Raw genomic sequence first — 72,089 nt, forward strand, 5'->3', positions numbered from 1 at the left:
GGTATCAAAGTTTGGAGTACCACGGAAAACCCTTGCGTTGTGGAAGAATTTGAGTACGGTCTTAGGAAAGATGACATGTTTGTCATCTAGGAAGGGTTTCAGACCGATGCTTTCTAGAGATTTAATTATTTTGAATATCTCATAATGTTGTGTCCCCTGCGTTGAGTCAAAATCAACTTGGAGAATGTTTTGGAACTGAGACATGTTTTTGTCTTAGTGAGATGATGATTTGATATTGTGGATATTTGTCTGATGTTCATCTAACTTATATATTAGTTGAGGGGTGATAGTATTGTCCAGTGGGTAGCAGGTGATTTATTCTATTAACCATAGGATAAAAGGATTTGCATGAATTAGAAGTATTTACAGTCTAAGGGTGTGAGTCATATGCCTGGACGGTAAAAGATATCATATCTTCACGTCTTTTGAGGCATAACCGTTTTGTTTTGAAAAGGTATCTTTTCAGAACAAATATGTCTAAACACAGACAGATGTTCCATTTTTGTTCAGAAGCCAAATAAACCAGAATATATTATATTCAAACTGGTTAGTTTTCAGTCATTGGTCCCGATGCAGTTAATTAGTGTAGGCACTAAGTAACTGGTCGGTTTACTGTAACTAATGAGATGAGCGATTCTTCAATAAATACAATGGTAAATTCGGTTTTCGACATTTTAGGAAGAACTGCCGGTTTTGTCTATCCGAACCGATTTTCCCTTTAGAGATTTAAGGTTTAAGAAATGAGTTGATTAATATCAGTTAAACCGAGGATGTTTCTGAAGTGAGAAAACTTAGCTTTTTGCAGCGGCTTTGTGAAGATATCGGCTACTTGTTGATCAGTGGATACGTATTCTAGCCGGATATGCTTCTGCATGACGTGTTTCCGAATGAAATGATGTCTTTTGTCGATGTGCTTGGTTCTAGAGTGTAAAACCGGAATGTATGTGATTGCTATGGCACTTGTGTTGTCACAGAAAATCGGAGATTCTTCGGCGGTGATACTGAAATCCTTTAATTGTTGTTGAATCCATAGGAGTTGTGAACAACAACTTCCGGCTGCCAGATATTCAGCCTCTGCGGTTGACGTAGCAACCGATGTTTGCTTCTTGCTGTACCATGAGACAAGCCGATCACCTAAGAATTGGCATGTTCCGCTGGTACTTTTTCTGTCAACTTTACAACCTGCATAGTCTGCATCAGAATAACTTGTGAGGTTAAAAGATGAGTCCTTTGGATACCACAGACCGACTTTAGGGGTTCCCTTTAGATATTTTAGGATTCGCTTAGCGGATGTATAGTGAGACTGTTTGGGATTAGCCTGGAATCTCCCACACACCCCGACCGCAAATAGTATGTCCGGTCTACTTGCTGTCAGGTATAGTAGTGAACCAATAATTCCACGATAGGCAGTCAGGTCTACCCCCTGACCATCATCATCTTTGTCCAGCTTAATTGATGAGCTCATTGGCGTAGCGGCAGAGGAGCATGTATCCATCCCAAATTTTTTTAGAAGTTCCTTTGTATATTTGGGCTGACTGATGAACGTTCCTCCTTCAAGTTGTTTAACCTGAAGGCCTAGGAAGAAGCTTAATTCTCCCATCATACTCATCTCAAATTTGTTAGTCATCAGGGTTGAGAATTTATCACATAGTTTAGGATCGGTTGATCCGAAGATGATATCATCCACATATATTTGAACAAGTAAAATATGCCCCTTTTTCTCAAATTTAAATAAGGTTTTATCCACTGAACCTATGGTGAAATCATGATGTAACAGAAATGCGGTTAGTGTATCATACCAAGCTCTAGGAGCTTGTTTTAAACCGTACAGTGCTTTATTTAGGCGGTATACTTGATTAGGCAGGTCAGCATTTTTAAAACCGGGTAGTTGTTCAACGTATACTTCCTCATGTAGGTCACCATTTAAAAATGCACTTTTAACATCCATTTGGAAAACTTTAAAGTTTTTGAAAGCAGCAAATGCTAGAAAATTCTAATGGCTTCAATTCAAGCTACATGAGTAAATAATTCTTCAAAATCAATGCCTTCTTCTTGTATCCTTGTGCCACTAATCTAGCTTTGTTCCTCGTAACCAAACCGTCTTCATTGAGTTTATTTCTGAATACCCATCTTGTTCCTATGACCGGTTGATCTTTCGGTCTAAGGATTAGGTACCAGACTTTATTACTCTCAAACTGGTTTAACTCTTCTTGCATTCCCAAGATCCAATCCGGATCCGACAATGCTTCATCCACCCTTTCGGCTCAATCTGGGATATGAACGCGGAATTGAAGTATTCCTCCAGTATTTGTTGCCTAGTTTGGACGGGTTTTGAAGGGTCACCTATAATAAGCTCAGGAGGATGATTTGTGTTCCTTTTGAGATTCGGTTCAGGAGTGTCTACCAAATCACCGTTTGTTTGATCAAGGCTAGACATATCGGTAGGCCGATCAATAATGTCAGACCGAACGATTTCCTCAGTTTGCACCGAGGTGTCAGCTTCTTGCTGTATGGCAGCTTGATCCGGCTGAGTTTCATCAGCACCCATTTGGTCATGGACAAACCGTCTGAAAACCGGAGCCTCATCTTCACTTTTAGAATGGATATTATTATTTTCCAATCTGTTGTGTAGATCAAAGGATGATGCAGTGTTACTTTCAACCGATTCATCGAATACAACATGAAGAGATTCCTCCACGGTTAATGTTCTAGTGTTATATACTCTATATGCTTTACTAACTGCTGAGTAACCTAGCATGATCCCAATATCGGATTTTTCATCAAAGGTAGATAAGTAGTTTTTGTCATTTATGTGAATGTAACATTTACAACCGAAAATTTTAAGATACCTAATGTTAGGAATCCTATAAAAATACACTTCATACAGTGTTTTGTTATGAAACTTGTTGAATAAAGACCGGTTTTGTGTATAACATGTAGTATTGATAGGCTCAGCCCAAAATTTTTGAGCAACACCCGAATCGGCTATCATGGACCTTGCGGCTTCCTTGAGAGTTCGGTTTCTTCTCTCGGCCAGGCCGTTCTGTTGAGGAGTTCTAGCACTAGACAACTCGTGTCTGATGCCGGATTCATCAAGAAATGCATTTAGAGTGCTATTTGTAAATTTGGTTCCTCTATCACTCCTAATGCTATTTATGCGTGTTGATTTTTCATTTTGCAAGCGTTTAAGCAATGTAATTAAATTTGATGCGGTATCACGTTTAGATGCTAAAAATATTACCCATGTATACCTAGAATAATCATCAATAACTACCATAGTGTAAAGCATACCACCTAGGCTGGTGACCCTAATCGGTCCAAATAAATCCATGTGAAGAAGATCTAAGCATCGGTTAGACTGAATGTGTCCTTTACTCTTGAAGGTTGACTTAGTTTGTTTACCCATTTGACATGCTGAACACACTTTATCCTTATTAAATACTATATTAGGAATTCCTTCAACTAGCTTTTTACTGCGGATATAGTTTAAGGTTTTGAGGTTTAAATGATTTATCCTTTTATGCCAAAGCTAGGTTTGATCGGTTTTAGCTACTATGCAAATAGGATGCTCCACTTCATTTTTCCAATCTACCTTGTATATATTTCCTAACCTATTTCCGGTTAGTAGTATGTTACCCTGAGAGTTTTTAACTAAGCATGGTACCTTGAGAGAAATTCTACTGTATATTTAGCATCACACATCTGACTAATGCTTAGCAGGTTAAAATGTAGATTTTCGACTAGAAGGACATTGTCAATTGTTAAATTACCGTGGACAATCTTACCCATGCCCACAGTTCTACCTCTTGAGTTGTCACCGAAAACAATCATTGCACCGGTTTCTATTTTGATGTCGGTTAGAAGGTTGTTGTTTCCAGTCATGTGTTTGGAGCAACCGCTGTCCAGATACCACTCTGAGTTTCCTAGCCGTTTCTTCATATCCTGTAAAATATACATATTTACAACTATTTGGTACCCACATTTACTTGGGTCCACACTCTATTAGTCCCTTGGGTATCGAGACTTTAATAAGTCGGACAACTTTCCCGGTTATGGTTCTAACTAATTTTCCTGTACTCGGTTTGACATCTTTCTGTTATCTTAAGAGTGCCTTATGTTGTGGTGGCCTTTGGTTTATTCTATGTGGTCGTGGATTGGTTTGTTTACCTTTGGGCCGATTGGTTTTCCTTTTCTTAGGATGAAGCCATTTTTCGGAGTCATTTGGGCTTACATAGGTTATTTTGTCTTCCGGATTTGAGAGACTTTGTTCCTCATTGTCGGTTGAAGAGCTCTTGACAAATCTTACAAAGGGAAGATTGTCTTTTGTGAGCTTCATTTTGTCCGAATGGTTCCGGTTGGCGGATTTGTTGTTTTTGTATCCAAGACCAAATTTGCATTTGGGATGTCTCTTATACTTAGACAACTGGTTTACCATTTCACTGGATCTTTTCCATGAGGCTATTCGATACCGGGTTCGAGCATCTTCCTCTTCGGTCAACTCTTGAACTGACTCCTTGAGCTGTTCAGTTTTAGAGGATAGTTCGGGTGCTGCCTCGATTTCTAAGATTTCATCAGGTTGGATGGTTTCTCGTTCGGACAGGGTTGGTGCTATGGGGTCGGTTCTAAAGTTGAGTTGGGTTGGTATTAAGGTTAATAGGTTCTTATACTATACTACCATGTCATTTAGTGAATTAAATAACTCATCTTTAGTAAATTATTCACAAGGAGAGTCAAATACTTGTTCCTCGTTTGCCATGACATGGGTGAGTTCATCATCGCTGTCATTGTGAGCTCACAAAATTCCTCCATCATCAGCTATCAGTGCTTTCTGAACTTCCCTTTCTTCACCGGTTTGTGGATAGTTGTTTCGGTGGTTCTGATCATCCGGTTTCCTGTCGTCCCGTCTTGGTTTTCTGCATTCCCACCTAAAATGTCCCAAACAATTGCAATTATAACATCTAATATTATATTTATCACCGTAGTTATAGTTGTTGTTTGTCGGCTGGCTTCTCTTCATGAATCTGCCAAACTTATGTGCAAGCATTGCCATAGCATCCTCAGTGAACTGTTCAGCGGTTCTGATCGGTGCAGGAGCAACCGGTTCCATAGATGTGACTAAGGCCTTAGTGGAGGTTGAGTCTGAAACTTCATCTTCAATCCTAGATCTCATTTCAAACTCATATGCCTTAAGATCTTCGAATACATCGTGTAGCTTCATCTTGCTTAAGCAATTTGATTCTCTCATCACCATTGTCTTTATATCCCATGCACTCGGAAGAGATCTTAAAGCTTTCATGATAGTTTCCTTGTTATCATACTTCTTTCCAAGAGTTGATAACTCATTTATCACATCTGTAAACCGGTCACTGTACTCACTCATGGTTTCTCCTGGTTTCATCTTAATTTTTTCAAACTTCTAGGTAGCCACCATTATCTCGTTTTCCTTGGTTCTTTCATTTCCCTCATGAAGTTGAATCACCGTTTCCCATACTTCCTTTGAAGTTTCGCAATCTCTCACCTTACAAAAGGTATTTCTGTCCAAACCGTTGAAAATATGGTTTCTGGCATGATTGTCCAGATTGACTCTCCTCCTATCCTCTTTTGTCCAATCCTTCCTATCTTTATCAATCTTTATCAGTCCTTCAGACAGGATTAATGACATCTCATCATCCATAGTGATTATGTGCAAGTGCATGCGTACCTTCCAGTTGGAGAAATCATCACCTTCTAGCATTGGAGGCTTCTCGAGAGTCATGCTTGCTTGCTTCGGGTTGCTTGCGTATTGAAACTAACTGCTCTGATACCAATTTTTAGGATCTAGATCGGGGCTGGGAGACCGGGGTCAGGCCGGTTTAGTACTTTCACTCAATAGTTGGTGATTAATCCGGTTAGAGATTAACACCGGGTTTCAATACTACACAAACTATCACAAACCCTTGAACCAAGTTCAAGTGCGGAAGTGGTTTGTTTCAGGTTGAAGCAACACGTACACGGGATAAATAGAGATAGGTTTGGATAAAGTCGGTTTGGAGTTTAATAGGTCGGTTTAAGATTCAGCAGATCAGTTAGGGTGATATGAGTCGGTTAGTATAGATCGGTTAGAACGTAGATCCGGCAGACAGTAAAGAACAAGACGGGTTTTTATTGATGTTCAGAGATAAAACTCCTACGTTACCCCTTCTTCTCGAAACCGCGAGAAGGATATTCACTAAGGAATACACAAACACAATATCCGATCGAGACTTATTTGCTGCTCGATAAACACTCGTACAATTCTCACCGAAATTGTAATCTCACTTCAAATGTATACTTAAACTTTTTGGATCTTGTAGAGAGATGAACTTGTAATTAATAACTCTTAGAAATTGTAGTTGGTCGTCCTGGTAATTACATTTACTCCTCTTCAGCTCCTTCTTTTATAGGTGAAATGTGCCAACGGTCACATTTATTCTCCTTGAATCTGATTGGTTGAGCAGAGGTTCAGTGTTTCAGACCTGACGGTTTAGGCTTCCAATGCGTAGGTCAAACCGGCTAGGTTTGTCTTTTACTTAATATAGCAACTGTCGGTTGGACAGTTGCCTGCACCTGGAAGGTTGCGCCTCTGACTTATCCCAGAGTGGAAAGATCTCTTTAGGCGATCTTCTGCAGCCTGCAGAGTATCACCGGACTTGTATGAATATGGCAATGTAATAGTATGTTCCTTCAGTATCATCTTCCGCAGATACTCAAAATATCTGTTTGCACCGATTTGTAGATTGTACTTAATTTGATAGTTCTGACTTCTTTCTCTAAGTGCCTTTTCTCGGTTTTTCCGGTTGGATGCATTTCGGTTTAGGATGTCTACCGGTTGTTCATAACTTCAGGTTAACCGGATGACTTTCGGTTTTGGTTACATCTTTTGCCTTAGATTCTTGACCGGTCAGATTTTTGACCGATCCTGGTTCTTAACCGTTCCTGCACATTGAGTTAGTTTTTGTTAAGTTCTTATTTAACCAGTCTAATTTATCTAACAATTTTCTAAAGGAGGCTGATCCATTCTAGACTCACTAAATGTATCTAGAATAAAAGCACTTTCGAGACTAGATTTGATCTTAACTTTATCCGCTACATCACCATGAAGCTTGAGCATCATTGAAGTCATCTTGACAATAACATACAAGAACATGATTATCACTTCTTGCATCTTAGCCTAGACATCAACAACACCTAAGTCTAATCCTTTGTTCATTTTAGTCTCATCGAAGATGAACGTTCGTTGATCTAAATTTTTTCAACGAGAAAGAGGGATAAGAAAAAGACTTGGAAAAACAAAACATCATTAAAGATACTTTTAATTTTTCGCATCCTAATATTATTAGCATCAACCAAACATAGAAAAAACCATGCAATCATGTCCTAAGGATAGAAATGGACACTCAAATTATAATATCTAAGTTATACATCTCTAGAGATGATTATGACACAGTTATGACAACTCATGCACACAAAGATCGTACATGACGCTATGTGATCCTAGACTTTAAACCTAACATGAATAATCTAGGCGAGCATGTTATCGTCAATGACATGGTGTACTCCCATGGGAACATCCATTTGATCGACAAGTATTATCAACTCAGCATCCAACCTTTCTTCCATGCCATTAAGCATCTCATGATTTGAAGAAGAATAGAAAGAACAACTCTAGAATAACATAAAGACTTTTCACCCTTGATAGCTTCCACCCGAGGCATAGGAAAGTCGATCTAATAAGCATCATGTCTCGCGTCTTCATAAGAACCACATACACTATTGGTGAGATGAACTTCTTCAAAGTGAAACTTTTCGTTCATCGGGCTTTCCTTCTCCACAATGAGCTGTCGGAGAAAAATTATGGATACATATGAGATGATCTCCTAAAAACCAATAAGATGAATATGAGGAGACTTGTTCATTCCATATGTATCATTTGCAAAATGGTATGAGGGAGTAATGAGATTGTTACAATAATCATCATTGACATCCTCTACCCTCAAGACTCATTAAGACCTTTTTTCAAGTCAATTAGAATGAGAGCAAGAGAAAGACACCATTGTTAGTAGAGAGACCTAACCTCTCCGTCATTCGGATATGCAAAAGTAGGGGTTTACTCCTCTAAAACATGTTGAATTGACCCTTAGCTATCTGGTCTAATCCAAACAAAAGCTTTGGCGGACATTAACAATAAAAAGATCATTATGATCATCTTTCCAAGCAACAAATGAATTCCTAAATACAAATGGAAATTTTATGTTGTACATTTGGATGCAACAAGAGATGGGCTAAAAGAAAGACCATCTCCTCGAGTCGAAAATGGACTCAAGTTTCTTTTTGCAAAAGAGTGTTGGGGAATAATGATGTTGCAAGATCATGTCCAAGCCTCCATTGCAAACTAGGGGATAAAAAAAAGTCCATATCAGGAACGTAACAAAGACTAAGACGCTGTCACATAGTAATGAAGTACTCTAGGGAATAAAGATATATAATTTTCCAGGATTAGGGCCTAAGCATAGCCATAAATTCCTTCAATAGTAGGGATCGCAAGATGACACCTGGTAACGAAAGTACGAACACCGTTACACTGTCTCTTTTGCATCTTGTCTAGAGACGAATAAATGATTAGAGTATCGGCCAAAAACATGGAATTGTCTAGGCCAAACCACTCATGAAACACATGAAAAACTCCTATAGAGTCCTTTGTAAGGAGATAGGGTTTCTTGGTCGAACCTATATAAATTCTAAATTTAAAGAGCTAAAAGGATCTATTCGGAACTCTATAGGTATTCTAAATTCCTATGACTATGAGTGTCCACTTCTTCTAATGCAAATGCATGTATTTAAGAAACAAAACACAACCAACATCAACACACATACATATAAGAAATTTTATTGAATTACTCAATGAACTGTGTGGCAACCCGCGTTGTCAACCATGCACATCCAATCCTATAATAGAATAGACACTTGATTTCTAAATCTATTATATTATCAAAATAGTGTAATTAATCTAAACAAAATTTGACTAATACTCAAGTACACAATAAGTTCGTACACGTAGCAAATCGATACAAATAAAATGGAAATACTCAGAATAAGCTACTATAATCATTAGAACTTGTATCGTTTTCAGATTCTTCAAACATCCTATCCGTATACTCTGGTTCAACATTGATGATCCTTACCATATCATTTAGACAATAAAGCATCCTAGATTTAGCGATAACGCTGATCTAATGATAGAAAATCGAAATGACCAAGCATCCTCCAAAATGTGAGGGTACATGAATTAATTGCGTAGAGAAATGAGGCTCAAGGAATAGCCCCTCCCCATGAAATATCATTCTGCATGCCGAATTGTTGAAACATAGTGGTACCATAATATGTAGCACACTCTAATCCAATTAAATAATGTATGGTTTATCCCCCATCTCGTATCTCATGGTTCTGTAGTGATACCATGGAATGATGAAGTGATTATATAAAATATCATTAGTCAGGTTGACTTCTGACATCCTTTGAATCTGAAGATATGGAAAGAAAGAATATGAAGATGAAGTATAAGACACAAAAATGTAACTTGTCAAAATACCAAAGGTTGTTGACCCCAAAGGAATGTCTTGGAGACCAATAAGTGTCTTAGCGAGCACAAGGCCAGCTAACTTAAAGACCTTTTTATCAAGGTAAAAATTACCTCAATGATCCTAAGAGAGACATATCATCCCTTCGAAGGACGAAGAAAGTAATGGGTCAACAACAACAACATCACACACATACATTGCACAATGCTTTGACTAGGCTCTTCGTAACATTTAATGACTTTGTCAAACTTCTATATGTTGAAGACTCCTCTTGTGATGATCTTTGATGAGTAATTCCTATTGCACTCAAATAAATCCTATATAATCTTCACTAGCTCCTGGGAGGATATGGAACAAGCAACATCAATTCATTAGATCGAGATCTAAGAATATATTGGAAGTCTTCAAAAGTAGGGATAATGCGCCTATCGCCGATGATGAATGCATGGGCGTCTACATGTGGGGCGTTAGTCCCTCGTAAAACCTGATGCGGAAAAGTGGTATAATCTCATTCACGCCAAATAGTGCAAATGCATCGAGATTATCAATGAACGTACTGAAATTTTGTTCCAAACATTGCTCCGACATTAAATCTATTTTCCTAGCAAAATTAAAAACTCTAGTCATTTTTTATTTTCTTAAATAAAAACCTTTTCATTTTTAGTTTAGCCCTACAAGTGTCTATTCCTTCTAGCATGAAAAGATGTAGATAGAAAAAAGGATATTGGTTGGATTAGAATGAATGAATTGTCGTAATCACGAAAAAATGAGATGAGAAACTTGGGTGAAAAACAACGACATCCACTGTGAGATGTATCTGTTTTCCAAAAGATACTTCATATGGCTCACAAGCCCGCTGGTGTAGTTAGTATCTCTCCAGATACCATTTGACTACACACAACAACAATTACGAGGTGTTTGAGCTTGTTCATGTATAAACTGTGTTTACCAAAACACTTTTGTTTGAACACCTCTTCAATTAGAAGGGATGAGCCTTGTCGGGTTTTAATCAACATTCAATCAAGTAAATACAATGCGAGATTCACATTGTGTTCACAGGTTTTATACCATCAAGAAAAGATTCTTGTGAAAGGAATTGTGTAACATCCTTATTTTTAGGGTAGTTTAGCCAACTACATGTTTCGAGCTGATAAGTAAAAATAGTAATTATGTAGTAGTATTAATTAACTATTTAAAATAACATTCTAATTGTGTCAAAATAATCATGTGTAGATTAAACCAAATCGACTTTGGAAGATATCGGCAGTTGGCGGATATCGGCTTTGAAAGATATTGACAGTTGGCGGATATCGGCTTTTGAAGATATCGGCAGTTGGAGGATATCGTCGTTGGAAGATATTGGTAGTTGGCAGATATCGATTTTTGAAGATATCACAGTTGGCGGATAACGACTTTGGAAGATATCGGTAGTTGGCGGATATCGACTTTTGAATATATCGGCAGTTGGCGGATATCGGCTTCCGGAGCAATATCGGTTTTTAGCACATATCGGCTTCCGGAGCAATATTGCCACTTGACACAAATCGGCATCCAAGGCATATCGACTGCCGGTACAAATCGGCTTCCAGTGTAAATCGGCTTCCCATTCTGGTTTTACACAGATCGACTTCTCATTTTTGGTTTTGCACAGATCAGCTTCCAATTCCGGTTTTCCACAGATCAGATTTCTACACATCGGCATTCCACATTTCGGCACTCGATATTCACACAAATTCCATAATTAATCAACTTGGGGAATACACATATGGATATTTCCGGAAATATCAGACGTCATCTTTTCACTCCCCAGATAAGTATGTCCATTTAAGTGCAAAGACTGATGAAGATCTTCTCACTCCAACAGAACTAGAATAAGATAGATCAAACATTCTGAATCATAAACTCATTGGAGATTGAAATCGCATTAATGAGAATTCTGCTTAATACTCTCCAAAGTACATACAAGATCAAAATATATCCCATATGTTGTACTACTATGGACTTCAACCAATTAAAATGAAGACAATGGTCTTATGAAGCAGATATAGCTGTTGAAGCAGCAAATATATTCGTTGATATTTTTCCTACTTAAGAAGATAGAGGTCAATATGTTTAAGTGCCTAATCTAGAATTCTACACAGAACTCACAACTTTTTGACACCTTCAATCTTTGTTATCAAACATCTCAAGCTTTCAAAACTTACAAGATCTCAAAGAGGGTGTTAGAATCTCAAGTGTATTACAATACTACCTATTCTGTGTGAGTGGTGAGCATTGTAAGTTGACAGAATTCATTTCTGTTCAACAGAGTGAGTATATTGGAATGTCGAAAACAAACAGTAACTATGCCCTAGTTGTTCGACTGAGTTTGTATACGTGTTGTAAACAGACTGAATATTATAGTGAATATCCTTATCAAAGGTTTGAGAAGAATGGGTGACGTAGGAGCTTTATCTCCGAATATCCATAAAATCTGTGTCTTGTGTTGTGTGTTCCTCTTTATCTTATTATTCCTATTGATCATATGTTTCTACAAACCCAAACAAACAGTTCCGCACTTGACTTTATCAAGAGTTTGTGATAGTTTGTGTAGAGTGGAGACGAGATAATCAACCTCTAACAGAGTTATTATCGAGCGGTGTGTGTAAGCGTTCAACGTTGTGAGACCCCCGTCTCCTTCGGCGATCCCGATCCCAACACGAGCTAAGAATCTAGTTAGATCCCCAACATAGTTTCTAGTTATCTGTACGCATTTAATTCACTCATACTCCATGTCCCATAATATTTTATGTACGCGAGATCTTCTCTCCCTTTCTCATCTTAAGAGTCTATAAATTTAAGGAGTCCACCTAAGAACTTCTATTTTAGAGGCATGAAATATATAATCCTAAGATAGATTTATCCTTTCGAATGCTCCGTCCTTAAGATCATTTTGTGCGATCGAAAGTTGGTCGGTCCCATGCCTTACCTATCTTTTCGAGTGCTCCACCCATAGAGAGGACGCATCTAAGGATTTAAATGGTAAACACGACCCGTACACTTTTTGAAAAAGGTTTGTTGTATGAAAACTATGTTATAGAACCCCATGCCTTACATTCCTCTCGAATCTCACAAAAAGTGGATAAGAGAACTATTCATATATGATGTTGTCCTATATGTTTGAGGCAAGGAACCAAATTGGAGTTTTATATCATAGATCTTTCCATGCTTGGTCCGTATAGGTTCCATATTAGTACGTGTTAAAAAACGTAATAATCCAATTGAATTTAAGAGTCACCACTTTACTTTACTTCACAAAGAAATTAAAGAAATGAAATAGAGTATTCATGGATTAATTGTTCGGTACTTGGTTATGCATGAGGAAAGGACCACAATAACTATTTCATATGCGCCTATCTCGTGGGATAATCTCTACTCCTATGTAGTTGGCCATTGTTTGTGAAGGTACATTACACAATTGTATTATGAGTTCATAATTCTTTTATTTGTGAATGCCCTAACCTTGTCTCTAATATAGAAAGAGTAATCATGGTACTTGACTAGATTACAATGAAGGTTGGCACCAAGCCATTAGAATTATTGAATGTCCATTTATCGTGTCTTAATTCTATTTAATATAATATCATATACTTATTCTAAAGGTGATTTTGGACTATCGTTAGATATCGTGTCACATGGACTATTGTATTTTTGATTTGTGTGAATTTTAATAAATTATTCACGTATGTTATTGATAAAATAACATTTTAAGACTGTCATACATAAATGATCGTGATAATATCGAAAGATGGTTTTGATTTGACGTGAATCTTTATCAAGTATTCACGTACATTATTAATAAATAACGTTTTAGACGGTGATATAAAAATGATCGTATGCACCATCGATAAATGACCTTAGGTTAGACATACATTAGAAATTATTGTATGCACCATCGACATATGAGTTTATATTTTACATACTTCAGAAATAATCATATGCACCATCGACATATGGGTTTAGGTTTGACATACATCAAAAAATATCGTATGCACCATCAACATATGGGTTTGGGTTTGACATACGTAAAAAATGATCGTATGCACAATTGATATATGGGTTTAGTTTTACATGTTAGAAATGATCGTATGCACTATCAACATATGGGATTAGGTTTGTCATAAGTAATAAATTATCGTATGAAACCATACACATATAAATTTAGAGTTGACATACGTCAGAAGTGATCATATGCATCATCAATAGATGGGTTTATGTATGACATATGGTAGAAATAATCGTATGCACCATCGACATATAGGTTTAGGTTTGAAATACTTCATAAATGATCATATGCACTATCAACTGATGGGTTTATGTTTGAAATACATAAAAATGATCGTATGCACCATCAACCTATGAGTTTAGGTTTAACATACTTCAGAAATGATCGTATGCACCATCGATAAATGGTTTTAGGTTTTACATACATCATAAATGATTATATGCACCATCGACAAATGAGTTTATATTTGAGATATGTCATAAATGATCATATGAACTATTGCCATATTGGTTTTGCTTTCACATACATTAGAAATGATCGTATGCACCATCGATATATTGGTTTAAGTTTGTGAATATTTATATATTATTCACGTGAGCTATCAATAAATAGAGTTATTTGAGAATGATCATATTCCAATGATCATGGATTGTCCTTTCTTAGGAGTTGGTTTATCATTTTACTCCTGCTAGGGTATTAACTCTTTGACCTGACTAAGGGGTGGTTAGTTTTTTACCGGCTAGGGTATTAGTTCTTTGACTTGACTAAGGGTTGGTTAGCTTTTGACTTATCCGTAATTTACATGGTTGATTTATAAGACATGTCAAAATTGGTTAGGTCATTTTCAAAGAATTATAGGAACTAAAGTCGAGTTGAGAATTTGTTTTTAATCCATTTTTGTGATCGGATGGTTTATAGTTCTTTAGAACATTGTGATTTCGAGATTTTTGTCATTAGTAAAGATTGTTTCAAAAAATAAATTTCCCTCAATTCTTTTCAAAGTGTCTATCACAACTATTTAAAAATTGACAATCGTGAATTTTTATGCTTTATAAGAGAACACAACTTTATAAAATTTAGGAAAATGTCCCGATGATGATGCATATGATTTTCATTTAGATGATGCTGTATTTTTCTCACACAATGTCCTTAGTATATAACTTAGTGTCTTATCTAGAGATTTGTTGTTTATTTAGCGTTTGATAATTGTGGATAGTCTTTTAATCCCTGTAGCACTTACAATTTTTATTTTTTAAAATTTTGGATCAAAACATTTTTGTTATTTAGTCGGAACATCGTTATTTTGATTATTTCAAAAAAAAAATCAATTGTGTTAATTTTTTTCCTTCGATCAACATACTAATGCACCCACCAATCGTGGTATCGATCAGGAATTCAAATTCGTATATAAACGATTACATTGAAATATATTTTTCTTTTAGGAATTTTGTGATCAAACATCAATATTTGAATGTTTATATAAAGCCTTCTTATATAAACAATGGAATTTTAACATGTTTGACAATAACTATCATTAACAGTTAATAACATAGTAAATAATTAGGATAACCTTCTTTCTTGATCTCGAAGATGACTTCTTAGAGATTTTATCAATTAAAAATTGTTTTCTCTTTGTTAGTGGTCGTCCTCGAGTTCTAACTTTGTTAAGAGAGTGTATCAAAATGGAGGTTGTTGGGGATGCTTTTGTGCCTTTCTATTTAGATGCTTTGTGCCTTTGTCTTTATATGCTTTTGTGCTTCCATGATTAAGTGACATAAACTGTTCTATCAATACTTTTATGCCGCTCATCCAAAAAGAACAATTGTCTTCAGATTTTACTCCAACATATTGAGCCTCTTGCATCAATCGAGTTAGACTATTGTGACATTTTTTTTTTCTTCCACAGACATATCTGAATCATAAATGTTGGTGGTAGTTTGATACCCACGCTTAATATCTTTACGCCACGGTCTATTACATAACATATTGGTACCTCATTCACCCTCATTTATTTCAACACAACTATGATATACCTACACAAAATACCTCTGAATTCAAACGATCGACATTGACATTTAACATTGCAGTTCAGTTCGATATAATGCACTTTGTAAGAAATATCTCTTAGATGTTCTCCATTAACCCCCAAAATGATTTCCTCAACTTTAATATACAAATTTTCCATGCCTCTTCAATTACTGAGATATCGTACAACATCGACCCTCTAACTTGTTCTTGAACTAACCTAAATATATCTTGAGTGTAGAAGGTTTGGTATTTCCTTTCAATGGCAAAAACCACTGATAGTTGGTATTAAAGAATTAAATGATTGAAAATCTACTTTCTTTTCTCTCTCGATATTTCTCAATAGAGCCCTATCATATTGCTCGATAAATTGTTTGAGAGATATTTTAGACTGCACGTAGTCATCAAAGAAGACATTCATACTTTCACTCCATTAAGATGTGGACATTCCTGTCCAAAATTGTCCTTTCACATAAATATTTATTCATTTATATCTTTCCAAAAATAAAGAACTCAATTAGTCATTATATTCCAGCTGATAATCTTCTATTAGTCCAATCCAACCGTCTTCGCATCATTGAATAGTTATGGAGTTGTATACTATGTTTTTCAGCCTCTTTTTTATTAGATCGTATTTAGTATGGCTTCCAAGTTTGGTAGGATGTTTCTTCATTATATGCCACAAACAAAAACGATGATGAGCTTTAGGAAATACCTTCTTAGTTGCAATCGCCATGGATCGACATTGGCCTGTGATTATGGCATTTGGAGGTCGATCATCTATACATTCCAACCAAGTTCTAAACAACCAAGTGAAAGAATGTGAATTTTCACTTGACAATAAGCCACATACAAGTAAAATGGATTTATCATGATGATTAACCCCAAAAAACGGAGCAAAAGGCATGTCATAGCGATTTGTCAAATAGGTAGTAACGAAAGTGATAACATTGTGAAAATCCTTACATGCAGCCCTACACCTTCTATCTTCTCAAAACACGTTTCCAATTCAGGATTTCTCGTCCAAATCAATAAGGTAGAATAAGTTTGAGTTTCTAGTTTGCATTCTTAAAAAATAAGTAGTGAGTGCTTCAGCATCCCCACTTCCTAACCTCAACCTTCATGCTTCTATAACGTAATTTCTACATGTTTTCTCATCCAAAGACATGTTTTCATACCCTCCAACTTCCACTACAAGGGATTTAAATGTTTAGGCCACAATTAATTCCAGCTTCATCGTTTGTATCCAATCTCCTCTATGCATTTTTGTCTATTACTTTGTAGAATTTAATATACTATATCCTTTTAGGGCTTAATGTATGGTTGTGCTCAAGACAAATAATTTTTATCACATATTTCCTTCATTCCGAACAACTGCATTAATCATAACTTTACAATTTGTCTTACTTATAGGTCTAAAATTTCCAATTTTGGGGAAAGATCCCGAAATGTGATATTTTGAGATATTTTATCCCAAAAGTAGACCTAAAATTGGACGTTTTGGGACCCAAAATGTGACATTTCGGGATATTTTCTGTCAAAAGTAGACATTTCGGAACCCGAAATAGGACGTTTCAAGATTTTGTTTCCCGAAATAGGACATTTCAGGATTTTTCTCTCACAAAATTTGACATTTTGGGACCTGAAATTGGAAATTTTAGGACATTTCCCTTGAAATGTGCATTTTCTAGACGTTTTTATATATAAAATGTAGTAAAAATATTTGCACTAACAATCTGTACCTTTCAAGTTCAACAGGGGCAATTTGTTCAGGTTCAGTGCTTCATCTACTGCGTTGTTCTATTTGCTGGTTTACTGAAAGATCAAACCGTTCGTTATCATATAAAAACGATCTGAACAATATTTTAAATAACTAGATCTGAAAAAATAAAATATCATACGCTAGGATTTGGTTTAGAGAAGATTTTTGCGGGAGAAGTTTAAGAGAAGGAAATAAATGGTGTGTATTGGATTGTATTTATACCTAATAATTTTTTATTATTATTTTCTCTCCTCGTCATTTCTTTTATATATATATAGACTAATCCATTTGAAAACATGATAACCATTTCTTTTCTTAATGTTATTAATCCGACCATAAAACAAATAAAACATCGAAAAAGACGAATAAATAAGATGACACCATAAATGAAACTCTTCATATCTTCACTACTCGATCGAATATCCAACTAAAAGGAATGTTGAGCACTTTCTTATCTCTACTTTGAGCCTTTCCTCTAGCCTTCTAATCTTTGGAGCCAATCCACAAACATAATCTTCAGCTTTTCGTCCAACACCTGAAAGTCCAACCAGCTTCTCACTTTCCACTTGCCAACTAAGAATTCTAAAATATCTGCATAATTCTTAGCAGTGTAGACGCCCAACCTCTGAGCAACACAAGAAAAGTTATCAAAAATCTTTTCGTTGCAACTATCGTACATCAAGTGGGTCGGCATCGTTATCTTCTTCCTCATCATATCCGCCAGAGAAATGATTGTCCCATCCGGGTCAATCTCAAATAGCTTCTCCACTATTTTTGTGTAGGCAATTTCGTGACGCTTTTTGTCTGCCGCAATCGTACCGCATATTTGAGCGAGTTTAATGTCTCCGTGTTGTTTGTCTAGGCGGGCCGTGTTTCCGTGAGATATGAAAGTTGCTCGTTCTTGGAACGACGCATAGATGAACCCGAGGTAAGGGTTGTTCTCTGTTTGAATATTCTGAAGCAGAAAATTTACAAATAAATGTGTATTCATTAATAATTCATCATGGTCATGAGTTCTTGTCTTCGCACCCCGAATCATTTAAAAAATAAAATAATTTTTTTTTTCAATAAGATTCGAATATTAATTTCTTACCATTCCAGAACCAATGAGGTATTGAATAAACTTCTCAATTTGATTCATGTCGACTCGACCAGACAAATATAGATATTAATTTGTTGAGGAGGTCTCCATGCCTATTCTCTCCGGCAGTCCAATCCCTAGTCCAAATGGCCCACGGAGTAGGGCTTGACCCCGTCTCATCCCGAACGCCTAGTGCGAATTGAGAAACGTTTGGTAAGTGGGGAGAGCTTCTTCCGTTATCATATCGCCAACCAAAATTACGAAATAATTGTCTGGAATCTCCTTTGCTTTTTCCCTAAGTTCCTCAACTTGATATTCGAATTCATCTGAGGAGGGATTTGGAAGAAAGTCCTGGGGTTGCCAACATTTCTCAACAGGCTTCAAATGGATTAATAGATTCTCCTCTGCCCACTCCTTCTCTAGACTCTTAAATATTTCAATCTTTTGTTGTTTTCTTCAAATTCTCAGCCTTTTTATAACTATATGTGTATGCATGTATGTATCAGATAAAAGAAGAGAGAAAGGAAAAAAAAAATAGTTGTATATATAAATCATACTTGGTGTTGGAGGTCATGACGAATTTGGGAGATCATAGAGCGGCTATTGATGGTAGAGATGAATAAGCCATTCTTCTTTCTGGGTTGTCTTTGATCCGCCACAAGAACATGCAGAACACCACAAGAATGACAGACTTTTTTATGGGAAATTGGACGAAATGACCCTAAAAATAAGGGAAATTGCCTCCGTGGTCATCTTTAATAAAATTTGATCTGATGACCACTTATTTTTTTTTGACGAATTTACCCTTTTCGCGTAACGCGAAGGGACTTCGCGTTTCGCGAAGTGAGACGCTGTGAAAAGTCCAGAATACCCTTACTATATAATAAAATCCGGCCATCTTTTTTTCATTTCTTTTCTTCTTCTTCTCTCTCTTCTCCCCTCTTCTCCTCCTTCTCTCTATAGGAGGCGGCTTCTGCGGCGACGATGAGCACCACGACGAGCACGAGCATCCCACTTGGTACGTTTATTCTCTTCAAGTTTCATATCTTCATGTTTTTGTTGTTCGTTTATCATCTTCACATCTGCATTTTCGAATCACTGTTTTTGTTTTTGAATCTGCATCTACACCACGATGAGACTTAGCGTTTCGCTAAGCCTTAGCGTTTCGCTAAGCCTTAGCGTTTCGCTAAGCCTTAGCGTTTCGCTAAGCCTTAGCGTTTCGCTAAGCCTTAGCGTTTCGCTAAGCCTTAGCGTTTCTCTAAGACCTTCTCGTTTCTTTCTTAATCATCAATCACATCTATTTACCCCGATCTGCAGTTTTAGCTAAATCTTATGCTGACTTTTATGGACAAAAGCAGAGTCTGGATTGAAATATTGTTTATTCAATTAATGTGTCAGTTGAAACCTGAGGAAGGTCCAGATTATGAAATAAATGTGGTTCCTTTAATTGTTTCTTCAACTAATACCTTACCAGTTTTTTTTCTTATGCTTTAGATGATGTCTTACTTTCCTCTTTAGAGAGATGGAAAGCTTCAAATGGTATGTTTTATAGGGAAATCTTGTGCTTTCTTGCATGATTGAATTGTATCTTTGTTCAGATTGTTATATGTACTAAACCATTTTGAGATCTTATATGTCACTCTCTTTGTTTTCTATGGGGTCTTATATCTAGAGTGCTCTTGAAGCCTCGATAAATGGCAAATAATGAGGTGGAATCGAACGCACTTCGTGGAGTAGAATGGGAAGTTGTTTCACCTACAACATCGGCTGCTGCTGCTGCTCCTAGTACACATGCTAAAGACACAAATGCATTTTGGTCATTATTGGACAGCAATGGCAGAAGGAAATGTGGCAGGTTTTATCATTAAGATGGTGAAGGGACATCAATATTGCTAGTAATTTAAAGGGTGGAACTAACTATTGCACTTGTTAATATAAATTGTAGTAATTGGTTGTGAATTGTGATACAATTACTTTGATCATATGCAATGTTTCAAGTTAAAAGTTTTTTCTTTGCATACTTTCATTACAATCATAATGATGTTTTAAACCAAACTTTATTCATAGTGTTCCTAATGATGTTTTAAACCAAACTTTTAAATATATGTTATATTACTAAACAATACTTTCAATTTTCTTGTTGCTATTTTACTAGCATCTTGTCTTGGTGTAGCATTCTGGATTGGAATTCAGTATTTTTTTCAGATTAACAAATAACAACTTTAGATATAGTCGATGTAATCTTTGTGTTTAGCATTGTTTTTATGAAAAAATCTTTTTAAAAAGAAGCATATTTGGACACTGTTGGACACAAAATTACAGAGGTTATATAACTACCTATATAAGTATATATAATGAGAACATGTTCTAAGAGTTACATCAGCCTAGTAGTAGTATTCTCATTCGTGGTTAGGAATGATCTTTATTGAGAGGTTTCAAGTTGATGGTGTGGGCAAGGCCTCTCCGGTTCTCCTCTAGTCCACATGATTATGAGATCTCCTCGTTTTCTTTCCAATGTGAACAAAGTGCCTGCATAGACAACAACAACCCATGAATTATGAGGTATCAAATGAAGTAAAAAAGGAAAAACTATAATTTAGATCTTGATAAGAGAAAATAATTGGTAATTTTCCAATAAGATCTTGATTATGAAAGTACAAATAAGCTGAATGAGTATAACCAAATGAAGTAACCAAAACTACACTATCTGGATCATAACCAAAGGAAGAAAAATCACTTTTAATTTTATGTTTGGTAATTTTCCAACAAGATTGTGAATTTGTGAGTATGATGATAGAGATAGTGACAAATACCTAATCCATATGCAATCATTGCCCATAAGAAATATCCTGCTCTGAGATTCTTCTTTGATAACCAGTCAAACCTCTTCATATGCGCGCCTTAGCGTTACGCTAAGTGCTTAACGAAACGTTAAGTGCTTTGCGTAACGCTAAGTGCTTAACGAATCGCTAAGTGCTTAGCGAGACGGGAGACGCGAAACTTCCCTGAAACGGAACTCTAATGAGCTGCAAATATCATCATGAACAATAATGAACCAAAATATCAACCAATATGAAGAATAATGAACCAAATATCAACCAATATCAACAAATATCAACAAATACCAACAAATATCAACCAATATCAACCAAATATAAACAAATATTAACCAATATGAATAGATTAAACGATTTAGGGTTAGAGTTTGGGTTTGAAACATGGATGTGTATGATGAAAATCGATTCAGGTTAGGTTAAGTTTACTTATCTTTCATTTGATGTTGTTTTCCGTAGGCGCCCTCGCCGTCGCTTCGCCGCCGCCGCCGTTTCGCCGCCGCCGACGAACAAGAACAGAGAGAGAAGAGAGAGAAGAGAGAGAAACAAAATGAAGAAAATGAAAAAAATTTAGTATATATATTCACACTGTTTCACTTCGCGTTTCGCGAAGTCCCTTCGCGTTACGCGAAAAGGGTAATTTCGTCTAAAAAAAATAAAGTGGTCACCAGATCAAATTTATTATTGGGTGACCACGGAGGCAAATAACCTAATTTTTAGGGTCATTTCGTCCAATTTCCCCTTTTTTATAGTGATGAAAGACATTTGTATAATTAATATTCATGTAAGAAGGACCACCCGTGTTACAAATTAAAGTTAGTTTATAGAAGCTTATATTCTTGTAATATTAATATTTTTAAAATAAAATTGTATTAATAAATTATATTTATAATTAATTATATAAATTAGTGATATTTTTATTATTATACTTAATAAAACTTGTATCTATTTAATTTATTTGGAAACTAATTTATAATTACAAGAGTGTTCTAGAACTAATTTGGATCATCGACACCGAATTTTAAATCACTTTATCAAAAAATTATTTAATATATAAATTATATATATAATCACTTAAACACATAAAAAAAATATTAAATACATACTAATTAAATTAATATCACATCTAATAATATAATTGTTTAAATAATTATAAGTTATTTGAAAATTATTTAAATTTCTTTAATAGAAATATTTTATTTTTATTTATTAAATCATTTAAATAATTAATATAAATATTAAATTATTTATTATAAAATAATAATATACATTCTAATTTGTGTTTTTTTTTTAAATAATTTGTTTGAATAATCTTTAAACATTTTTCATATTTTCATTTATCCCCATATTAATTAGCTAATAATTAAAATACTTTAATTTATTATAAATTAATATTTTATAAAAAATAAATCATCTTAATAATCATAATTTTATATTTTAATACATCTAAAATTATTTATGAGTTATTTAAATGATCTTACCATAAATTAAGAAATTTTATTATAGTTTGTTTGATTTTATTTATTTAAAATAATAAATTATAAATTTCAAATCTGGTTGAATAAAAAAAACAAAAAAAAATTAGATTAATTATTATAAGCACTTAAACCTACCTACCGAATTTACAAATTATAAAACAATTATTTTGATTATTTTTTTAATAAATAAAATCAAAATAATTGATCTAAATGTCAAAACACAATTAAACAATTAATAATTATTTTAATAATAAAATCCTAATTAATTAAAGATAATGACCAAAAATAAATAAATAAAATAATTCGGGATAAATATTTTATCCATTTTATCTCAAATTAATTTTAGAAACATGACGGAGATTAAAATAAATAATTTAAGATAAAGATTGTATCCCTTTTATCTCAAATAAATTATTTATTTAACCCAAAAATATAAAATAAAATAAAATAAAATTATAAAATATTTGTTATATTTATTTTAAATATTTTGTATATTTTAAATATTTAAAGATAAATTCAAAAGGTGAAAAAAATCAATTTAAAACAAAACCTTGAAATCTTAAATAAAAAATAAAATATATAATCGCTTACCGTAGAAATTCAGAAGAGAGCAGAAATTAGAACCATATTAAACGCTTAGGAAGTAAGGAAGCGTGTATCCGCGAAGTAGGCAATCGACTAACGTTAGCCGAAACGCAACGGAACGCCCGAAACGCGACGAAATCCAAACTTAACGTGATCATTTCATCTTTTGAATTTTATTATAATTTAATAATTTTATTTAATATATTTCAATTTTAACTTTATATACCTATTTTAATTAATAAAGAGAATTATTTAAGTATAATTAGATTTATAAAATTAATTATAATTTTTGAGAAACCTATTTTATTTAATTCATTACAAGAAAAAAGAAAAAGAAAATCAAATGTTTGATCTAAGAGAAAAAAATTATAAGAAATCATTTTATATTTTTTCTTTTATTATTTTATCTCTATTAATTTTTAATTTTTTTTAATTTTTATTTATTTATAAGCTTCTTATAATTTATATAATTTCAATTTCAATTTTATCTATTCTCTCTTATTTTCTAAAATCGTATACCTTATTCGATGTTATTTTTTTATATTGATGTCTATATAAATGGAAGGAAATATAGGATAAAAAATAAATTTTCTATTTTAAAATATATTTTATTTGAAAAATAAAATATATTTTTTCTCTTTAGTTAAAAGATAATAAACAAATATTTATTTTAAATTATTTTTCTGAATTTTATGCACTAAAATAATTTATTTTATAACAATTTAAAAATAAATCTATTAAGAGTAAAATAATAATAAATTAGCAATACGATAAAAACAATTACTAATAAGAGTAAAAAAAATAATAAATCAATAATATGATTCAATTACTAATAATAAAATAATAATAATATAATTCAATTAAAGATAAAAAAATAATTAAACAATGTATTAGTAGTTAAATATAAGAAAATGCAGGTTTTATAAGAAAATATATATAATATATACAAAAGAATATGAAAAAAAAATTGTAACTATTATATATATATATATATATATATATATATATATATATATATATATATATATATATATATATATATATATATATATATATATATATATATATATATATATATATATATATATATATATATATATATATATATATATATATAATTAGTTCAGCTCCACCTATTAAAACTCTATCTAAGCATATATATTATTAAAAATGGGTTCACATTATGATACGGGGATATTCATTATGATACTCATTTATTTTATTCACATAGTTAGTGTTTGGTATGAGAGGTAATAATTATATAATATAAATTATAAGGTGGTATAAATGGTAAGAGGGTATTAAAAGATATAAATTATATAGATTACTTGTGTTTGGTTAGAAATATAAATTATATAAATTTATTATTTTGTGTTTGGTTGGCGGTATAAAAAAGTAATAAAAAAAATGTAAAAGATTATTTTGCCCTTATATTTATATAATTTGTTTTTAATATTTATCTTATAGGTAGTTTGTATTAGTATTAAAATTAATAAAAAAATAATAATATCTAATTATCATATAAAATATATTTTAAAAATAAAAATTTTATTATATAATTTACATTATTTTATATATAATTTTTTTATAATTTAACTTATATAGTTATATAAATAAAACTTATTTATAAATTAATAAATATTTAATAATATTTTTAAAATTTATGAATTATTATAAATATTTGTATAATTGAAAAATACTAATTGTATGTATAAAACAAAATATTAATAATAATAATTTTATACAAAATAATATTTGAAATTAAATGGTATAATTATAAATTAGTTTTAAAAATAAATTATATAAATATAAGTTGTATTAATTAATAATAATAATAATATCACTAATTTATGTAATTAATTATAAATATCATTTATTAATAATGTAATAAAATTTTATTTTATAAATTAATTTTAGATATGACTATTATTATTAATTAACATTATTTGTTTTTAAAAATAATTATTATATTTAATAAGATATAAAATTGTCAAATTTAAATATTTTATAATTTTATTTATAAAGATAATATATATATATATATATATATATATATATAATTTACAAAATAAAATAAAAATAAGTAATTAAGTATTTATTATTATTCAAATTATAAAATTAAATCAGTTAAATGTAAATAAATATTTAGTTATAATTTATTATTATATTTTAAAATATAATAAATAAAATATAATTTCAATAATTATATAAAACTAACTAAAAAGTAAAAGGTAAGACTGGATTTTAAAATTTATATAAGTTATACATTTTTGTATCAGGTTATAATATGTACTATATTATACCTCTTTCAAGTCATAAATTATACCTACATATTACTTTAGATAAAGTCATTAACCAACCAAACAATCATTCTAATTTCATGTAGATACAATTGTACTATATGTACAGTCTAATACCTAATACCAAACTTAGTCATAGTATATCAGTATTGTAAATATTTTTAATTTTTTTTTATTAAGGGTATAATAATGATATTATACCGAAATCTCACTACGGTATAGTATTGTAAATATTCGGTATGATTGGTATCGTATCGAAATTTTGATGTACTAATATCTCCATATACCAAAATATCGATAAGATTGAGTATTCAGAATTATTTATAATATTAATACAGTAGCGAGATTTTGGTATTATACCTTTAATACAAAAAAATATATTTATTTTTTAATTAGAGAAAAATCGAAAAGAATAAAACAGTTAAATAAATTATAATAAAGAGAGTAAATAACTTGAGAATTTAGTCTTCTATCTGTATCTAAAAAATTAAATAAATCTATTAATATTAAATAGAGAAAATAAATATATGGATAATTGAGTTTCAAATTTTTTCAAAGAAATAAATGAATGCATTAAGATTAGAGATCGAGAAGATAAATATTTTTAGGGTTAAACTTCAAAAATGAATATTCAGACTTAATTTTTATAAGTTTATTAGATATTATTTATTACTTATAATAATTTTTAAATATTATTTCAATATATACTAATATAACACAATGCTAAAAAAAAAAAACATACCATAAGGTACCCAAATTTATCGTAAAACAAAAAAAAATCAATTTTTTCCTATATAAAAGTTAATTAGGCAAGCTCTCATCTAATTACAGTTATTCATATATATATATATATATATATATATATATATATATATATATATATATATATATATATATATATATATATATATATATATATATATATATATATATATATATATATATATATATATATATATATATATATAACTGTAAACAAAATCTTATTTTTAATTCTAATAATATATTTACAAGTTATTTTATTTAATATTATAAAATATTTCAATAAATTATTTCTTCATATTCAAATAACGTCATCATAATTTATAAAATCAAGAATATTATACCTTAATTATTATATTTAAATTTATTTTATTATCTTCTCCTATTAATTAATTTTAATTTATTAACTTTTCAATTATTTTTTATTACTTAGTTTTCAGTAATATAAATAATTTAAAATTATAATGTAAATTATTATTAATATATATATATATAAATAATTTTAAAATACATGTATTAATTTATAATTACAAAATTATATAATTTTAAAAATACTTATTTTTTTATAGATTTTTTTATTTCAAATATACCTATAGACTTGTCTATCTTATTTTCTTATATTAATTTGGTGACAATTTTTGAATATATATATATATATATATATATATATATATATATATATATATATATATATATATATATATATATATTTTAATTTTAAATATATCTAATTTTAAATTTTATTTGTTGGATTCAAATAAAGTGTCAACTATTTAATTTTTAAAATATTTTATATAATATTGAATAAAATAATATTTAAAATAAAAGCCTTGTTTATATTAAAAAATTAAATAATTATAACCAAGTATTTAAGAAAAATGTATTAAAGATAAATATTAATATATATATATATATATTAATAAAGAAATTAATTTTAGACAATTCTAATAATATACAGAGAAATGATTAATTGATTGGATAAAAAAATATTTAAAATTTTTTATCTACTCTTTTTCTTTATATTTTTTCTTTTCTCTTACAAATAACATGGTGCAAAACTATTTATTTTCTCATTTTTTTCTCTAAATTTCATTCCCTCTATCACGCCTATAATATATAATATTAACGTTTTCCTAAATTCACTTCTTTAAAAATCTATGATGTAAATGGAGGAAATAATTAGTTCGAGAATTATGGTGTATAAAAAAAAAGATAAAAGTTAAAAAAAATCACAACGTTTTTTTTTTTGTTTTAAGATATTAATGACATAAAATGTCATCTAAAATATTTAACTGTGTTAAAATTTTCTATTGGAAAAAAATTTATTTCAAAATGAAGGTGGTAAGTATAAATATTTGAATTAATTTAATTTTTAAATAATATTAAAATAGTATTTTAAATTTTTATATTCAAAATAATTCAAAAAATGAATTAAAACTTGTTAGGATCTAGGTAGCCGCTGGAGGACAGGGGTTGGACCGGTTAGCGGTTCTTACTCGTAAGGTGGTGGTTAATCCGGTTAGAGATTAACACCGGGGTTTCAATACTACACAACCTGTCACAAACCCTTGAACTAGGTTCAAGCGCGGAAGAGATTTGCTTTCAGGTTGAAGCGGCACACTTGTATGATAGGCAGAATCGGTTTTAGATGATGGAGGTTTGAGATTTGATGGGTCGGCTTCGGTAATTTGGAGATTCGGCTTGGGTAGAGTTAAGTCGGTTATAGCGGTACGGATCGGTTAGATAAAGAAACCGGCAGATAGTAAATAACAAGACAAATTTTATGGATGTTCGGAGATAAAACTCCTACGTCACCCCTTCCTCTCGAAACCGCGAGAAGGATATTCACTAAGGAATACAAGTACAATCCGATCGAGACTTATTTCCTGCTCGATAACACTCTTACAATTTACACCGAAATTGTAAAACACACACTTTTACTTTAGCACTTAGGCTTTCTTAGCACAGTCTTATCACTTGTGGAGTAAATGCTCTTAGAATTTCTCACTTGCTTCATTGTATCTCACTTGTCCCGCATTTACTCTTCTTCAATTGCCCTTTTTATAGGTGAAATATGCCAACGGTCATATTTCACTTCCTTGAATCTAATTGGCTGAGCAGAGGTGCAGAGGTTCAGTGATTCAGTGATTCAGAGCCTGCGGTCATCTTTTCAGACCTGTCGGTCAACCTCAGACTTGGCGGTCTGTCTCAGACCTGGCCGTCTGTCTCAGACCTGGCGGTCTGTTCTTCCGGTGTGTAAGACAAACCTGCTAGGTTTGTCTTTTACTCAATGTAGACACTGTCTGTTGGACAGTTGTCTGTACTTGGAAGATCTCCTTTTTGACTTATCCTGAAGTGGAAAGATCCGGTAGGACTGTCTTCTGCAGCCTGCAGACTTTCCTCAGACTTGTATGGATATGGAAGTGTTCAGTCTGTTCCTTTGGTATCATTCTCAACAGATACCCGAATTGTCTTCTTGTACTGGTCGGTCATTCGACTTAACCGGATGGCTTCCGGTACGAGTGATATAACCGAACTTCTTCCGGTTTCCTTTGCCTTGTGGCCGGTCGGCTGTCCGATGTTTCCGGTTTAAAGCTTTGGCCGATCCTTTCTTTGTGCGGTCAAGTTCCAGGTATTCTTGGTCGGTTTACTAGCTTGACCGGCTGGTTTTCTTAGCCGGTTGTTTTGTTTGTCCGGTCCGGTTCCTTGTTCCTACATGGAAGGTTTATTTAAGTTAGGTTTATTTGAACCGGTCTAATTTTATCTAACAATTTCTCCCTTTTTGATTATTTTATTTAAAATTATCAAAATCATGTAAGTTTGCAACCGTAGGCCGGTAGTTTTGTTTGTCCGGATTTTTGAAACTGACTTAGGAGAATTTTTCGAAAAATTTTGTGAAAATTTTGGAAAAGTCTTATCTTTTATCTTATCAATTTAACTCTTTTTGATTATTTTATTTAAAATTATCAAAACTAAGTAGAGATGCAAAAGATGGCCGGTTTCAAAAATAGCTTTATATATATGATAGATAGCCGGAAATAATATATAGAAATACTAAGACAAGTAAAGGAAAGAGAGCCCCTATTCCGAGTCCGAGAAATCATATATGTTCCACTTTTTCTTCACCGGTTGCGATCGACTGGCCGGTTCAGAGACTCTTTGTCTTGTAGACCGGGTCTACAGGTGTTCTTCATCCTCCTCTTCGACTGGAGTAGCCTGCTGCGGTATGCTCTCAATGACCGATTCAGTGACCTCATTGAGCAGGTCGGCCATTTGAACTTTCTTTGAAGGTTCCCTCTTTCGCTTTGTCGGAACTGAAACGGAAGAGGCCGCCTTTTTCTTTTTGTTGTCTTCTGCAAAGCCTTCCAGCCTCCGTCTTTCCCTTTCTAACCGCGCAACATCTTTCGCAGCTTGAGCGACTGCCTTCTTTGCAAGTCCCGGGAACTTGGTCTCTGCCCTTTTAATTCGCTCGGCTTCCTCTTCCTCTTCGGTAAGTTGCGATGGCCGCGGTGCCTCCTTCTCTTTTCTTGCTTCGGCGTCCATCTCATCCTGGACCTTCTTAGCCGCTTGGGCATCAGCCTCTACAGCCGCGGCATCCGCATTTATCTTAGCATTCAGCAGTTCGGCAACTTGCGCGGAAAGCGCCTTGAGTTCGGCCTCGAGACCCTCATTTTTCTTCTCAAGTTCGGAGACTCGTCCGAGTGTTGTGCCGACCAGGTCGTTAGCAACCTCCGATAATCGATGATCGGTCTCTCTTTCATGCCGTCCAAAATTCTCTTCTAACTCGGAAGTCCTATCTTCCAGAATCACGGTTCGCTTAAGATATTTGCTGTGCAGAACCGCTTCTTCCCGTTGATCTTCATCGATTTCTGAGAACCGGTCCTGTGTTCTATCCAAGAGATACCTTGTGGTGTTGGCGAACTTGAGTGCCGAGCAGACAGTTCTTTGGAATTTCTCCTTCAAAGGGAGAACCTCGGAGTCTTCGAACTCTTGAAAGCGGTTCTTAACCCATGCTTTTGTGAAGCCCGGTTCGGAGACTTCCGGTTGCGTAAGTGGAGAATGCCCGGTGAGAAGAGGATCCGCCCTTTCATCGGATTCCTCTGTTGCCGAATTCTCCCTTGGAGGTGTTGGACAGTGATCTGGACTTGAATCAATCCGGGGAGCTGTATAGACCGGTATTTCCCTATGACTGTACATTGCCTCCAGCCGGGCAATTTCTCGAATAAGGTCTCCTTTGGCTTTTTCAAGCCTTTCCAACACTCGCGGTGTTAAGGTGTCTTCCGGTCCCACCTCTTCGAACTTCTCCGTAATCTTCCGGATGCGTGTGGTTAGCTTCCGTAGTTGTGCTTGTGGTTTTAAGAGGTAGGTTCGGTGTAATACCTCTTCAATTGTATTGGATTTTGTGAAATTAATGATCACGTCCTCCACTTTCTTCAGTCTATGGAGGCATTCCACGTCTGTGTAGCCCGGTAGGATTTGCCTATACGGCTTGCCGAACCGATGCTCGTGCCATTCCAGGTATAACTCCTCAATTGTCTCGGCTCGCTGTTTAGCGCCCTTTAGGAGTTTCAGAGTTACCCTATCGGCCTCTACTTCTTCGGCCTCCTCATTATCTTTGATGTCGCCTTTATCACCGGCTTCTTCACCACCTTCTTCACCATCCTCTTCACCACCCTCGGTGGTCTCAGGGTTGGTGTCAGGACCGGCATTATCGGGACTTCGGCCCGAATGCTCTTCTTCGTTGGCCGATCTTTCGTCGTCGGTCTTTTCTGTATCGGTTCTTTCAGATGATGAGGCCGACCCTTCCTCCTCCGTTGGCTGCGGCGGTTCCGAGAAAGTTACTTTCTCTTTTCCTTTGCTTTCGGCCTTTTCTTTGGTTGGGACCGCTTTCTTGCCGGTTGCCTTCTTTCGGCCACCTGTGGAGCCGGGGGCCGGCTGCTTCCTTTCCAGAAATTGTTTGGACCGGATCAGGCTTCTTGAGGAGACGGTGACGCCGGGACCGATGTTGAGATTGTGATGAAGGAAGATCTTACCGAGAGGAACAGCGTATCCCCATGACCAGTTTGAGTCCGGTTTCACCATTTCCATTAAGTTGTGGAACACTGCCTTTGCCCAGTTAACCTTTGTTCCCTCTATCAGGCCGACCAGCATCCTGATTTTGTCCCTGGTTAGGCTGCTATAGTTTCCTCCCCTTGCCAGAATCGCCCTTGCGAAGATATCACAAATTGGAATATACTCCGGTTTCAACGTTGATTTGCTACCGGATACCTTTATCGGCTCCTTAGTCGCCGAGAGTATCTGGCAGGCTGCCTCAAAGGTCTTAAGCTCTATGTCTGCCGTTGCATCCTGGCCGATTTTTGGAAGGCGCAGGCTCTCTGCCACCGATGCCTCGGTGAGCTCTATTTCAGTACCGCATACAGTTGCGGTAATTTTGTCATCAGAGATAGTTGCGGTGTTGAAAAATTCCTCGACCGCATCTTTGTAGAGAACATGAGGACCGCCAAGAAAATATTCCAGACCGGTTTTGGCTACCCGGTCAATAACCTCCTTTGCCGCAGACGTGCCTTTCTGTCGGATTTCCTCGAAATCCACCTGAGTTAGGTGCTTGAACAAAGCCGAGTTGCGCCCCATCTTAGAGAGTTTGAGAGCAGATAACCATTTTGAGAGAGTTCGAAAGCTTTAGAGAGAGAAAGCAAATTCGCGTGAGAATGAAATAAAATGGCCGAGAGTCCCTTTTATAGATGCGGTTTAGAAGCCCAACCGTCCTATCAATATTGGGCGGGAAATTTCCCTCCAAAACAGATGAGCGGCAAACCATGGACGGGAACGGAATAGGCGCCAAACCATGGGCGGGGGTTTTGAGCGGGAAATTTCCCTCCAAAACCTTTGCTTTCGCCATTGATGACGTAATCCTCTTTTGAGACCGATTGATGGTGCGGTTTCTAAATTTGACCGGTTATTTAGAGTGAGCAGAGTTTTTCCAATCTTTTGAGTTTAGGCGGTTTTGAAGTCGGATAGGAACGCGGTTGTTTTGATAATGTTAATCGGTTACTTAGATATTTTAGATGTTAAGAAAACTCGGTCATTTAAACTGAAATGAGATTGTATTCAAGAAACATTGCAGAAAGAAGACCGACAGATAAATCGGTATTGGGATAAGCATACATAAACAATGGAAAGGTACAGTCTATGGAAGAAACATTCTGGAAATCCTTTCCTCCACCGAATCCTTGTTAAGGATGTTTGAAGAGGCGGCCGGTGTGCCCGGTCCAAACTCTGGCCGGTATGTGAGAATTAGTTTGCTGATGTGAGGTGCAAAACCAAGACCTTTCTTGGTTATGACCATGGATTTCAGACGTTGGAAGATGACCGTGGACCAGTTGATGGCCTTTTTGCTAAAGATGTTGGTCATCATGTTGTAGGTGTTCTTTGAGTACCGCTGATTAGGGGACTGACAAAGAATGGACCGAGTGACGATCTCAAGAAGAAGTTGAGCATGTCTCCCCAAGAGGTTTTTGGGCCCATGGTCTTCCACCGGTTCCATGGTTCCAGAAAAGAGGAGTGAGTAATAGAATTCGTCAAGCCCCTCCAGAGGTGGAAAATCAGAGAACCCTTTTGTGGGCAGGTTGAATAGAGTGGCGAACTCGGCTTCATCGAGCCAGAATGTGTGGTCCCTCACCGTAGAGACAATGTAATTACCCCTGATACAGGCGCTTCTGAAGAACGCTTTAACGTCCTCAGTCAGAATCGGACCGGATTCTTCGAGGAATGGTCGAAGGCCGGTAAGAATGAGAGATTCGAACATGAGTTCCTTTGCGTGCAGCCCGTCCCATTCCTCCATACATGAATCGAAATCGATGCTTAAGAAATTTCCCAAGGTTCGGCTCGGCATGATTCTAAACTTTGATATTAGAGAGAGAGAGAGTTTATGATTTGAGGTGTGTTGATTTCATTAGTGAAGCTCTCCTTTTATAGAGCCGGTTTTGGAGGGAAAATGTTTGCATTGAGTGACATTTTTGTCTCTTTAGAGGAGAGAATCTTTATATTTCCAAGGTCATTGGGAGGAGTGTGCTTTTTGACTATTTTCGGTTCTCGAGGTAGGTATTAGTTGAGAAGTAACCAAGTTAGTTGGATATTGATTACTTGTGTTAGTTGGGAGTTACCTCATTAATTAAAGATTCCTTTTTCATTAATGCACTAACATAATGAAGAGTAAACAAAAGTGACCGAGGGAATCCTAAATGGAACCGAGGAAAGACATAAGAAAAGCCGAAGTGATCATAATGATGTTGGATAAAGATACACCCGGTGCATGAAGCAAAATGACCGGGTGCAAGAAGGAGTGACTCAGTGTGCTTGGGAGTTGACGACACCGGTAGGATTGTTACGGCGGTTCCTCCTCCTCCAGGCCCTCTCAAACCGATCATAAAATGAGTCGGTTATCTCTTTGGTGAGCACCTGGGCATGGTTCAGACCTTCGCCGGGACAGGTCGGAACACCAAGCTCCACAAGAAGGCAGCTTAGTTGAGGGATGAGGCCGACTGATCGGATACCAACCATCCAGATGAGGACGTCAAACAGCACCCTGGACCAGTTCACCGGTGTACCGGTGACTATAGCCGCCATCATGTTGAAGGTTGCGGCACAGTAGGTATTGGTGACATCCCTTCCGAAGATGCTCCTACCTATCACATCATTGAGAAGCTGATATTCAGCCCTCAAATGTGATTTAGTGCCGTGATCGTCAACCGGTTCGGCAGACCGGGCAAAGGTGAGTGAGACCTCGACCTTTATGTTCGCCGGTACGTCGAGGTCTGTCAGCCCTTGCTTTGGCAGATTAAAGCACCGAGCAAAGTCCTTCTCGGTGAAGTCGAAGATGATACCCCCCACCTTGGATTGGATGTGGGTATCGAAATGGGGTGTACCCCTGAATACCCTGGCGTTGTAGAAAAACTCCATGATTGACTCAGGGTAAACGGTGTGTTTGTCGTCAAGGAAGTACTGGAGGCCAGTATCTTCCAAAGATTTTATCATTCTATAAATATCGTAGTGCTCGGTGCTGGAGCATGATTGAAAATCTACTTGAAGAATGTTGGGAAACTGAGACATTTTTGCCTTAGAGAGAGAATGATCTTTTGTTTTGTGAATGTTTTGGTGAGTGTTTGCTTCACTTAAATATTAGTTGGGGGGCTATCCTATTGTCCAGGTATTAAATGAGATGATATCTATTAACTGCAGGATATAAGATATTGCATGAAATAGGCAGGTTTGCAGTCTAGGATGTTGGTCATAGACCTGGACTGTGAAAGATATCATCAGATCTTCACGTCTTTTTAGGCGTGACCAGTTTACTCTGAAAGGGCAATGTTTCAGAACAGATATCTTTAAACACTGATAATTATTCCACTTCTGTTTGAAATTCAAATAATCTAGAGTAACCTGCTTCCGAACCGGTCAGCTATCAGTTGTTCATGCCGATGCGGTTATTTGGTACATGCACCAAGTAACCGGTCGGTTTACTCTATCTGATGAACTGGGCGGTTCTTCCACAGGTACCCCGAAAATTTGAAGTTCAGTAGTTTAGGAAGAATTACCGGTTTTGTCTGTCTGAGCCGGTTTCCCTTTAAGCATCCTTAGGAAGGATCTGACTAATGTCGGTTAAACCGAGAGTAAGTCTGAATTGAGAAAACTTAGCTTCCTGTAGAGGCTTCGTGAAGATATCGGCTACTTGTTGATCAGTTGACACGTACTCCAGCCGGATATGCTTCAGCGTGACATGTTCCCGGATAAAGTGATGCCTTATGTCAATATGCTTGGTTCTGGAGTGGAGAACCGGGTTGTAAGTTATTGCAATGGCACTTGTATTGTCACAGAAGATCGGGGACTCTTCGGCTATGACACCGAAGTCCTTCAGCTATTGTTGGATCTAGAGGAGTTGTGAACAACAACTTCCGGCCGCCAAATATTCAGCCTCCGCGGTTGATGTGGCCACCGATGTCTGTTTCTTGCTGTGCCATGACACCAGTCGGTCACCTAGGAATTGGCACGTACCGCTTGTGCTTTTCCTGTCAATCTTACATCCTGCATAGTCTGCATCCGAATAACTCGTTAGGTTAAAGGACGAATCCTTTGGATACCACAGACCGACATCAGGTGTGCCTTTTAGATACTTCAGTATCCTCTTTGCGGCTGTGTAATGGGATTGCTTTGGATTTGCTTGAAATCTTCCACACACACCGACCGCAAACAGAATGTCCGGTCTACTCGCAGTTAGGTATAGAAGAGAGTCGATCATGCCCCGGTATGCGATCTGGTCTACCGATTGGCCCTCATCATCCCTGTCCAACTTAATCGATGAGCTCATTGGAGTAGCCGCCGAGGAGCATGTGTCCATTCCAAACTTCTTTAGAAGCTCCTTGGTGTACTTAGGTTGGCTAATGAATGTTCCTTCTTTTAGTTGCTTAACCTGAAGACCTAGGAAGAAACTTAGTTCTCCCATCATACTCATTTCAAACTTGTCAGTCATCATTTTTGAGAATTTATCACATAGCTTAGGATCGGTGGAACCGAAAATAATATCATCTACATAGATTTGAACAAGTAGGATATGTTCCTTCTTTTCAAATTTAAACAATGTTTTATCCACCGAACCGATGGTGAAATCATGTTGTAACAGAAATGCGGTTAGTGTATCATACCAGGCTCTAGGTGCTTGCTTTAGACCGTATAAAGCTTTATTTAACCGGTATACATGGTTTGGAAATGCGGCGCTTTTGAAACCGGGTGGTTGTTCAACATACACTTCTTCACGTAGATCACCGTTCAGAAATGCACTTTTAACATCCATTTGAAAAACCTTAAAGTTTTTGAAAGCAGCAAAAGCTAGAAAAATCCTAATGGCTTCAATCCTAGCTACAGGAGCAAATGATTCTTCAAAATCAATGCCTTCTTCCTGTTTGTAACCTTGAGCCACTAATCTGGCTTTGTTCCTCGTGACCAAACCGTCCTCATTGAGTTTATTTCTAAATACCCATCTTGTTCCTATGACCGATTGATCTTTCGGTCTGGGAACTAGGTACCAGACTTTACTACTCTCGAACTGGTTTAGCTCTTCTTGCATTCCCAAGATCCAATCCGGATCTGACAATGCTTCATCTATTCTTTTCGGCTCAATCTGGGATATAAACGCGGAATTAAAGTATTCCGCCAGATGTTGACGCCTAGTTCGAACAGGTTTTGAAGGGTCACCTATAATTTGCTCAGGAGGATGTTTACTGTTTCTTCTGAGATTCAGTTCAGGGATGTCTACCAAATTACCGTTTACTTGATCAAGGCTAGACATGTCGGTAGGCTGAACGAGATTGTCAGACCGACCGACTTCCTCGGATTGGACCGAAGTGTCAGCTTCCTGTTGTGGAACAGCTTGATCCGGCTGGGTTTCAATACTACCCATTTGGTCATGGACAAACCGCCTGAAGACCGGAGTCTCATCTTCACTATCAGAATGAATATTATTATTTTCCAATCTGTTGTGTAGATCAAAGCATGAAGCAATATTACTTTCAACCGATTCATCGAAAACAACGTGAAGTGTTTCCTCCATGGTTGCAGTTCTATTATTATATACTCTATATGCTTTACTCACTGCTGAGTATCCTAGCATGATCCCGGTATCAGTTTTTGCATCAAAAACAGAGAGTTGGTTTTTGCCATTTATATGTATATAACACTTACACCCGAAAATCTTGAGGTATTTAAGTTTGGGAACCCTGTTAAAATAAACCTCATAAGGTGTTTTGTTATGAAACTTGTTTATTAAAGACCGGTTTTGTGTATAACATGCAGTGTTGATAGCCTCAGCCCAAAACTTCTGAGCAATGCCGGAATCGGCTATCATGGACCGTGCGGCTTCCTTGAGAGTCCGGTTTCTTCTCTCGGCCAGGCCATTTTGTTGAGGAGTCCTAGCACTAGACAACTCGTGCCTAATGCCGGATTCATCAAGATATGCGGTCAAGGTACTATTGGTAAATTCGGTACCTCGATCACTTCGAATGCTATTAATGCGAGTTGATTTTTCATTTTGCAAGCGTTTAAGAAGTGTAATCAGGTTTGATGCGGTTTCTCGTTTAGATGGTAGAAATATTACCCATGTAAATCTAGAATAATCATCAATAACTACCATGGTGTAAAGCATACCTCCTAGGCTAACAACCTGAATCGGTCCAAATAAATCCATGTGAAGAAGATCTAAACATCAGCTAGATTGTATATTTCCTTTACTCTTAAAGGATGACCTAGTCTGTTTACCCATTTGACATGCTGAGCAAACCTTATCCTGGTTAAATACTATATCAGGAATACCTTCAACTAGCTTTTTACCACGAATGTAGTTTAAGGTTTTCATGTTTAGATGGTTTAGTCTCTTATGCCACAACCAGGTTTGATCAGTCTTAGCTATCATGCATATAGGATATTCTACTTTAGTTTTCCAGTCTACCTTGTAGATATTACCTATCCTATTTCCGGTTAGCAGTACAATACCTTGAGAGTTCTTAACTAAGCATGCATGTTTAAGAAATTCTACAGTATATCCAGCATCACACATCTGACTAATGCTAAGCAGGTTAAAACGTAGGTTTTCAACTAAAAGTACATTATCAATAGTAAGGTTACCATGGACAATCTTACCCTTGCCCACAGTTCTACCTTTTGAGTTGTCACCGAAGGTGATTAGAGCACCGGTTGCTGTTCTGATATCGGTTAACAAATTGCTGTTTCCGGTCATGTGCCTGGAGCAACCGCTGTCCAAGAACCATTCAGAGTTTCCTAGCCGTTTCTTTGGATCCTGCAAAATATACATATTTACAAATGTTTGGTACCCACATTTACTTGGGTCCACATGCGATTAGTCCCTTGGGTATCCAAACCTTGACAAACCGGACGGTCTTCTTTGCTAGGGTTTTAACCGTCTTTTTGGCACTCGGTCTTGTGTATCTCGGTTTTTCTATAAAAGTCTTACATTGTGGTGATCTTTGGTTCGGTGATCTCTGGTTTGACCTATGCGGTTCAGGAAAGGCTTTCATATGTTTGAGGATTTCGGCTTTTCTTTTCACAGGGTCAAGCCACTTCTCAGAGTCGGTTGGACCAACATAGTCGTATTTTATCTTTTCTTCCCTATAGTATACGGTCAGTTCCTCTTCAGCGGTCATGGAACTTTTAATGAATCTTATAAGAGGAAGGTGACTCCTTGTAAACCTTACTTTCCCTACAGGTTTTTGGTTTTTGGAGCTATCCTCTGTGTATCCTAGGCCAAACTTGCAACGGGGATGTCTGAAATGACTACACATTTTCTTTACTATATTACTAGACCTCTTATATGCAGCCATCTTATATTGAAGTCGGGCATTTTCTTCCTCGGTTAGTTCTCTAGCCGGTTCACTAGATTGTTCGGTCTTGGGATCTAACTCGATTTCTAAAATAGGGGTATCATCAGGTTTTACGACCGGAGGTTCGGTTATGATGGGTACCTCTGGTTCTGTCGGAATGGGTATTATAGGATCGGTTCTAATGTTTATGTGCTTAGGCAACATGGCTAGTAGGTTCCTATATTCTTCTACCATGTCATTTAATGCATTGTATAGTTCATCTTTAGTAAATTCGTCGCAAGGAGAGTCAAATACATGTTCCTCATTTGCCACGAGGCATGTAAGTTCATCGTCACTGTCACTGTGAGCCTATAGACTTCCTCCATCATCGGCTATCAGTGCTTTCGGTACTTCACTTCCTTCACCGGTTTGTTGATAATTGTTCCGGTTATCTTGGTTATCCGGTTTCCGGGTATCCCTCTTTGGTTTCCTGCATTCCCACTTAAAGTGACCCAAACAGTTACAATTATAACATCTTACATTGGATTTATCGCCATAGTTGTAGTTTGTTGGTTGGCTCCTTTTCATGAACCTTCCAAACTTCTGTGCGAGCATAGCCATGGCATCCTCAGTAAACTGTTCGGCTGTTCTGATCGGTGCTGGTGCAGGAGCGACCGGTTCTATAGGTGTGATCAATGCTCTGGTTGAGGTTGAGGCCGAGACTTCTTCTTCAGTTCTAGACCTCATTTCAAACTCATATGCCTTTAGATCTTCGAATACATCGTGCAGCTTCATCTTGTTTAGGCAGTTTGATTCCCTCATTACCATTGTCTTTATGTCCCACGCACTTGGAAGAGATCTCAATGCTTTCATGATAACCTCTTTGTTGTCATACCTCTTTCCAAGCGTTGCTAGCTCATCTAACACCAGTGAACCGGTCACTGTATTCCTTCATTGTCTCTCCTGGTTTCATCTTCATGCTTCCAAACTTCTAGGTGGCTACCATTATCTTGTTCTCCTTCGTTCTTTAATTTCCTTCAAAAATCTGGATAACCGTGTCCCATGTCTCCTTTCCGGTTTTGCAATCTCTAATCTTGCAATATGTGTTTCTGTCCACGCTGTTGGAGATCCGGTTTCTTGCATGGTTGTCCAGGTTGTTTCTCCTTCTATCTTCAGCCGTCCATTCCTTTCTGTCCTTATTAATAATTATCGGTCCTTCGGTCAGAATGGACTCCATCTCATCGTCCAAGGTGATTAGGTGTAGATACATCCGTGCCTTCCAGTTGGCAAAGTCATCACCTTCTAGCATTTGAGGCCTATCTTGAAACATGCTTACTTGAGTATTGAATACCAACTGCTCTGATACCAATTGTTAGGATCTAGGTAGCCGCTGGAGGACCGGGGGTTGGACCGGTTAGCGGTTCTTACTCGTAAGGTGGTAGTTAATCCGGTTAGAGATTAACACCGGGGTTTCAATACTACACAACCTGTCACAAACCCTTGAACTAGGTTCAAGCGCGGAAGAGATTTGCTTTCAGGTTGAAGCGGCACACTTGTATGATAGGCAGAATCGGTTTTATATGATGGAGGTTTGAGATTTTGATGGATCGGCTTCGGTAATTTGGAAGTTCGGCTTGGATAGAGTTAAGTCGGTTATAGCGGTATGAATCGGTTAGATAATGAAACCGGCAGATAGTAAATAACAAGACAGATTTTATGGATGTTCGGAGATAAAACTCCTACGTCACCCCTTCCTCTCGAAACCGCGAGAAGGATATTCACTAAGGAATACAAGTACAATTCGATCAAGACTTATTTCCTGCTCGATAACGCTCTTACAATTTATACCGAAATTGTAAAACACACACTTTAACTTTAGCACTTAGGCTTTCTTATAACAGCACAATCTTATCACTTGTAGAGTAAATGCTCTTAGAATTTCTCACTTGCTTCACTGTATCTCACTTGTCCCACATTTACTCTTCTTCAACTACCCCTTTTATAGGTGAAATATGCCAACGGTCATATTTCACTGCCTTGAATCTGATTGGCTGAGCAGAGGTGCAGTGATTCAGTGTTTCAGAGATTCAGACCTGCGGTCGTTTCCTCAGACCTGATGGTCAACCTCAGACCTGGCATTCTGTCTCAGACCTGGCGGTCTGTTCTTCCGGTGTCTAAGACAAACCTGCTGGGTTTGTCTTTTACTCAATGTGGACACTGTCTGTTAGATAGTTGTCTGTACTTGGAAGATCTCCTTTCTGACTTATCCCGAAGTGGAAAGATCCTGTAGGACTGTCTTCTGCAGCCTGCAGACTTTCCTCAGACTTGTATGGATATGGAAGTGTTCAGTCTGTTCCTTTGGTATCATTCTCAACAGATACCCGAATTGTCTTCTTGTACTGGTCGGTCATTCGACTTAACCGGATGGCTTCCGGTACGAGTGATATAACCGGACTTCTTCCGGTTTCCTTTGCCTTGTGGCCGGTCGGCTGTCCGATGTTTCCGGTTTTAAGCTTTGGCCGATCCTTTCTTTGTGCGGTCAAGTTCCAGGTATTCTTGGTCGATTTACTAGCTTGACCGGCTGGTTTTCTTAGCCGGTTGTTTTGTTTGTCCGGTCTGGTTCCTTGTTCCTGCATGAAAGGTTTATTTAAGTTAGGTTTATTTGAACCGATCTAATTTTATCTAACAAAACTTAATTAAGGGTTAATTATTGTGATAATTAAATCCTACTTAGGAAAATTGTTCAAAATTATAAAAATAATTCGATGATAAAATATTGTATTTATTTATTCAAATTAGACCAAAGAAGAGGTTAAAATATTTAATTGTGATTTAATCATGAATTATATTTAATTTATGACTCAAATCAATTAAATAAAATACTCAAACATTCCCAAAAATACCTAAAAAAATTAAATATGATCATAAATTTTATTATGATTCTAAAAATATTTTTTGTGAAGAAAAAAAAGTAAAAAATGGAATTAAAATCGATTTTAAATAACTTTTTTTTATAAAAAATAAAACTAATGATCTAGTGTAGCAGAAATTATTTTTAAGCTTTGCAGTAGGAATCTGAACCATGAGCGCCCAGGCTTCATCCAACAGCCAAGACGCTCCCACGCAGTACGCTACATCAAATCAAGCGCGTGCTTGCCACACCTGATCAACTAACGGGATTGACTAACACGTATCATTTTATACACGTATCATTTTATTGATTTTCATAAAATCACATGGTGACTCTGATTTTCAAATAAATAATCTTTTAAATTAGTTAAATTTAATTAATTTAAATCGGATTCTAGTTAAATTGTTATTTAGCCTCCCAGATTATTAAAATTTGAACAAATGATTAGTTATTTTTACATAATTAATTTCTTACTGCTCCATATATTTTTAAAATCTGTAAAAAACTAAATGTTTTATTTTAAAAGATGCCTAAAACGCAAACTTAAGTTGAAACACATCGAATCTCGAGCCTCCCCGTGATAATCCCCCATATTACCACGCATTCGCCTCACTACGGCATGTGCTAAGTTATGGGATGGGATAAAGATAATGGGGATTACAACTTTCTTGGCGACTCTGTTGGAGATTCTTTGTTATTTTAAAAATAAATGAAATAAACAACACTCTTGCTATTTATAATTTTTTATTTATAACATTCCACCCTCACAATAGTCCACCTCACGGGGTCTGTCACACCAACAGGTACTTAAGTTTTACCCTATACCTAGGTTCTACCCTAATAATTACCGGAAACCAAACGGGTATATCGGGATTACATGAAGGAGTACCATATCAGAATTATGTACTTCTACAAACTACATTTAGACCGATCATACCAGTCTGTGACTAAGAGATGTTGCGCGAGGAAAAACTAAGAACCCGGAGTGGATCCCAGCTTTAATACATTCTTCGGGATACGACCTTAGTGATGGTGGGGAGAGATTCTGACCCAAACCTCAACAGAAACCTTAACACACAAAACCTAGTATCCTACTACAATATCCATGGTATCCCATCAAGAAAATGACTTTCATGAGAGACGATAAGCCACTTGTTCTTCTCATAGGTTTAGAATGGATCACCTATACAGTACCCATGAACTATTCAAACAATTTGGCTATAGCCACATTGCACCTTATATCGCAACCGATAGGCCGATAACCCAAAGGCTCTATGTAGAATACCTCGGAAGATGACACAAGGCTCTTCAACTAAATGTTATTCTATAGCGAAAGAAATATCTGGAATTTATCACCAACCAGTATGAGAGAGCTCAACAATCTGAGGCGGAAGAAGTCGTTAATATCGCAGATGACTGTGTCTGGACTTAAGAAGTTTTTGCTTTTGTCTAGCACTTCTTTCCCATTTAGAATCTTTTGTAAAATATCAATAAGAGAGTCTATGTAACAAACACTGCGAGTATGTTTATATACAACTCTATGTTTATTTGACTAATCGAATCATGAATGAGATCCTTACTCTAGGACTAAGCAGCCTAAGTTTGGGACCGAGCCTCCCGAATCTAGGATCGGGCTCTCCGGTCCCTTAACCCATACGACCCAAGCCCTAGTTCGGACCATCCTGGTCTTGACCGAGCCCGACCAAGCCTATATCGTCCAAACCGAGCCCAAACCTTAGAACTCCAATCCTAAAGCCTGATTGGTTCCACTTTTCAAAAATACAAAATTATTTTCGTAATTTTGGAACCCGAATTTATTTTCAAATAATCTTGAAAGGTAAGAAAATGATATTTTTATATTTTCAGGATATTTTCTAAACCAATATTTTGGATAAGGCCCCGTTTGGAATTTATTTTTAAATTCTAACACTATCCTCTAATATTTATAGGTTTTGTTAAATCTAAATACCAGCACAATAGGTACACACCCCTTTTAAAAACAATTTTGTACAATTATTTACGCGATCTAAACCTATTATTGTTACCCTTGGACTACTAGTTAAAGTAAATAAATGTTATAAACGAATTTGTCATAACCATACTTTGTTTATTTTAAAAAGAAAATTTAAAAATCATCATTAGGCGGGCGCGGAGGACATAACGTGCAAGCCCTTTCCTGAGCGTAAAAAGACCACGAACCCCTTTTTAGAAACTCTGGTATAAATATGTTTATACACGTATCATTTTATTGATTTTTATAAAATCACTAGACGACTCTAATTTTCAAATAAATAATCTTTTAAATTAGTTTTATTTAATTAATTTAAATTGAGTTATGGTTAAATTGTTATTTAGTCTCCAATATTATTAAAATTTGAACAAATGATTATTTATTTTTACACAATTAATTTCTTACCCTTCAGGTATTTTCAAAATCTTTTAAAAACTAAATGTCTTATTTTAAAAGATGTCTGGCACAAGGTTGTCAAAATCGAGAGTTTACGTAGAATCGTTTTTCTAATTATAAACTCGTAAAATTTAGAGTTTACATGAAATTGTAAGAGTTTAGTTTGAAAAAATAATAGTTATACATTATTATTATTTATATATAAAATTAATATTTTATACTTATCTAATTTTAAAAAATTATATATTTTAATATAAAATTAATTAAAAATAATAATAAGTAAATAACACTATAAAAAAAATATACTCACAAAATTATTTATATTAAATAATTTATTTAAATAAATAATAATTTTTTTTTTAATTTTTAAATATAAATTTAATTTTTAAGTAAAATCGTATTGAAACGTAAAATAAAAATTATTTATAAACTCGTAAAATCGTAAAATCTTATTATCATAAATTTAAAATCGTAAGAGTTTACATATTTAAGAGTTTAGTTAAAATCAGACTCGTTAGCATAATGTGAAATCGTAAAATCATAAGATTTTAAGAGTTAACTCGAGATTTTGACAGCCTTAGTTTGACACGCAAAGCAATATTGAAACGTATCAAACCTCGAATCTGGGGTTACAGAAGCATTGTTTTCCATTTAATATAATGGATTGGATAAAGTTCTTTAAGTTTTTTTTGTTAGGTAGAAATAGAAAATAGGTGGATATCTCAGCTTCCCTGAGATCTTGGGTTCGAACTCGTCATACAACAAATTTTGTGTCTGGTTAAATTGTTAAGTGTGTTTACAAGTTATGTGGTGAAATTCGATGTTCAAAATAATAATAATAATAATAATAATAATAATAATAATAATAATAATAATAATTTAGTAATAAATGGTGACCAACTTTCTTTCTTGTTTCTAGAACTGCGATAAACAATAATTTAGCAATAAATATGGTTGCATTGATTTCTTTAAATAATAATAATATTAATAATAATTTAGTAATAAATGGCTACCAACATTTTTTCTTGTTTCTAGAACTGAGATAAACAATAATTTTGTAATAAATATGGTTGCATTGATTTCTTTTAGGTAGACTTGAGAGAGACGATAATTTAATAATAAATACGATTGCACTGGATAGAACTCATAAATCACGAACAAACATGTTATAGTCCTTCAGCTAATGAAAGAGTTAACAATTAGTCAAATTTTAGGTTGTTTAAGAATTTTATTAAAATAAATATGAGTTATTTTAGATTTGTTTAAGATAAATTATTAAAATATTATTTTAAATTTTAATTTACAAAAATTAAAATAAGGTAATTTGATATTTTTATTTATAATAAAAATAAGAATAAGACTATAATATATATATATAGAGAGAATTTTTTTTGAAATAAACTCTTTTCAAACAAACAAACTTGAATTTTCTCTTCTCTCATGTCTAAACCCCTCCCCATTACCCATTTAAATAATTAATTTTAAATTTATTGAATTATTTTAATAATTATTTCTTTTTAATTATATAATTAATAAATTTTAAACATATAATTACTAAATCAATTTGTGTATTAACAATTCAAATTAATAATATTACATCGATAAGATATATTATAGATAATATATTAATATTATTAAGAATATTAAATATTGTGATAATATTTTTATTATATTAATTTTCTTATAAAGATAATTAATATATATATATATATATATATATTATACATAAAATTTTAAATTAATATAACATTTAATACAAAATTATTTTTCTCTATTGTGATAATATCTAACTGTGTTATTTTTTTCTACAATATTTTTTCATAGAATTGAGAATTCAAAAAACTAACTAAGTTAATTTTTTTAATTTTTGTTTGGTATGAGTTTCATGTATTTTATTTGTATTTGTAACAGGTGAATAATTATTTTATTTTTAATGAAATAGTAAGATCAAATACAATATATAATTGAAGTAGTGTAAAATATGATAAAAATTATGACCAATAGAAAATTATAAATCTAAATGTGATAAAATATATAATGACCAGCCAGATGACATGACTTAGATAATAGAACTACACCATTGTATTTATGTAATGCATTCCATTTTTAAATTTCCATTTTTAATTATGTTTAAAAATGATAAATTTAAATTTAATCGAAAATGAAGATATTTATGAAAGACTTTTTTTATTATTAAATACACACACAGCAACATGTTCAGTTGTGTTCACTATTGGAGTGGACATTGACGCTGAAGATTCAAGTGATTCTGACGACAGACAATTTAATATAACGGCTGACTAAGTGATGCATTCGGGGAAGTCCAGGAATAATAGTGACAATAAACGTAATAGGGCTAGTTGGAAAGATAAGACAAGTTCAAGACACAAACAAGACGATGAATATGTTGTATATCATCATCATACTCACACTAACCATTAAAGTTGCACTTGAAACTTAACCACAGTTAAAACTTCACTATAAAGCTGTATTGAAAAGGTCAACAAATATTTGGGATGACCACAAGAATCAAAAGAATCAAATATTGAAGGGGAGATAATTTCATTATATTATTGACGAATTATATGAAAGACTTGTTAGATTTATCTAAATTAAATCCTAATAATATATGTGAGAAAATAATACTAGCGATTAACGATTAGCGGAAGCGTACCTGTACTCATCATCTCTTTCTTGTATTTGAAAGATTATTTAGTTTTCTCTTCCTTTAGAAGTGGAATGGATCTTCCAATTGATGAGTACGTCAAATTTGTTTTCTCTCTTTGTTGATGGGGACGCAAAGAGGAAAAAATGAATCGTACATTAATTGGGGACCATACCGTTACAAAATAACCATAATGTTAGTTATTTTGGTTTGAACATTTCTAATTTAACCCTTCATAAAATTAGAAATTCCACTTAGGTATCCTCACTTTATAATCATGACAAATACACCCATAAGCCTATAAACTTGATTTCACATTAGATCACATTATTTTGGCTCAATTAAAAGATGACATTTGCACAATTATTTATTATAATAGTGACCCATAAATTCCAACAATCTCCCACTGGATCACGTATTACAAAAAATAAATGTAACAATCATAATGCGCCCAAAGTTTTTGTGTCATCTCATTCATATGTTGTATAAACAATTTTATCAATTAACTATATCAATATAGGACCAAAGAGCTCGTCGTTGTATTTATTCACAACTAGACTCAACAATGATCACATAAATCAATACAATTAACTAACAAATCATATCATGAATGTGAGGAATGAAAATTTCATGCACAATGATCTTTTCATGTCAATTTTCAATTGCTCCTACTTAAGTGAGATCAAACTTTTAACATTATTGTACAAAATATCTTTAAACATTATCATAACTGAAAAATAAAACATAAGTGTATACACAAATACTTTAAAGTCATAGAACAACAATGTAATATAAACTCCCACTTAAACAAAAGATCCTCAAATACTAAAATACCCATGTGAGCAGTGTGCTCATGAAAGACCTTGGGTACCAAGCCTTTTGTAAGAGGATCTGCTAACATGGAGTTTGTTCCAATATGTTCTATGCTTAATTGTCTATTTTGTACCCTTTCTTTAACAACAAGGAATTTAATGTCAATAAATTTTGACTTTGTTGTACTCCTGTTGTTATTGGAATATAATACGGATGATCTGTTGTCACAATACAATTTTAGTGGTCTTTCAATTCCTTCCATAATATGCAGCCCTGTGACAAAATTTCTTAGCCATAAACCATGATTTGATGCCTCATAACATGCTATGAATTCAGCTGCCATGGTAGAAGAAGCTACAAGAGTTTATTTAGCACTCTTCCAGGATATAGCTCTTCCAGCTAACAGATAAACATAGCCTGAAGTCGATCTTCTACTATCTTGGCATCCCGCAAAATCAGAATCAGAATACCCAATGATCTCAAACTTATTTGACCTCTAATATATGAGCATGCAATCTCTTGTTTTCTTTAAGTATCTCATAACCCTTTTGGCTGCTTTCCAATGATCTAATCCCGCATTACTAAGATATCTGCCTAAAACTCCAACAATATACGCAATATCAGGATGCGTACATACTTGAGCATACATCAAACTCCCAATAATCGAAGCATAGGGAATTGATTTCATTTCTTCAATTTGAAGATTTCCTTTTGGGCATTGATTGAGACTAAATTTGTCTCCTTTAGCGACAGGGATATCTAAAGGTTTACTATCAAACATTCCATACCTTTTAAGCACTGTATCAATATATTTCCTTTGAGATAACTCAAGGATACATCGAGAACGGTCTCGATGTATTTAGATTCCTAATACAAAAGAAGCTTCGCCAAGATCTTTCATCTCAAAATTTTTTGATAAAAAACTCTTGGTTTCATACAATATGCTTAAATCATTTGTGGCAAGTAGTATGTCATCAACATACAAAATCAAAAAAATATGTTTACTCCCAACAAATTTCTGATACACACATTCATCAACGACATTTACCTCGAAACCAAATGAGATAATAATTTGATGAAATTTTTGATACCATTGACGAGAAGCTTGTTTGAGCCCATAAATGGATTTTCTCAATTTACATACCATATGCTTTGAGTCTTCTGACACAAAGTTTCCTGGTTGCACCATATAGATTGTTTCTTCAATGTCTCCATTGAGAAACGCTGTCTTGACATCCATTTGGTGAAGCTCCATATTTGTCCTAAAAGAGTCCTTCGATGAAACTGGAGAAAAGGTCTCTTTAAAGTCAATCCCTTCCTTCTGAGAATAACCTTTTGCTACAAGACGAGCCTTATATTTGTCAACATTACCCTGTGAATCCCGTTTGGTTTTAAAAATCCATTTACAACCAATAGGTTTCTTTCCTTCTAGTAACGTGACAAGTTCCCAAACTTTATTGTCTTCCATAGATTTATACTCTTCGTTCATTGCACAAATCCACTTTTCAGAATTAGTATCCTTCATAACATGTTGGAAGCTGATAGGGTCATCTTCCATTATACTACCACTATCCTCATTTTCTTGAAGAAAAACTATATAATCATTTGATATAGCAGTTCTCCTTTCTCTAGTGGATCGTCTTAAAAGCACTTGATCTTGAGGTTGTTGAGTTTGTTCTTCATGAGTTTGTTCAACAATTTCTTGTTGCTCTTGATTTTGAACTTGATCATTAATATGAATAATATCCATATCAATGTCAAAATCATTTGGGATATGAATCAAGTCTTCCTCAAAAGGAATTGTTGAATCCAAATTATCTTCAAAGACAAAGTTATTTCTCCTATCAAACTCAATATCCTCAAAAAATATTACAGTTCCCGTCTCAAAAATTGTTTTTAACTTGGGATCATAAAATTTATATCCCCTTGATCGTTCAGAGTACCCAATAAAATAACTGCTAACTGTTTTGGGATCAAATTTTCTTTCATTCGGCCTATAAGGCCTTGCCTCAACAGGACATCCCCAAACATGAAAATGCTTTAAACTAGGTTTACGACTAGTCCAAAGCTCATAAGGTGTTTTAGAAGTTGCTTTACTTGGTACTCTATTTAAAATGTAGGCTGCAGTCTTTAGTGCCTCTCCCCATAGGGATTCTGGTAAAGTCGAACGACTAATCATACTCCTTACTATGTCCTTAAGAGTGCGATTACGTCTTTCAGCCACACCATTCATTCTCGGTGAACCAGGCATGGTGTATTGTGGGACAATCCCACACTCCTCTAGGTATCTGGAAAAAGGTCCTGGACGTTGTTCACCTGAACCATCATATCTACCGTAATATTCACCACCACGGTCAGATTTGACTTTCTTTATTCTTTTATTGAGTTGGTTTTCAACTTCAACTTTAAATGATTTGAACACATCCAATACTTGTGATTTTTCATGAATTAAAAATATGTATGAATATCTTGAGTAGTCATCTATAAATGATACAAAGTATTGTTGACCATTCCAAGAAGATGTAGGAAATGGCCCACAAATGTCCGTATGTATCAACTCTAAGACGTCATTTGCCCTTATTGCACATAATTTCTTCCTTTTAGTTTGTTTTCCTTTAATGCATTCAATACATACATTAAAGTCTGAAAAATCAATTTTATCCAAAATTCCTTCGGAAACAAGTCTTTCAACTCTATTTCTAGAGATATGTCCCAATCGCTTGTGCCATAAGGAACTTGAATTTTCATTATATATTTTTCGCTTAGTACCATGTGATTCCACATTCAAGGTTTCATTATAAGAAGAGCAAATAAAGATTATCATAAGCTATAAGTGAACCAGTTCCAACAACTTTAGAATTAATAGATAAAGTTAAATTTCCATTTCCAAATGAACAATGATATCCCAATTTGTCCATACAAACAACAAAAATTAAATTACGTCTAAATGACGGTACAACAAAAGTATCCATTAAATCCAAATAGTAACCAGTACTTAATAACAATCTAAAATGCCATATTGCTTCCACTTCTACCGATTTCCCATCTCCCACATAAATGTGTCTTTCAGCATCAATTGGTCTTCGGTAATTCAGGCAACCCTGCAATGAAACACTAATATTAGCAGTAGCACCAGAGTCTAACCACCAAGTGTTTCTTGGTACTGAAGCTAAATTAACTTCAGAACAAACTAAATTATGAAATGTACCTTTCTTAGCACACCAAATATGGTACTTAGGAGTTAGGACAATCTTTATTTTGATGTCCATCCTTCTTACAAAAGAAACAACTCTTATCAATTTTAACTTGAGATTAAGATTGAGTTCGTTTCTTTTGTGTTGGAAATTTATCATTAGCAGCCTCATTTTTCCTCTTTATACCCCTTTCTTTAGAGGTGCTTGCCAAATGAGCACTTTCAGTCTTGTTTTTGCTTCAATCTCTCTTCCTATTGCACACAAAATGAAATGAGCTCATTAAGAGACCATTTCTTCCTTTGACAGTTATAACTGACCTGAAATTGACTGAATTGAACATGAAGAGATATAAGCACCAAGTGCACGAGTAAGTCTTCAGACATCTCGAGTTTGAGTGCTTTCAACTTAGAAGTAACATTAGACATCTCCATGATGTACTCCCTTATGTTTTCCTTACCTTTAAACTTCATAGAAATTAGTCTCTTTAAAAGAGTGCTAGTTTCTGCTTTATCACTTTTCTCAAAGTACTTTTCGATTTTGGCAAGGAAATCTTTGGCATTGGTTATCTCATCAGATACCGCACCCCTAAAATCCTTAGGTATACCACGCTTTATGATCATAAGACTCAAACGATTAGAACGTTCCCACTTCTCATATATTCTCTTATAATGAGAGTTACTATCATCCGTAGTAGGAGTGGGCTCATCCATTCTAAACGAAAAGTCGATATCCATGCATCCGAGAACAATAAGAATCCTCTCTTTCCAATCCTTAAAATTACTTCCATGAAGGATCGGAATTGAATTAGCATTAGCAGATACAGTAGCAACAACTGTACTCATAAAAAAACAAAATAATAAATTACATTAATAACATGCTCATGACTATAATATTAAGTAACAATTAAATTCAAATTATGATTTATCCCATCTCAAAATACTTAACACAACATTAATATCAAGTCTTTGGACAGTAATATTAATTGCTAATAGTATTTTGTTGTAATGATCAAACATTAATAAAAGGATATGTCATTAAATGGTATAAATATGACATTATAATTATTACATGTTTATCATCACAAGTATTTATGTGATTCGGTCAATTAATTATCAATTTTTGGATCAAATAATTTAATCACATGAATTACACAATACTTACATTCAAAATTTTATTGAATCAATTTCAACAAACATTGTCACTTTGGTGATTATTTGTATCAATAAATACGATTCAATAAATGAACTATAATATCATTAAATTTGAATTTAAATGTCATATATATTATATATTATTGTATATAACCCAAATAAATAATATATTATTTTCTGAATAAACATATTATTTTGTTTTGATAAATGACATGTAGTTTAATTTAATTTTATTGTGAAATAAAATAAATTATACCTAATAAATTATATATATAATTATATATTCCTCAATTCTCTCTTAAGATTTATAATATATTATATATTATATCAATCAATAATATAAATAAACAATTCCTCTATTTAACCCTAACTCTTTATATTTTCACTAAATTTATTTGAAATTATCACAAATTAATATATATATATATTCCTAATAACATACTTTTATTATCAGGATGCATATAACATATAAATTCCATGCATATTAATTTCATGCATATAAATTGCATGCATATAATTTCATATTAATTTTATGCATATAAATCTGCATATATCTACATCCGATATAATTTTCTCCTCACATAATTAAATCTGAATATGTTATCTACACCGATATAATTTATCATATAATTAAATCTGTATATTATATCTACATCGATATAATTTCTCACATAATTAAATATACATATATATCTATCCCCATATAATTTCTTACATAATTAAATTAGGATGACTCTGATACCAATTGTTAGATTTATCTAAATTAAATTCTAATAATATATGTGAGAAAATAATACTAGCGATTAACGATTAGCGGAAGCTTACCTATACTCATCATCTCTTTCTTGTATTTGAAAGATTCTTTAGTTTTCTCTTCCTTTAGAAGTAGAATGGATCTTCCAATTGATGAGTACGTCAAATTTGTTTTCTCTCTTTGTTGATGGGGACGCAAAGAGGAAAAAATGAATCGTACATCAATTGGGGACCATATCGTTACAAAATAACCATAATGTTAGTTATTTTGGTTTGAACATTTCTAATTTAGCCCTTTCATAAAATTAGAAAGTCCACTTAGGTATCCTCACTTTATAATCATGACAAATACACCCATAAGCCTATAAACTTGATTTCACATTAGATCACATTATTTTGGCTTAATTAAAAGATGACATTTGCACAATTATTTATTATAATAGTGACCCATAAATTCCAACAAGACTTACAATGGGTTAGCTAATTTATTGTCTTGAAAGTCATATCATGATTTAATTAATCTTATTTAAAATGAAATACTTACAACGGGTTAGTTAATCTTATGTTTTTTTTATTTATGTTTAATTTATCGTCTTTCAAGTCACGTCATTGCAAATTTTAACGTATTGATAAATTTGTTTAATTTAGAGTGATTATTATTTTAACGTATTGATAAATTTGTTTAATTTAGAGTGATTATTATTATATAAGTATTTGTTATGCACTTTTATTTATCATGGCTCTTAATCCAGCCTTACTAGAACTATAACACTCTCAATCCATCCTTACCAGGTTGATGACGACTCATAATCCAGCCTGACTAGGATAAAAACAAGATCATTTCCTAGCCAGAAATGAACACCTCGACCTCTAACATTGTATGGCTATGTCGTAATTCCTAACAGTTAGTTAGTCCCCATCAAGGAGTGGACTAATCGATCTCTAGTATTATATTACTACGTCATTCCCCCAGAGCTAGTCCCAAGTCAATAGTGGACTAATCAACCTCTAGTATTGTATTACTATGTTGGAAAATCCCCATCTAGTCCTCAACTTTGAATAGTCGACCTCTAGTTTTGTATAACTACGTCACATGAACAAAGGGAGAGCTACCTGAGACCTAATTCATCCAAATAAAATACAAACAAAATATATACCAAAGATAAAAGGAAAATACATAGGCAGCCTTTATATAGGTCCGGTCTCAAACTCAAAAACACAAGTAAAAAGGTGTGAACTATTTCTAATTCTATCCCCACAGGGTTTAAGGATATTAAGAACCTTGGTTCTTTCCACCAACTAGTGATAAGAATTTTAGGAAATAAGTAGGGGAAATTCAAGGGCATATCCGTTAATTAAACGATGATTGATCTCCCCAAACCAATACCCCGAGTTTCTAGAAATCTCCAATCGACGGATATCCTTAATAAGCTTTTTTTTGTGCTACGCGATTATCCAAAAAGTTAACCTTCTTGGGAAGGCTTTTGAAAAAAACTGGAATAAACCCCAAAAATCCAAGCCAAAGCCGCAATATTAGAGAGGACGTCTCATTCCCCTTTGTAGAAGAAATTATTTCTAATCTTTGCAGCAGGAATTTGTACCATCAGATGAGCACCCATGCTTCATCCAACAACCAAGACGCTCCCACGCAGCCCGCCTACAAGAAATCAAGCGCGCGCTTACCATACTAGATCAACTAACGGGATGGACTAACCCCGTTAGTCAAAACCGCTAATCACTGACGTAATGTGGACGCCATTAGTCGAAACAACGTCGTTTCAACCGTCTTCTTCGCTGGAGAAGGCCGTGAGCCAGATTCGCGATCATCGTCGGTGCAATTCTTCTAGAAGATCTAGCTTCCTTCACAGATGATCAAATCCCTTGATTTTTGTTCTCGTGCTCCTCTCATCCTCTCCAGCAAGACGCCCTTCTCCTCCATCCTTATCCTACCCTGGATAAGGCTGCCACGACTGAGGATAAAGTTAGGGATAAGTTCGATGGAGGTCAAATTCGTTTTGAATTATCCCTCCCCGGCCGACCTTAGGGCAGTATAAATACTCCCTTATAGTTTATAAAGAAAATCATCAAACAATTACACATCAATAACACCTGAATCAAGCTATGAAGAATCCGGCCAAAACTGGTTTTTGTCAAAACCTTTTCCGGTGACTCTCGCTCCGATCTAGGATTCTAGATAGCTTCTAACACCTCCCAAGAGTGTTCTCCAAGTATTGTATGAATCCATAAGCTTTGTATTTCGATTTTTAATTGAAATTTTGATTTTTTTTCAATTTTTTATGTTTGATCGGGTTTAATATGCTCTTATTCTTGTTTATAGAATTTTTGTTTAGAATCATTCTATATATCATGTATGAACTTTTGCTTGAAAAAATCAGATCTAATAAACCAAAATCAAGAAATTCGAAAATTTGAAAATTTGAAAACTTGATTTTTAAATTTTTTGTGTTCTTGATTTTTTGATCCAGTTAGTTACTATACATGTTTATTAATACGTTAGGATGATTTTCAAACAATTGTAACAATGTTTTGATCATGTTTGATCAAACTATATTTTTTAACATTTAACCTTAAAAACTAGATTTTTGAAATCTTGAGTTCTTGAATTTAATATGAATTTGTTGATTCAATTAGTTGTTATACATGTTTGTTAACATGTTAAGATGTATCTCAAGCAACTGTTTCATCATTTTGATCATGTTTGATCAAATTGTGTTTTTAATTTTTTTTTGGATTTTAATTCAATTTTCAAAAACTATTTTAATCTTTAAATGATGTTTTATTTTGGTTGTGTTCAAATATATTCATCATTTCAAAGGTAATGGAACAAAAGTCAAATCTTGAAATGGCATAATTTGAAAAATCCTAAAATTTGACCTAAAAATGGTATTTCTCAAATGAACATAATTTTTATATTTATGTATAAAAAATATTACATAATTATTTATTTTTGTTAGATAAAATTAGACCGGTCAAATAGAACTTAACAAAACAAAACTTCCTATGCAGGAACAATTAAAGAACCTAACCGGTCAAGCAACTCAACCGGTCAAGCAACTCAACCGGCCAAGCAACTCAACCGGTCAAGTAACCTAACCGATCAAGAAGATAAAACCGGTCAGATAAGAAGGCCAAAATCATTGGACATTTGGTCAATCTGAAGATATGAAAAACCGGAAGCCATCCGGTTAACATAAACAACCGACCAGTACAAATAGATACTTCGAGTATCTGTTGAGGATGATACCGAAGGGACAGACTTTAGTATTGCCATATTCATACAAATCTGAGGACAATCTGCAGGCTACAGAAGATCGTCCGACAAGATCTTTCCACTCCAGGATAAATCAGAGGCGCAATCCTCCAGGTACAGGCAACTGTCCAACCGACAGTTGCCATACTAAGTAAAAGACAAACCTAGCCGGTTTGACATATACACTGGAAGTTTAGACCGCCAAGTCTGAATCAATGAACTTCTGCTCAACCAATCAGATTCAAGGAAATGAAATGTGACCGTTGGCACATTTCATCTATAAAAGGTGCTCAAGAGGAATAAATGCGACACCAGAAACAAGTCATAAGTGGTTACAAGTCCTACCAACTACAAGCTCTAAGATTTATTACAAGTTCATCTCTCTACAAGATTTAGAGCTTAAGTGTTTATTTGAAGTGTGATTACAATTTCGGTTAAAATTGTACGGGTGTTATTGAGCAGAAAATAAGTCTCGATCGGATTGTGTTTTGTGTATTCATTAGTGAATATCCTTCTCGCGATTTCGAGAGGAAGGGGTGACGTAGGAGCTTTATCTCCGAACATCCATAAAAACCTGTCCTGTTATCTACTTTCTGCCGACCTTATACTCTAACCGATTCTATCTGAACTGACTTACCGAATCCCAAACCGACCTACCATACTCCAAACCGACTTCATCCAAATCCGGTTCTGTCCATCTTGTGTGTGTGCTGCTTCAACCTGAAACAAACCACTTCCGCACTTGAACTCGGTTCAAGGGTTTGTGACAATTTGTGTAGTATTTAAACCCCGGTGTTAATCTGTAACCGGATTAAACACTAACCGTTGAGTGAAATGCGCTAACCGGCCAGACCCCGGTCCGCCAACCGCGACCTAAATCCTAACAATCGGTATCAGAGCAGTTAGTTTCAATACTCAAGCAAGCATGTCTTTCGATTGGCCCCCAATGCTATAAGGTGACGACTTTGCCAACTGGAAGGCACGCATGTACCTGCACTTAATCACCATGGATGATGAGATGCAGTTCATTCTAACTGAAATACCGATAAAGATTGATAAAGACAGAAAGGATTGGACAACTGATGATAGGAGAAGAAACAATCTGGAGAACCATGCCAGAAACCGCATCACTAACGGTTTGGACAGAAACACGTTCTGTAAGGTCAGAGATTACAAAACCGCAAAGGAAACATGAGAAGCAGTGATTCAAATTCATGAGGGAAATGAAAGAACCAAAGAAAACAAGATCATGGTGGCTACTCAGAAGTTTGAAAACATCAAGATGAAACCGGGAGAAACAATGAGGGAGTATAGTGACCGGTTCACAGATGTGATAGACGAGCTATCAACTCTTGGAAAGAAGTATGACAACAAGGAAATCATCATGAAAGCGCTAAGATCTCTTCCAAGTGTATGGGATATAAAGACAATGGTGATGAGAGAATCAAACTGTCTAAGCAAGCTGAAGCTACACGATGTGTTCGAAGATCTTAAGGCATATGAGTTTGAAATGAGATCTAGAATTGAAGATGAAGTTTCTACCTCAACCTCCACAAAAGCCTTGGTCACATCCATAGAACCAGTTGCTCCTGCACCGATTAGAACCGCTGAACAATTCATTGAGGATGCCATGGCAATGCTTGCACAGAAGTTTAGGAGATTCATGAATAGAAGTCAACCAAACAACAATAACTACAACTACGGTGATAAGTCTAACGTTAGATGTTATAACTGCAATTGTTTGGGACATTTCAGGTGGGAATGCAGAAAACCGAGGCGGGATAACCGGAATCCTGACGATCAGAACGACCAAAATAACTACCCACAAACCGGTGAAGGAAGTGAAGTTCAGAAAGCACTGATAGCAGATGATGGAGGAAGCCTATGGGCACACAGTGACAGTGATGATGAACTCACATGTCTCATGGCAAACGAGGAACAAGTATTTGATTCTCCTTGTGAAGAATTACTAAAGATGAGTTATTTAATGCGCTAAATGATATGGTAGTAGAGTATAAGAATCTATTAACACTAATACCAGCCCAACTCAACTTTAGAACCGACTCCAAAGGACCTACCTTGACCAAACCAAAAAACTATACAAACTGATAAAATCCTGGAAACCGAGGCAGCACCTGAACTATCCTCTGAGACCGAACAGCTCAAGGAGTCAGTTCAAGAGGTGACCGAGGAGGAAGATGCCCGAACCCAGTATCGAATAGCCGCATGGAAAAGATCCAGTGAAATGGTGAACAGAATGTGTAGCCATAATAGACATCCAAAGTGCATGTTTGGCCTTGGATACAAAAACAACAGATCCAACAACCGGAACCACTTCGACAAAATGAGGCTCACAAAGGATAATCTTCCATTTGTAAACATTGTCAATAGTTCCTTAACCGACGAAGAGGAATTAAGTGCCTCATATTCGGAAGACAAACTAATCTACGTAGGTCCAACTGATTCCGAAAAATGGCTTCACCCTGAGAAAAGAAAAGCCAACCGGTCCAAAGGTAGGCAAGCCAATCCACGACCGCATAGGATAAACAAAAGATCATCCCCGAATAAGGACCTCTTAGGAAAACAGAAAGACTCCAAACTGAGTTCAGGAAAACTAGTTAAAACCATAACCGGGAAAGTATTCCGACTTATTAAAGTCTGGATACCTAAGGGACTAATCACCTATGGACCCAAGTAAATGTGGGTTCCAAATAGTTGTAAATATGTATATTTTGCAGGTTATGAAGAAACGGCTAGGAAATTCTGAGTGGTATCTGGACAGCGGTTGTTCCAGACACATGACTGGAAACAAAAACTTTCTAACCGACATCAGAATAGAAACCGGTGCAATGATCGTCTTCGGTGATAACTCAAGAGGTAAAACTGTGGGAAAGGGTAAGATTGTCCATGGTAATTTAACAATTGATAATGTACTTTTAGTTGAAAATCTACACTTTAACCTGCTAAGCATTAGCCAAATGTGTGATGCTGGATACACTATAGAATTTCTAAAACATGCATGCTTAGTTAAAAACTCCCAGGGTAACATACTACTAACCGAGAATAGGATAGGAAATATATACAAGGTAGACTGGAAAACTGAAGTAGAACACCCGGTTTGTATGGTAGCTAAAACCGATCAAACCTGGTTGTGGCATAAAAGGTTAAACCACTTAAACCTGAAGACCTTAAACTATATCCGCGGTAAAAAGCTAGTTGAAGGAATTCCCGATATAGTATTCAATAAGGATAAGGTTTGTTCATGATGTCAAATGGGTAAACAAACTAAGTCAACCTTTAAGAGTAACAGACACATTCAGTCTAACCGATGCTTAGATCTCCTTCACATGGACCTATTTGGACCAATTAGGGTCGTCAGCCTAGGTGGTATGCTTTACACTATGGTAGTTGTTGATGATTATTCTAGATATACATGGGTAATATTTTTGGCATCCAAACGTGAAACCGCATCAAATTTAATTACTTTATTTAAACGTTTGCAAAATGAAAAATCAACACGCATAAACACAATTAGGAGTGATAGAGGAACCGAATTTACAAATAGTACATTAAATGCATTTCTTGATGAATCCGGTATTAGACACGAGTTGTCTGGTGCTAGGACTCCTCAACAGAACGGCCTGGCCGAGAGAAGAAACCGAACTCTCAAGGAAGCCGCAAGGTCCATGATAGCCGATTCGGGCATTGCCTAGAAATTCTGGGCTGAGGCTATCAATACTGCATGCCACACACAAAACGGTCTTTGATCAACAAGTTTCACAACAAAACACCGTATGAAGTATACTTTGATAGGAATCCTAACATTAAATATCTTAAAATCTTCGATTATAAATGCTACATTCACATAAATGGAAAAACCTACCTATCTCCTTTTGATGCAAAATCCGATATTGGGATCATGTTAGGTTACTCAGCAGTGAGTAAAGCATATAGAGTATATAATACTAGAACCTTAATCGTGGAGGAATCTCTTCATATCGTTTTCGATGAATCGGTTGAAAGTAAAACACTGCATCATCCTTTTATCTACACAACAGATTGGAAAATAACAATATCCATTTTGAAAGTGAAGATGAGGTTTCGGTTTTCAGAAGGTTTGTCCAGGACCAAATGGGTAATGTTGAAACCCAGCCGGATCAAGCTGTCACACAGCAGGAAGCTGACACCTCGGTTCAAACCGAGGAAATCGGTCGGTCTGACACTTTTGTTCAGCCTACCGATATGTCTAGCCTTGATCAAGCAAACGGTGATTTGGTAAACACTCCTGAACCGAATCTAAAAAGGAACACAAATCACCCTCCTAAGCTAATTATAGGTGACCATTCAAAACCTGTTCGAACTAGGCGACAAATTCTGGAGGAATACTTTAATTCCGCTTTCATATCCCAGATTGAGCCGTAAAAGGTGGATGAAGCATTATCAGATCCGGATTGGATCTTGGGAATGCAAGAAGAGTTAAACCAGTTTGAGAGTAATAAGGTCTGGTACCTAGTCCCTTGACCGAAAGATCAATCGGTCATAAGAACAAGATGGGTATTCAGAAACAAACTCAATGAAGACGGTTTGGTCACGAGGAACAAAGCCAGATTAGTGGCACAAGGCTACAAACAGGAAGAAGGCATTAATTTTGAAGAATCATTTTCCCCTATAGCTCGGATTGAAGCCATTAGGATTTTTTTAGCTTTTGCTGCTTTCAAAAACTTTAAGGTTTTTGAAATGGATGTTAAAAGTGCATTTTTGAATGGTGACCTACGTGAGGAAGTATATGTTGAACAACCACCCGGTTTTAAGAGTGCTGACCTGCCTAATCATGTATACCGCTTAAACAAAGCTTTGTACGGTTTAAAACAAGCTCCTAGAGCCTGGTATGATACACTAACCGCATTTCTATTAAAACATGATTTCACCATAGGTTCGGTGGACAAAACACTATTTAAATTTGAGAAAAAAGAACATATCCTACTTGTTTAGATATATGTAGATGATATCATCTTCGGTTCAACCGATCCTAAGCTATGTGATAAATTCTCAACCTTAATGACTAACAAATTTGAAATGAGTATGATGGGAGAGTTAAGCTTCTTCCTAGGTCTTCAGGTTAAGCAACTAAAAGAAGGAACTTTCATAAGTCAACCCAAATACACAAAGGAACTTCTAAATAAATTTGGGATGGATACATGCTCCTCAGCCTCTACTCCAATGAGTTCATCGGTCAAATTGGACAAGGATGATGATGGTCAGACAGTAGACCTGACAACTTACTGAGGAATCATCGGCTCTCTCCTATACCTGACAACAAGTAGACTAGATATACTATTCGCGGTCGGTGTGTGTGGGAGATTCCAGACTAATCCAAAACAGTCTCACTACACAGCCGCAAAGCGAATCTTGAAATATCTAAAGGGAACCCCCGAAGTCGGTCTATGGTATCCAAAGGATTCATATTTCAACCTCACAAGTTACTCAGATGCAGACTATGCAGGTTGTAAAGTTGACAGAAAAAGTACCAGCGAAACATGCCAATTCCTAGGTGATCGGCTTGTTTCATGGCACAACAAGAAACAAACATCGGTTGCCACGTCAACCGTGGAAGCTGAATATCTGGCGGCCGGAAGTTGCTGTTCACAACTCTTGTGGATTCAACAACAAATAAAGGATTTCGGTATTACAGCCGAAGAATCTCCGATATTCTGTGATAACACAAGTGCCATAGAAATCACATACAATCCGGTTCTACATTCAAGAACCAAGCACATTGACATAAGGCACCACTTCATCCGGGAACATGTCATGTTGAAGCATATCCGGTTGGAATACGTATCAACAGAACAACAAGTGAACGATATCTTCACAAAGCCCCTGCAGGAAGCTAAGTTTTCTCACTTCAGAAACATACTCGGTTTAACCGATCTTAGTCAGCTCATCTCTTCACATGCCTAAAAGGGAAATCGGTTCGAACAGACAAAACATACAAAACCGGTAGTTTCTCCTAAATTGTCGGATTCCGAATTCACCAAGGTATCTATTGAAGAGCCGCTTTGCCTATCGGTTACAGTAAACCGACCGGTTACTTAGTGCATGCACGAATTAACCGCATCGGAACGAATAACTGAAAAACCAACCGGTTTGGAAATAGCTTACTTCGGATTATTTGGCTTCCGAACAAAAAAGGAATAACTATCTGCGTTTAAACTTATCTGTTCTGAAAAGTTACATTTTCAAATAAACATGGTCATACTTTAAAAGACGTGAAGATATGATATCTTTCACCGTCCAGGTCTATGACTCACATCCTAGGTTGTAGACATGCTTATTTCATGCAATATGTTTTACCCTATGGTTAATGGACCTTATCACCTGCCATACACTGGATAATACTATCATCCCTACACTAATATATAAGTTGGGTAAACCTTAGACAAAACAATCACAATCTCCAACCTATCCTCTCACTAAGACAAAATGTCTCAGTTTCCAAACATCCTTCAAGTAGATTTTGATTCAGCTCAAGGTACAGAGCACTATGAAGTCTTCAAGATGATTAAGTCACTTGAAGACACCGGTCTAAAATACTTTCTAGATGACAAACATGTCATCTTTCCCGAAACAGTCCTGGAATTTTTCTACAACGCTAGGGTTTTCCGAGGAACCCCTCACTTCGACACCCACATTCAGTCCAAGGTCGGAGGGACCGTGTTTGATTTCACAGAAAGTGACTTCGCCAGATGCTTCAATCTTTCGAAGCAAGGGCTCACCGACCTACACGTTCCGGCTGAACTAAAGGCCGAAATTTCCTTAAGCTTTTCTAGGTCAAACTGTCCGGTCGGTGACCACGGTGCCAGGTCATCATTGAGAGCTGAATACCAGCTTCTCAACGATATCATCGGTCGAGGCATCCTAAGAAAGGATGTGACCAACACCTACTGTGCTGCAGTTTTTAACATGATGACTGCCATTGCAACGAATACGCCAGTCAACTGGTCCAGGGTGATGTTCTATGTCCTAATCTGGATGATCGACATTCGCCAAACCATCCTCATTCCCCAGATCAGCTGCCTACTTTTGGAACTTGGGGTCCCATTCTGTCCGGGTGAAGGGTTGAACTAGGCCCAGGTCATAACCAAGGAGGTTGCCGACTCATTCTATGAGCGGTTCAAAAAGGCCTAGAAAAGGAAAAACCGACACCTCAACTCCTCCGGCAATTAAGTCATTCCTTCCTACAACCGTTCATTTTGCTGTACGCACCGGTTGTATCATTATCCCACTCCATTATGATCATTTCGGTTTAGTCTATATTCTTTTCGGTTTTAACTATGTCCCTTTCGGTTTCATGTACTTCCCTTTCATTAATGAAAAGTAACTTTCAACTTCCAACTACATGGGAAATTACACAAACTTAGTTACTTTCTAACTAGATTCTCTACCTCGAGCTCCGCAACCGGTTAAAAGTAACTCCCTGCCAAGAAGTTTTGGAAACATAAATATTCCCTTCATAAATAAGACAAAACTGAATTTCAGCATTAAATGCCCCTACTTTCCCTCCAATCTTAACTCTATATAAGGAACCTCCCCTTAACAATCCAACATACCTCAAACAAATCAGAACTTCTTAAACTCTCTCTCTTAGCAAAACTTGAAAACATGTCGAGCCGCACACTAAGAAACTATCTGTGCATTGATTTCGACTCAGTCCTTCAACATGATGATCTGGAAACGAAGGAACTTATGTTTGAATCACTAATCGACACTGGCCTTCGTAACTTTCTCGAAGAATCTGAACCTATGCTCATTCCAGAAGTACTGGAATTCTTCAATAATGCATCCATGAGTGGCGATCTCATTGTCTCTATGGTGAGAAGGCGCACCGTCTTTCTAAACGAAACCGCATTCGCTCAAATGTTTAATCTGCCCACTGAAGGGTTTTCCGATTTCCCATCCTGGGTGGGAAGCGCAACAACTGATTATTCGGAATTATTCTCCGGAACCGAGGTGCCGGTGGAGAACCACGGTCTGAAAACCCGCCTTCGACACCACATCCAACTCCTTCACGAGATTGTCAACCGATCCATCATCTACCAATCTCAAAACCAACACTACTCCAAGAGAGTCTTCGACATGATGACCTACATTGTCAGCAACACCCCTATAAATTGGGCATCAGTCCTCTTCAAAATCTGAGGACTATGGTCGAGACAAAGAAAGGTCTCAGCTACGCCCCCCACATAAGCAGGCTCCTTCTTGCACACAGTCCAGATTTTGGACCGGGTACACCGGCGTGCCCATCAAATGTTCTCACTGAGGAAGGGGTGCAGAACAAGCTCTCTAGAATAATTATTACATAAGTTATAATTCTGTATCTTGTGTATCCTAAACCGATCAATGTATCGGTCTCTGTCATGTTCCCTTTTCATTAAATGATTATCTGAATTTCTAAGTTTGAAAACCGGGTCAAAATCGCACTGCTAGAATATCTATCTAAATGACTAACCGGCTAAAAACACTAACTACCTCGTTGAAAAACCGGTTAAAATCGCAAACCGTTTGATCATCGGTTACATAACCGTGTCATAATCGGTTACAAGTACAAACCGTTTCATCGCCGGTTAAACAACCGCATCAAAAGCCCGCTCAAAATTTCCCGCCCATCACTTGCCGCCCAAAGCATTTTGGAGGGAAAATTCCCGCCCAATCCTGATGTGACGGTTCGCGGCGGTTGAAATTCCAACCCGCGACTATAAATAGGGTCCTTATCCATTTTCTTTCATTCTCACGGAAATCGGCTTTCTCTCTCTAGCTCTCAAATCTTTCAAACTTTCAATCCCTCGATCTCTCACTTTACTCAACCTACAATGGGTCGCGATTCTGTGTTGTTCACCCACATCGTCCAAGTCGACTTCGATGAAATTCGAGCAAATGGATCGGCGGAAGCAAAGCGGGTGTTAACCCAGATCACCGAGTCCGGTCTCGAACAATTTTTGAACGGACCATTCGTATTATATCAAGAAGCGGTCGACGAATTCTTTCAAACCTCCGTCCTCACCGAAGGAACGATAATCGTAACCATAGGCGGCACAAAGCTCAAGCTGACGAAGGAGACGGTTGCTGAAGTGTTGCACCTACCTACCAAGGGGACCGACTTCTCGGTGGTCACAGACGAGGAAACATTCCAGGCGGAGTTCCGGGATCTTTCGGATACGGAGGTCCCTATCGCGGTATCCGGTAAGAAAACCTCACTTAAACCGGAATACAGACCGCTTTGCGAGATCTTCACCAAATCGGTTCAAGCGCGAGGAGGCAACTATGATAGCCTCACCCGGATAAAGATTGAGATGATTGCCGGTTTGGTCAACGGCATCAAAGTCAACTGGGCAAAGGTGATCTTCACAAACCTATGTGAGATGGTGGATCCGACATCCAAGCGGTCATGGGGATACGCCGTCCCACTAAGTAAACTGATGCGTCACTTCAACGCTAACACTGACCCTGGTGTTTTCCTCGCCCCTAGCAAAGTAATTAAATCCCATCAATTTATTAAACCGGAGGACAAGCAAGGCAAAAAGAAGGCCTACGGCTCTACAAGCGGCCGAAAGAAGAGACAGGCTAGAAAGAAAACAGCTCCGGCCAAAGAAAAATCCGGTGGCAAGGCGGATAAGCGACCGACCGGATCGGCTAATCCGCAGTCCGACACTATTCACTCAGAAAATTCGGCATCCAGCTCTGGCCGAACCGCGTCACACCACTCGGAGGAAAATCGGAATGGTAAAGGGAAAGGGCCGGTAGTCGAGGAACAGTCGGCCAGAACTGATAATGTTGATACCGGTTCGGGCAGACCACAGGAAGAATATGAAACCGCAGACGACAATATCCGACAAACGGGCGAGGACATCGTCAATCAAATCATGAGGGAAATTCACGAGCAGGCTCACGCGGCTAGCGACGTCTATTTTCAATGGGCCCTAAACCGGCGGGAAATTTTCTATTCCAACATGCTACCGAAATACCCTGCTGACCGAAAATTTGAAAAGCTGGTTGAGATGGAATAGGAAGTCATCAACCTCACAAAGGCTCGGAGCGTTCTGACCGCTCTTCGACGAAGCAAGTTGGTTGAACCGCATGCCCGGTTACTGGGGCTAACCGAACACATCCAACGTCTTCAAGAAAAGCATATCCCAGTGACAGAGGACTCTCAACTTGAGCTCTTCGTGCTGGACATGCTTGCGGTCAAAGAGAAGGAACTGACCGAGGAACTAGCACTGCTGGAAGTAAAACCGGAGCACCAAGAGGCATCGCACTTTTCTAGATCGCCACCTGAGGATGAGGGCGGTCCAAATCCGGTTGAAACCGAGCGTGTCTTCCCTGAACAGGAACCGATTACCAACAACACCGATCTCGGAACGGGTACACCGCCCATAGACCAACGAGTTTCAATTCAAACCGAGGATTCGGTACCAGCAGTAACAGAAGACAGGGTAAAGGCCCTCATCGAGGAATTTGTCAATGACGCCATTCGGCCATGGCAAAAGAAGATCAAAGATACAGCGACTAAATCCATGGAGATGAGTGAGTCGACGAATAAAGAGCTAAAAACCGCGGTCGAACGGATCACGTCCATTGAAGACAATTACGGCATGACCGATCAGTTGCTCAGTGGCTATACTGACAGAACTACGGCCTTGGAGGAAGCCACTAAGAAGCTGCAGACCGATCTCGCTCTTACAAGCCAAAAGGTCGGTATGACAGAGCAAACCCAATTAACAACCGATCAAAGGTTGAATAAAATTGATAAGGATCTGGCTCATTCCGGTATCCAGGCCGGTTCTACACTTGAGAGGGTGGCGATGCTTGAGGAGAAGCATGCCCAAACCGAGGCTGATCTAAAGGCGATCACCGAACAACTAGAAGAAATGATAGCGGCAAAGCTGGCTGCCGATAAGGTACTTGAGGCGGAAAATGAGCTTGCGGCTAAAAATATTCAAGATGCCTTAGACGAGCAAAACCGACTTCTAAAGGAAACGACGGAGAAAGATGCAAACCTGGTCGGAAGTCTACAGACATTAGAAAATATGGGACCGGCCATAGCGGTTCAGCAAAATGAGGATGCGACTAGGCTAATCGGCCAACAGACAGCATACAATGAGTTCGCAGAGGCTCATCAGAGGTCAAAAGTGGCTGATCCCCCATCCGGTCCGATCACAAGAAAAAGAAAGAATTCTTCCAAGAAGGCGGCCATCTCAACGCTATTAGACAGAGTTACTGACACGGTTCTCGACCTTCCAAGCAACCCAGCTTCTCATGCAAATGAAGATCTCGAGGAAGAAGACGTACCTCTAAACAAAAGACCGCGAGGTCTTGACGTACCTCCAATCAGATCGTTTGCTCCACCGGCTACCCCTTTCACCAGCACTTCAGGCGGTCAAGGATCTTCCTCAAGGCCTGTTCCAGCGGTCAAAGAAAAAGCAACTAATGAATAGCTGGACAAGTTCTTACCGCCCAGGAAGAAGAAATAGGGGCTTTCTTTACCTATACTCCTATGCTTACTTTAATTTAATTTTATATCAAGTATTTTTCCTTAGTATATTTTTATATATATATCGAGTCTTTTTGGAAACCGGCCTATATTTGCATCCTTACATGGTTTTGAATATTTTAAATAAAATAATCAAAAAGGGAGAAATTGATAAGATAAAAGATAAGAAATGTTTCTCAAAATTTTTCCAAAATTTTTCGAAAAACCTGTCTAAGTCATTTTCCAAAAAAATCCGGTCAAACAAACTTTTATAACAACCGGCCTACATTTTAAATCCTTACATGGTTTTGAATATTTTAAATAAAATAATCAAAAAGGGAGAAATTGTTTGATAAAATTAGACCGGTCAAATAGAACTTAACAAAAACAAACTTCCTATGCAGGAACAGTTAAAGAACCTAACCGGTCAAGCAACTCAACCGGTCAAGCAACTCAACCGGCCAAGAAACTCAACCGGTCAAGTAACCTAACCGATCAAGAAGATAAGACCGGTTAGATAAGAAGGCCAAAATCATTGGACATTTGGTCAATCTGAAGATATGAAAAACCGGAAGCCATCCGGTTAACATAAACAACCGACCAGTACAAATAGATACTTCGAGTATCTGTTGAGGATGATACCGAAGGGACAAACTTTAGTATTGCCATATTCATACAAGTCTGAGGACAATCTGCAGGCTGCAGAAGATCGTCCGACAAGATCTTTCCACTCCAGGATAAATCAGAGGCGCAATCCTCCAGGTACAGGCAACTGTCCAACCGACAGTTGCCATATTAAGTAAAAGACAAACCTAGTCGGTTTGACCTATACACTGAAAGTTTAGACCGCCAGGTCTGAATCAATGAACCTCTGCTCAACTAATCAGATTCAAGGAAATGAAATGTGACCGTTGGCACATTTCATCTATAAAAGGAGCTCAAGTGGAATAAATGCGGCACCAGAAACAAGTCATAAGTGGTTACAAGTCCTACGAACTACAAGCTCTAAGATTTATTGCAAGTTCATCTCTCTACAAGATTTAGAGCTTAAGTGTTTATTTGAAGTGTGATTACAATTTCGGTTAAAATTGTACGGGTGTTATCGAGCAGAAAATAAGTCTCGATCGGATTGTGTTTTGTGTATTCATTAGTGAATATCCTTCTCGCGGTTTCGAGAGGAAGGGGTGACGTAGGAGCTTTATCTCCGAACATCCATTAAAACCTGTCCTGTTATCTACTTTCTGCCGGCCTTATACTCTAACCGATTCTATCTGAACTGAGTTACCGAATCCTAAACCGACCTACCATACTCCAAACCGACTTCATCCAAATCCGGTTATGTCCATCCTGTGTGTGTGCTGCTTCAACCTGAAACAAACCACTTCCGCACTTGAACTCGGTTCAAGGGTTTGTGACAGTTTGTGTAGTATTGAAACCCCGGTGTTAATCTCTAACCGGATTAAACACCAAGCGTTGAGTGAAACGCGCTAACCGGCCAGACCCCGGTCCGCCAACCGCGACCTAGATCCTAACAATTTTTATACATAATAAAACAATAATATATCTAATTACGAATTCAGTAATAGTATTTTCTCTCTCATTTTAAATTATATCATAAATTATTTTATTTCTCACTATTATCCTAATCTCTTCACAATGAATTGTGTTTTTCTAATTTTGTTCTTAATTAATTGATTTTTTATTTTCACTCTTTATATATATATTTATATATATATTAATAATTTTATATCTCTCATAATTAATTTATATCTAAATATACGAGAAAAAATAAATTAATTATGAGAGATATAAAATTATTAATATATATATACATTATATTTTATAATTAATTTTTTATAAATATAAAAAATAACATTTCTGTATGCATGAAAATTTGACATACCCCAATTTATAATAATATTTTTAGTTCAAAATAATCTGGAGAGGTCAAAAATAAATTAGAATTAACTATTGTGATAATTAAACTTAATTATAAAAGTAATTAAAAAAGACAAAAATAACTTGGGCTTAAAATATTGTATTTATTTTACCAAAAAAAAAATCCAGAAAGGGTTGAAATAATTTAATTAAAATTTTAGACATAAATTATGTGTAATTTATAGCCTTAAATAATTAAATAAATACCCAAAAATAAAATAAATGAACATAATTTTTATTATGTTTTTGAATATATTTTTGTGTATTAATTTGGTGAAGAAAAATGAAAGAAAGGGTTAAAAGTTCGATTTCAAAATAACTCTTTTATTAAAAATAAAAACTGATGATCTAGTGTGACCGAAATTAAAGTGATAGGTTGCAGCTGGATTTCACCCAAGGACCAAGAAAATCAACCTAGGACCAAGACCAAGGACCGAGAAAATCAACATAGGACCGAGATCAATGACCGATGTTCTTGGATTAAGATTAAGATCTAAGACTGGTGTTCTTGAGTTAGGACCGAGAAATCTATCTTGGGACCAAGACTTCCAGGTCTTAGGACCGAGGATCTCAGCATAGAGTTAGCCTCAAACCGATAGGTTTCTACACCTTGTCCGAGAAACCTAGCCTAGGTTAGTCTAGGACAGGTAGGTTTTTACGCCTAGACCGATAATTTTAGTCAAGGACCGAGAGTCCTTGGAATCCTATCATAGTGATTCCGGTCCTCCGACCGAGTATTCCGAAAACCAATCGAGAGCTCCCTCAGTCTAGATTGAATCTCTTTGGTCCCCGACCAATAAAAATTGACTCGACCTTTAAGACTCCGGTCCGAAGGCCTCTTTGGTTCCACTTTTCAAAACCTAATTATTTTTGTAATTTTTGAACCTTAATCTATTTTCGAATGATCCCGACAGGTCGAAAAATATTTTCAAAATATTTTTGGGATATTTCCCAAACAAATATTTTGACTAAGGCTCCGTTTGGATTTTTTTAAAATTATAATACATTTTCTGATATTTTTCATGTCTTTTACTCAATCTTTGCTAACCGCAATCGCAAATACGCACCTCTAAATAATTTTGTACAAATATTTACGTAATTCAAACTTATCCTTGTTTAGACACTTAGACTACTAAGTGAAACAAAATAAATGTTATAAATAATTTTTTCGCTAGACAAACTTTTAAAAATAAAACCATTTTCAATGGTCACAGAGGATATAGCGCGCAAGCCCTTTCCCGAGCATCTGAGCATAACTAAATAACGAACCCCATTTAGAAACTCTAGTATAAAGTATGTTTGTACACGTACAAGTTTTTTATTGATTTTTCTAAAATTAATTGGCGACTCTATTTTCAAATAAATAATATTTTCTTAGATTAATTATGTTTAATTAATTTAAACCGGATTTCAAATCAAATTATCATTTGATTATAAGAAATCCTCAGATTATTAAAATTTAAGTGAAATTATTTATTTTTACCTAGTTAATTTTAAAAGCTGCCAAGTATTGTCAAAATCTTTATAAATAATAGTTTATTTAAAAACTTTTCTAACACACAAACCAAGGTTGAAACCATCGAACCTCGAGTCACCCAGGTCCCCCTTATTGCCATGTGTCCTCCGAGTGATATGCTATGGACTATGGATTTCCCATAGGTTACAATCTCCTATCCTAATTTTTTTCAATATATTATTGTAAACACTAAAAAACAACACTATATTATATAAATAAAATAAATATAATATTATTTAAGATAAATGTTGTACTCATTTATTTTAAAATAATATTAGAAAAATTAAGGGACATAAATAAATAATTTATAATGAATTGTTTTATCCATTTCACTTAAAACAATTATTTATTTAACACTAAAAATATAAAAAATAAATTGGTAAAATATATGTCATATTTATTTTAATAATTAGTGTATTTAAAAAATTAAAATTTATGCCAAAATGATGAAAGAAAAATCAATTTCAAATAAACCCTTAAGGTTTTAAATAAAAACAAATATCAATAATCCAGTACAATCAAAACCCGGAGGATTCTCTACAGTAGGATTTGTGGCCATCATATGAGTGATGGATTTATATCCAACGCCAAAGAACGCATTATGTAACCCGTTGTAGCCGAAGAGACGCGCGCCCAGGCCACAACTTATCATCAAACAATCGTTAGCTAGAATGTTAATGGTCCGCTACAACACAGCGATGTCAAGACAGAATGCCTGAATACGCTCAAAACAACGTCGTTTTGAGTGCCACTATTGTCTCCAACCCGATGCGGGAATGGATAAGAGCAACCGCCTTTGATCTTCAAATGAAAATAGAACTCTCTCGTTAGTCCACATTTCGTATCATTAAAAGCCTAGAATGATCCCCTACGATGGTGATCATTCTTCCCTACAAAATAGGGATGAATCATTCCTATTCTAGCGACGTCAGCCAGGAACATCCAAAACCCATTAATGTCTTTTGGTTGATTCATGCCACTTGAAGCTATCAATCAACTTAGTAATGATATAAATAGTTTCTTACTGTAATTCTGAATGCAAATAATCCAATCTCACATTCAAATTGGAAATCCGCCAATGAAGCTCAAAGCTTCATGATTTTCAAAAAT

At 35.6% G+C, this 72,089-nt stretch overlaps 1 pseudogene; it reads right to left on the reverse strand.

The window, feature by feature from the left end:
* Nucleotides 1-17,824: 17,824 nt before the first annotated feature.
* Nucleotides 17,825-20,536, reverse strand: LOC124943398 (annotated as a pseudogene).
* Between the last annotated feature and the right edge of the window lie 51,553 nt (nucleotides 20,537-72,089).

This window comes from Impatiens glandulifera, chromosome 6 (assembly GCF_907164915.1).
Source record: "Impatiens glandulifera chromosome 6, dImpGla2.1, whole genome shotgun sequence".
Classification (NCBI taxonomy): domain Eukaryota; kingdom Viridiplantae; phylum Streptophyta; class Magnoliopsida; order Ericales; family Balsaminaceae; genus Impatiens; species Impatiens glandulifera.